This window comes from Hydra vulgaris, chromosome 03 (assembly GCF_038396675.1).
Source record: "Hydra vulgaris chromosome 03, alternate assembly HydraT2T_AEP".
Taxonomy (NCBI): domain Eukaryota; kingdom Metazoa; phylum Cnidaria; class Hydrozoa; order Anthoathecata; family Hydridae; genus Hydra; species Hydra vulgaris.
In genome coordinates, this window is record NC_088922.1 from 17,040,546 (window position 1) to 17,112,634 (window position 72,089).

Here is a 72,089-nt window from a genome sequence, read left to right on the forward strand (position 1 = left end):
ATCTTGAAACCACTGCTTGACTACTTTTGCAGTGTGTTTCAGATCGTCGTCTTACTGAAAAACCCATTTTATTGGCATATTCCATTCAGCATGAGGTAACATAACATCTTTCAGGATATTTTTATACATGAAACGATCCATTATTCCATCGTTTCGATGTATTGGATCTAGCAGAAAAACACCCCCAGACCATTACATTGCCTCCACCATGCTTCACGGTCTTATGGCAGTAACGTAAATCGAGGCGTTTTCCAGCCGGTCGACGTACACGGCAAATGACATCGCTCCCAATGATGTTGAACTTCAATTCATCACTGAACAGGACAGTTCGCCATTTCTGCACATTTCAGTCAATGTGAGATGTAGCAAACAGGAGTTTTTTCTCCTGGTTTTTTAGTGAAATCAGCGGTTTCTTTGCAGGGCGTCGAGAAAACAATCCGGCTTCAACAGCACGTTGTCTGATTGTTCGGTCCAATACAGGCAGCTCTAATTGCTTTTGTATCTCGACTGATGATATCCAGGGATCCTTCTTGACGGATCTGACGATCATAGAATCCTCTCTAGAAGTGGTGGAACGCGGTCTTCCACCTTTGTTATCTGCTGCCAACTTCCCCGTAGAACGATATTTGGAACATAGTCTTGATACGGCCTATTTTTTCACGCGATATTTATCAAAAATACTTTTTTGTGACATCCCACTTATGTAATCGCCAATAATTTTATTTCTTAGTTCCAATCCAAGACTGTCGAGAGCCATTTTTGCACTTGAAGTCATAAAAATAATGAAAATAAATAATCACGCTTCTCAAGGCTTACCGTGTTACATTTACCTTGTGATGATACAATAATGCTCTGTGGAACACAACGTCTTGGTTGGATGTGGACTGTATTGATGTAATGAAACACTTGTTGTATTTCATTTCTTGTATTGATATTCTTCGATAAAACACTTTGATAAAACTCACTTCGATAAACTGTCTTGATAATACTGACTGATTGACTTCCATATACTGGCTGAATTACATGTCGATTTACATGTCTCTTATATAGTAAAATGAACCTGTGTGAACCTGTTCTGGAAGATTCTAGATGCTTCTTTTCGATGCTTCTGGAAGCTTCTGGATGCGTCTGGATGCTTCTGAATGTTTCTGGATATTTCTGGATATTTCTGGATCCTACTAGATGCTTCCAGATGCTTGTTCTGGAAACTTCTGGAGGCTTCTGCATGCTTCTGGAAACTTAGTGTTACAATATTGAGAATGTTTAAATTAAGCGAAGGTCTCATTATGTCAGACTTTCTGAAAATATACAACTTATCAAGATTTCGAGACTTATTGACACAGAATGACACAGGAATGACGAGTGCGTTATTTATGGAGATCCGCATCCTCACTCTTTTTGCAGAAGTTTTATTTCTTTCAAGTTATGAATATATAGTATATAATATAATGTAATAATTAGTATAATAGAATTTAATGGAAGCTTAACCGAATCGAACATATCAGTGGAAATGTTTAATTATGTTTAGTTATATTTGACGCAAAGGTATTTTATTTTCAAGCGTTCAAAATTTGCAATTTTTATTGAAGTATTGGAAGTTTTGTTATTGTATGCACTCATATGCAATTCAAAATAAAATGATCGAATGGTCCGACTTAACCAGAGTACGGCTTAAGAGGATGATTTTATAGTAAGGGGATAGAGAAAGTTCAAGGGAAATTATATTTTGTCCGAAAAGTCCGACTAATCCAGGGTTCGTGCGTGTTTATATATATATATATATATATATATATATATATATATATATATATATATATATATATATATATATATATATATATATATATATATATATATATATATACACACAGTGAAAAATTACCCGTTATATTTTTTAAAAACGTAATTGATAAATAAAATAGAGTCGATTAAAAATATATTTAAAATATATAGAAAAACAATAATAATGTCATTCTTTACTGTATATGTTTTTAATCCACTTTATTTTATTTATCAATTTTACATCTTTTCATATAGGATATTGTCATTTGTGGCTCGATAGCTCAGTGGGTTATAGCGTCAAAACGAAAAGTTAAAACCCGGTCTGTTGTACAATCCTGAGTTTAAATTCTGCCACCGCCAACTCAGCGCTTGAGTAGTACTTTGGTACGCTAAAATGTTGGTCAATAACGGATGCTACTTTGGATTAGTCTTAATGACTATTTGTGGCTGTTACTATGCTAAGCCAACAATATCTTCGGATATAAGAACATTATTTAGAAAAATATAGCATAAAAGTTCAAATAAATATACATTGTACAATACAAGTACATATATATTGTCAATTTGTTGTTAAATTTATTATTTTTTAATTTTTTAAATTACACTATACATAATAAATTGACATTATATAATTTTCTTATAACATAATTAGATATTCATTTTTGATAAAATTTATTTATTATATTTTTATGATATAATTTTAATATGATTAAAAAAATTTATTAGGTTGGTGCATAATTATTGCACTTTTTTAGCACCACTATTAATAATAGTGAAATGAAAGGTAATAACTTAAATGAGCAATAAATATTATATTATACTTATAAAAAAAAAGGTTCATTATTTATCAGTAATATATATTAATTAAAAATTATTAAAAAAATACTTTTAACAATTTAAAACACAGGTTTTAGTCCTGCAAAAGAAGGCCAAGCACTGAAATAGTTTTCTCTCCTATTTTGAAAGTCCTAAATGTGTTTTATAAAGATAATATTACAGTTTATATTTACGATTATATTATATTGTAGTAATTTTTATTATATATTAACAATTATTATTATTAGGTTGATGCATAATTATTGCCTTTTTTTAAAACAAGTTTATTTTAATTTAAGTTAATATATATATAAATTAAGTTTATATATATATATATATATATATATATATATATATATATATATATATATATATATATATATATATATATTAACATTTTTCACATTTTCACAAAGTATAAACTAACTTGCCACCTTTTTATATTTATCCTAATATAACTATGAAAAGATGGGATGATATTTCAAAGTTACTGAAATCTATCTAGTTACCTTATTTTTATATACCTTTTAAATTCACATCTTGAAGGAAACTACGAGATGTGGAAACACTCACAGAACTCGTTTAACAATCCATATGACATATGTGTTCCAAGTATGGAGAAATACTAGTCACTCCCTATGTAGTTAAGTTATTTACCTTCTTTCATACTAAAGAGAAGGATTAAGGATTGAAAGGTGCATATAGTGATATAGTGAGGCTTATTAAAGTTATAAAGCTTGTTAATTTCTTAAATAAATAATATAATATAGTTTTAAAAATAGGTACAATATTTATCAGTAATAAATACAAGTGAAAAGATAAGATTTATTAAAACAATACTTTTAAGGTTTTAACCTAATTCTCCTACAGTGTTTTAAATGCTCAACAATAAAATGACCTTATTTTTCAAGTTGTTTATACTTAATATGAAATAAAAGATTTTTTTCAATATCTTTTTTTTTTATATGATTTAAAAGCCTTGATCGAAAAACCTTATGATTTTCATTTACATGATAACGTCAAATAAATGAAAATCACAAGGTCTTTAGATCAAGATAAAAAAAATCAAGATTAGAAAAAGCAGCATAAAATCAAACATCATTAACGTTTGATTTTATGTTTCTTAGTTAAACAATAAAATATTGCTAAATATTGCGACTTATTAAAATTGCTTGTGGTATTAAGGGATCTCGCTATTTTACATATATTTATAATAATCTCTGGTAATATTAAGACCAGATTTTTATATTGTATTATGATAGATGGCATTATGGCATTATAAAATAGGGGTGATGCATATCACAGAAATGTTTAAAATTTAAACTTAGACTTTTAAATAAACCTTAAAAGAATAAACTTTTAAAGTTTAACGAGCCGTATGTCGAACTTTGTGTTTAACACATTCAAATTAGTAAAAACATTCATAATAAATCGAAAAAATAGATTTTAAAATTGAAAAAACTAACTTTTTTTGTTCTTTGATATATTTTTAGATGCATTTGAATTTGGTTACTTTAAAAAATATTTAAAATTTTATATTGTGAAATCAGCATATTTTATATTATGAAATCAGCAAGGTTGTTTTAATTTTTAGTAAAAATTATATTACAAAGTTACAATTACAAAAAAAATTATTAAAAGTTATTGTGTTTTTTTTTTTTTTTAAATAACATTATAATAGCAATGCTATTGGAATTAATATTATTAAAAAGTAGTGTTGCTGGAATATTCCAGCGTGGTATTATGTTTATTTTCAGGGTGCGGATTCACAACTTTTGCGTAACTCTTGCGTAGCTGAGCAAAAGCTACGAAAAACTTACGCAAAATATTTTTTGCGTAACTGGTATTCACAACTTTTTCGCAGCATTTACGTAAAGTTAAGGTTGCGCATGAGTTACGCAAAACTTAGGCAAAAACTTGCCCAAAATTTAAGGCAAATATTTTATAACTATTTGTATGCCATGCCAATCTCACATTCCTGTCAATGTAAATCTGCTTTCCTTTATCAAGTTTATTAAATTAATTTTTGTTAATTTAATAAACTTGATAAAGGAAAGCAGATTTACATTGACAGGAATGTGAGATTGGCATGCGCGAGGTTAAATGTATTTATTGACGTTGGCTAGGGTAGGGTGGAATAATCTAAGCCTATTTTTAGCTATTTTTGAGTAAAAAATATATATAGCAAAACAATCTATTTTTCGAAGAAAATCTTAAAATCATGCTTAGACATCATTTTCAGCAAACTATTTTCGTAAAATATATTTTTTTTATAGTTGTCTAAGGAGCACTAACTTGAGTTTATCATTATTACTGTTATTGTTATTTTTATTATTATTGCTATTCTTGTTATTGTTGTTATTATCATTAATACTATTATTTTTTATATTATTATTGTTTAGTTATTTATTTACATACAAATTTTTTGTTTACATACAAAGAGTACATATAATGTATAAATACTCAGGGAAACGCAATTACTTTAAACAACCAGTTTTATAAATATTTGTTTCAAATTTTTTCCGTAACCAGAAGTCAATCTACTTTTAAAAGAAAGTAAAGTGGAGCAGAAATTTACTTACTTAGGTAGTTCGTTCCATAATTTTGCTGATTTAGTATACAACTGATTGTGTTGAGAGGAGTTTAGAATATGCTCACGCCTTATTTTAAAATGGTGACCTCGAGACAAGGAGTTAATAAACTTTGGTGTATTATTAACTAATCAAAACAATGTATCAATATAAAGATTTGGATTAGATCGGTTTGTAAGCGCTGAAACTCAAGTTAATGTAAAAGTGACTCCCAAATCACGCTCTTCAATAAAAGCTTTTTAGGCATTGATTTATACCGTGGTTATTTTGCAGAAAGAAGGTTTAATGATGGTTGGTTTGACCGTAATGAATAAATCAGCATTTTTAAATGTTTAGCTTAAGTAAACAAATATTTTTGCACTTTTAAACCAATGGTAGGCGTACCGGCTAATCAGAAAGATTATTCTGCGATGAGGTTTTAGAAAAAGGTATCATATCATCGGAAAATATCTCAGAAGTTTCGAAAGATCGTTTGTAAAGAAAATGAAGAGGAGCAAACCGAGTACTGATGAGTAACACTAAGTTCACCACTGAACATCAAACAAAGCTGGCATTGTTAACTGTAACGCGTTGCTTTCTGTCTACTATAAAGATATCAATCGGTTGTAGGAGTTTGCCGTTTATTCCGAAAGTACAAAAATTTGGTATATGTCTATTGTGAAGTACAAACCTTTGGTGAAATCCAGATTATATCAATAAATTGATGAAATTCTATAGAAAATAAAATAGTATTAAAAGTCTCTGTTAGATTAGTTACGCATGGTCTATGATAAAAAAAAACCATGTCGATTTTCAGAGAGCATATTGTTATTGTTGGTATCCTTTAGTTTGTTCTTAACAAGTTTTTTAATGATTTTTCAGGCAATAGAAGTAAGTGTTAAAGGTCAATTGTTTCCAGGAAGAAATTGATCTTCTTTTTTTATGAACCGGACTAATATTTGCTAGTTTCCTGAGAGTGGGTACTATCCAGAATTAAAAGGTTCATGGAAGATTTTCATAAGTGGAATTACCAAGCTTTTGGCACATATCTTAAGTATTAGGAAATGGGAGCCGTCAGATACGAAAGATTTATAAGGGTTTAGATTAGTAAGTTTCTTAATAATGTCTGAAATAGAGAAACCCAATTCGTCATTAAAAATGCAGCTACCCAAACTTGTTTGATAAGATTTGTATATTTACATATATCAGTTCTAAATAACCGATTAACCTCAGGACAGTTAATAGCGTAATGTACACAGCCACAGCCACCTCAACGCACACAGCTACCTCAACGTCAGTCATAGTGATCTTTACAATATAGGTTGTACCCATTAATATTTGGAACTGAGTCATTTTGAAACCATGTTTTGGAGAAAGCAATAGTATGATAATTAAACGTTCAAGGTATTGCAATTAAATAGGCCATTTTTATATTAAGAGCTGCATCAGTATGATAACAACTAAGGCTATAGTTTTTTTGTTGTTGTTGTTATGAATATTTTTACTCTTGTATTTTGATTTTGTTGGTAAAAGAGTGGAAGAAGGGTAGTAATACTTATGTAGTGGTTTGCATATTTTTGAGTTTGACAACTCCTCTGCTTTATATACCATATCTAAAGGACGATGTTTTTATATTGATATTACTATTTAATTTATTATGCTTTATTCTTAACTGAAAGTTTTAATCGTTAATCCTAATTTAAAATCCAGGGTTTTTGAATTTTTTTTTGAAATTATTTTAATTTTTTAATTTTTTTACTGCTGTAAGTTATGGGTTTCTTTCGGAAACATCAGATAGTTCGACAATAATTGGCCCTGGTTTAGAAGAGGTAGATTTAATACGTTTTACAAAAGGTTTTGCATCAAATGCATAACAGAACGGATGTTCTGTGTTAAATTTATCTAATAAAAAATAAAATTTCAAAAAGTATTGGACTTATCTATAACGTTAGATATTTGTTGGATAAAAACTGTTTAAAATCTATTTACTTTTCATTTACTCATACCTATATAAGTTATTGTAACACTGCCTGGAGAAGCACTTATCCGTCAAGACTAACGTGTATCTTAGCAATCAAAAACAAGCAAGCAATCAGGTACCAAAAACTGTGTTAAAACAATCCGAACTCTCAATAACATACCGAGGGCCACATTTATGTAACTTATTTCTCCCAAATAATAGTAAAACTACAATTATTTTCTCGCCCCTTTATTTGTAGTTGCTTAGTAGCAAAAGCGTTTATAACTGTTAGAATTACATTTTATAGACCCATAATATCCCGTTTGGTGAGGTAATGTCGGTTCAAGTCACATTTTTATCGTTTTTGAAGAAACATATCAACTCAACTTTGAAATACATAATAGATAATTTTTTTTTCTTTGTTGGCTGGTTTTTAATGATTGTAGAGCTATCATGGGGTTTAATGCCTGCAATTTTTTAACCGCTTTTATAAATATTATTTAAAAAAATCACATTATAACAACTGGGATTGATAAGATATTGTGGTATAAAGAGCTTCATAAAGCTTCTTCCCAAAGATTAAGAGGTTATTCAATGAAATTTGAAAGAGAATTTGCAAAAACAACCCTGAGACACTACTTTTTTACGAACAGTAATGCCTCATTGGAATGCTTTACCTAAAAACGTGGTTTCTGCAATGACAGTAAATTCTTTTAAAGCTAGACTAGATAAACATTTGTTAACGGTTAAATTTATACTTGTTAAAGTATAAATTTTAAACTTTATGCTCCGCGACAATAGTCGTTACAGCAGCTTGTATTACTATAGTTCTCCATATTGAATAAATAATATTCAAAGTTTAATTTTCAAAGTTTCAAATAAGTCAAAGTACGTATAAAAAGTCTAAGCAAAATTTTTGTTTAAGAAAGAATTTAAAGCAGAAGCTCAATTGAAAACTTACAAAATATTTTTCTGTTATCTAAGTAAAGATTCATCATTATAAAAAACCGTCAAGTTTATATTATAAAAATTAATATTGTTAAACTTAAAAACTACTAAACTGCGTTATCTACTAGTTTTTAATGGAAAATATCATTACATCTTTAATGATCACCTAAATGGATCTATAACAACATGTATCCAGAAAAATGAATTTGGAACGAAAGCCAGACTTTTTTACTAATTTTCACTAATTTTCATTTTAAAAGTATTTATTGCTGTAATATAAAAAGGTGAGAAATAAAAAAAGTCTTACTTAAATGCTCATCAAGCTTTCTTAATCGAATTAAGTTGATTTAAACAAAACATTTTTGTGTAACATTTTGTTAAATGGAGGAAAAAGTGATACAAGTTGGGTAGAAATATTCACATTATGTGACTAAGTCCACTTTTCTTTGACTGTTTTCAATTAAACTATAGAACCATCTCCAACACCTAGATACTCAGTATACTTAACTAATTCATCAACTAGAAATTCATACATTAATTTCATTTTGTAGCCTTTTGTAAAACAATTAGATTTATTTTTTAACAAAAAAGGTAGTTTATCAGAAATCTATTGGTTAAATAGAAAACATTTCAACATACCCTAAAAACATTTCTACCCTAAAAACATTTCTACATACCCTTAAAACATTTCTACATACCCTAAAAATTAAATCAAAATTTTTGTTACTAAACGCTAAATAATTTCAAATAATTAAATTCCATAAGGTTTTGATTTGCTTGTAATGTTAGTTAACTATAAATTTACAGTGAGAAAGTTGTATTTTATATTTAAAAAGCCATTAAAATCTAATAGTACTTATTAAAGACAATTACATTCTTTAGGATATTGGTTTATTTCTAAAGGAGTCCTATAAATCTTGTAGGAATTATATGATTTATATAGTTTTACACTATTAACACTATAGCAGTTTTGTTATTCCTATTTGAATCCTAAAGAATTTATAGGATTGTAATTGCATTTCTATAGGTATCATATTGGTCCTATAAGAATCCTATAACAGCTATATGACATATATATGAATCCTATAGAACCTATAGGGGTGCATTTGGAATCAAAAAGGTATGCCATAAGTTTTATAAATTTAATAGAACTTATGCAATACATATATAAATCCTATAAGACTTATGGGATTGCAATAGGATTCCTATAAAATCTATAGGATACCTATATGAACTATATCAGTCCTATTCCAATTCTATAAAACCTATAAGAGTGTAATAGGATAGCTATAAATATCGATTGGCCCTATACGTCCTATAGGTTTCTTATAAAACCAATATGATACCTACAGGAATCCTTTAGGGAATCCTGTAAATCCTATCGGAATCCTATTTACTCTAAAGGGTTGCTATTGGATCCAATAAGACTTTTTGACTAGGGTGCCTACTGTAACTTTTGATCAACTGTTTTTGTTAAAGGCTTACAAAGTTAAAAGTCAAAGCAATCATCATTATCATTATAACTCGCTGATTTAACAATATTACAATTTTCATATAAATTTTTTTATAATATATTTATATATATATAGATACTGTTATAATCAGTCAGGGGCTGATTATAACAGTATATATATATATATATATATATATATATATATATATATATATATATATATATATATATATATATATATATATATATATATATATATATATATATATATATATATATATATATATGTGTAGTGGTGTAGTGGTAAAGCGCTCGCTTCATAAGTGAGAGGTTATGAGTTCGATCCCCACCACGTCCCTGGTAGTACCGCGCTCAACTTGTTTCTCCGCGCAGCGGCCTTGTTCGTCAAGGCTTGTGTTTCGGAGTTATAGAGTTGAGAGAGGGTTATAACCACTATTAAGTAGCCTCCTCATCTGTAGTGGCTTTATCGGCCTTGAGGAGGTGAATAACAAAAAAAAAAAAAAAATATATATATATATATATATATATATATATATATATATATATATATATATATATATATATGTGTGTGTGTGAAAAAATGTCGTGGAGAAGACCAATATGTTGTTTTTATACTTATTCATAAAAATTAATATCTGCAATGTGTTAAGTTTCTCAATATCTAGAACCTTCATGCTTTTTATCACTAGGCCCGGGTTTACTAACCTGTTTAAATAACTAATTCGTTTGCATGCTTGGTTTTGCAGTACAATACAATATTTGCGTACGCAAATATTGTATTGTATTGCAATACATAGTCTTATACATAGTCAGCTTTTGTACGCAAATATTGTATTGCAGCCAATACAATATTTGCGTACAAAAGCTGACTATGTATAAGACTAACGTAAAACATATTACGTGATTTACTATCGAAAGAAGGTCTCGACTTACACAAAACACCTATTACAGAGGACATCTTTGTTTCAAGAAGAAGATGAAAAAATGTCATGGAGAAGACCAATATGGTTTCTCCATGACATTTATCAAAAAGTACTTCTAAAAATTTTGTATATTTTTCACGTTTAATTTTATATTTATTAATAAGCAGTTTAGGCAGCTTTAATGGAAGATCAATTTTTAATGGAAGATTGTTTTTTTTATGAAAAAGAGGAAAACTAGTTTTTTCACAATTTATTTGTGATGTATCAAAGTATCAAACAGTATCACAATTTATTTGCTATGTATCAAAGTATCAACTGTATCAAAGGCCTGGAGAGATCAATAAAAATTCCTAATACCAGTTTATCACTATCAAAACGACTTATATATTTTGTCAGCAAGTTTAAAAATAATATGTTCAGTAGAGCAATTTCTTTGAAATCCAAACTGATTTTTGTATAATAAATTGTTTAATGTAAAGTAATTATTAACTCTATTATAAACTACTCTCTCAAATAATTTTGAAAAAACTGGAAGTAGAGAAATAGGTTGATAATTAGAAACATTATTGCAACCACCTTTTTTAAGAATCGGATTAATTTTGGCTAATTTAAGTTTGTCAGGGAATATGCTATTATCAAATGAAGATGATATCAAATAAAATAATGGTTTACTAATGCTATCCAAAACATAAATGGCTACATTACTGGAAATACCATCATATCCACATGACTTGGATATGATGGTATTTCCAATAATGTTAACAATTAAAGTTATTATCATCCAATTATTGAACTTAAATGCAACATCCGTTGCATTTAAGTTCAATAATTGCTTTATTAAATTCAAGTTTAGTTATCTTTTCATTATTTATATTAGTTATGGGTTTTTCTCCCAAAAAATTATGAAATGTTTTATTTGGTTGCACAATGTTAGAGGTAAAAGAGGGGCCTACATTTACAAAATATTTGTTAGATTCTTGACATATATTTGTATCACTTGTTAAAATTTTTTTTATCATAAATTAGTTTTTGTGGTAAGCCAGTATGCTTTTTTTTTTTGTCTTTGTGATAGTTCGTTTATAACAGCCCAAGTCCTCTTTATGTCGAATTTATGCTCATCAAGCTGATTATAAAAATACCTTGTTTTTGCTTCTTTTATACTATGTTGAAAAAACTTTTTGTAATTTTTGTAGACTTTTTTATCATCTTCATTTTTTGATTTAAAAAGTTTTACGTAAAGTTTTTTGTTTTCGTTTTGATGCTTTAATTAAAGTTATTATCATCCATGAATCATCAATCAATCGGATATAGTTTTTCGATTGAGAGGATTCCACATCTTATTGAGCTTCCTAGCAAGTATTGGTATGGTCATAAAAGGATCAGGGCTGAATAGATTACTCCTACTTATTTATGCAAGCAACTCCATCACTCATACCTGGTAAAACAGTAACTAGAGCACTTGATAAACCTTCTTTTTTTAAAAAAACACTTGATGAAGCTGATAATTCTCAAGAAAATATGTATCAAGATCGGGTCCAAGGAAATTTGGATTTTGCAAAAATAAACTGTAGCAGTGTAATTATAAAGTTCACAAATCGTGTTGAAAATTTAAAAATACAGGTTTCAAGTTCATCCAGAACAGCAAAACTATGTTTGCAATATCTTAAATACATAGGCGTTAAAATTGCAATATATGTACATTACAAAAGCATGGTAATCATATATTCATTTTTTTTTTAATGGTTATTAATTATCCATCTCAGATCAAGAACATCAAAGGAGAGGGAAAAATTTGTCGACATTGTATTGCAAACAATCTAATTTCTATCAAACAGCAATAACAAAAATGCTGTGATCAATGTCTATCCATGCATGGGATGGATGTGATACCACCTCTGCACTTTTTGGTCAAGAGAAGATACTGTACTTAAGTTTATTGAGTTAAACAGCAAGTTTGCTCAAAGTATATGTACAGTATTTTAAGATCCCTTTGCAACACAAGATCAGGTAGCTAGTGTTAAACACAAGATCAGGTAGCTAGTGTTCACAAGATCAGGTAGTTAGTGTTCACAAGATCAGGTAGCTAGTGTTCACAAGATCAGGTAGCTAGTGTTAAAGACAAGATCAGGTAGCTAGTGTTAAACACAAGATCAGGTAGCTAGTGTTAAACACAAGATCAGGTAGCTAGTGTTAAACACAAGATCAGGTAGCTAGTGTTAGAAGTCATTTTGAATATGTATGGTAGGCAAGACACTGATCATAAAATTTTTTTATTATTATTAACATTGTTTATTTTATTATTATACGTCCATATTGTTTTGCAATAATTTTTACGCTATATTATTGTATATGTTATATACAATAATATAACAGGATTGAATAGGATTGCTGTATATATAAATGTATATATAAGATATTATTCACTTGAAATCTTTTAAGACACTGAATAAACAATACCTTAAAGTTTTATAAGTACATGAAACCTATTCAATCTTGCTCCAAAATTTTATTGGAGTTTCATCCTATAAGACACTTAACGAACAATATCTTATCGCAATATCCCAGAAATTCTACTCAAATAAGTAGGATTTCTGTACATATAAAACTATAAAGTACTGGTCAAAATTATAGCACAAATGTAAAATAAAAATTTAATGGAGGTTTGAATGAAAAGTTATAACTATTTTTTTATCTGAAGAATAATATTTTACAGTAAAATGTTCTTCTTCAGATAAAAAATAGTTATAACTTTTCATTCAAACCTCCATTAAATTTTAATTAAATTAAATTAAATGCAGTTCAGTTTTGCAATTACTGCAATCACTTTTAATTTTTTTGGTTTAGTGGCTTTTGTTAAAGACTTTTTATACTTTGCGTCAAATTATCTCATTTTAACATATTCGTTGTATAGGCTGGTTTTGCAGGGTTACGATTAAGGTAAGTCATCCATTTTATTTTTTATAATTTTTACACGTTAAGCTCTATCTGGGTAAAATTTCATTAATACTAAGCAATTTAACAAGTTATTGCAACTTATTGGCATCAGAAACTACGGAAACTTTTTTGTATTTTCAAGAAATTTTTTAAAAGGTGGGATGAACTAAAATAATCGCAACTTTTTTGAATGGATTTTATACATGTTAAAGTTAATGAAATGATGTTCCGAATGATACCAAATTCATATTTATCTAAATTTTGTCCAGGTGGACCTTAATTTGGATAACTGCGCTTTGAAAGTTTGATCAAAATAAGTACATAAATGATTTAAATTTTAAAGTGAGAACAATTTTAAACCAACCCTTAGAGTATAACATTGACGACTGCAAAAATTCATTTCCAATTCATGTCTACTTTCCAAGTAATCTAACATATTATATTAAGTTTTGACAAACTCACGGTAGGTGTGAAAACAACCCTATTTTGAATTCAACCCCATTTTAATTATTTTTTGCGAACAAAACACTTGTTGTCAATTTACTTATTAACTACAGTAAAATAAAAAATTTAATAACTTATTTGAAACTATTAAATATTGTTATTAAATATTAACTAAATTGATACTAGTTAAGATTTTTCAAAGATGAGTAATTCGTATATATCGTGTACTATGGTATCGATAACTAGCTCGTACAATTCGTGTATCATCGTAGAGATAACCAGCTTATATAGCAATTTTTAACGAATCTGTGATGCAGTATGTCAACATATTTACGCCAATTGTCAATAGATTTGCGATCACCTGTTTATTTCTTCTTTAACAGCTTTAAATGGAGAATCCTACAATACGATTTAAAAATTATGAAAAATAAAGTTAAAAAAAATGAGAATTACAAAAACTTTAAAATTAAGATGGAGATTGAAAATCAAAATTATAATTGTTAATTAAATATTTAATTAATAATCGAAACTACTATTTTAATGTTAAAGAACGAACTTAGAGTCGCGAGAGCTTTTATTGGCGTTTGAGATTCTCTAAAAAATGAGAGGTGTAAATTTTATACGGCAATATTTTTCAAACAATTTATGAAAAATGAATAAATTTGTTAACGCTCGATATTTTTCTCAAGCAACAAAAAAAGCTTGGCCCGTCTAAACAAATAACTCTGCACAACCAATATAACATAATCTCATTATGTTTTTCATTAAAATTGAAATATGTTGCGTTTGGAAATGACATAATTTAGTCAAAACTTTATGTTCTGCATAACTAATTCTATTTAATTTTGATATATTCTTTATTGATTTATTACAAAAATTTTAAATGTTTGGAATTATTCGGACCCAAGTATTTCCTTCGAATGAGGCGATATAATATAGTAAATATTATAGTGAAAATAACTTAATACTACAGTATAAGTTACCTGCTATATAATTTAAATACTTCTGTTTTTTCCTTATAGTCAAATAATCTCAATTTTATTAAACTATCATACCCTAAGAAAGTTGTATTCTTCAAGCAACGCAACATTTTCCTTTTCTAATTTAACAGCTACTTGCTTGACACTTTTTAACCAATAGTCTTGCAATGAAGTAAGACTTTCCATTAAAGCCTCTGAAAAAACTAACTTTATGATATCCTAAAATTAATCAAAAATGTTTTTTAACGTTTAAATTTATATCAAAGCACTGAGTCATTAAATTATCATTAATAAATAATAATAGTTGTTAGGATAATAGAAGCAAAATAAAATAAAATATTAAAAGAAGATATTACAATTACAGTCTGCTTAGAGTTCAACGATGAATGTTCTAGACGCTCTCGTAACAAAGAACACAGTTTCATAAAATGTTCAACAGCAATGTCTGTCAACAAATTCAAGCATGATTCTGAAGCTACTGTAAAAAAATATAACTTAGCATTAGATGTAATAAAATATTTTTTAAGAAAGAGAATTATTATGCATTTACATTACCGTAAAACAGGGTGAATAGAGAAAGAAACGTTAACTAATACATTTTGATTGATTTCAAGTTTATAGGAAAAATTATACAAATTAAGGGTGAATTGGGACAGTGCAGGTTATTATCGATTTAGCCCAAAACTTAGAAAAGAAGCGAAATTGTAACTTTAACCTAGATGATCAAGCTTTGTACTGAATATCTTTTTCTGCGTTCTGCAAAATACAGAAAAGATCTCACCTTGTTTTTCTTCAAGTTTAAGATAAATTACTGTTCAGCTAATCCTAAATATTAGGATGTATGATTAGAGTCCGCTGGAACTAAAAAAATCACCCAAACCTAGAATAAAATACTATAAAGCTAAAACTTTGCACAAGTAAACATAAACATAACATACTTCACAAAAAAAAGCCCCATAAATTGAAGCATCGGAAAATGTACTTTTAGGCCTAATTAAAAAAGGGTAATAATTTTTATGGTCAAAAATTTTTTTTCAAAAATATGCTTTTCATATATGGTTGGAAAGATAATTTAATTTCAATTCATTTTCGTATAAAAACTGTAGGTAGAAAATGAAAAACCAATAAGATATGCTTGTTACTTTAACGCAACATTATATAGATTCAATGAACTTTACGGTATCCATGGGCATTAAAACATTTAATATTACATACTAAGTTAATATGCATGTTGTAAACATTTATATTTTTATTATACGATTTAGTAAACAATTTTAAGTAATAGTTAAAAATTATGCGATATTTAAAAATTATACGATATATGCAATTTTAAGTAATAGTTGAAAATTACACGATATTTAAAAATTATGCAATATATACAATTTTAAGTAATAGTTAAAAATTATACGATATTTAGTATTTTATGTTTATTTAAGGTGTAACGCCTAATTTGTTAAAGAAACCATAAAAAACATTTGGTAATTTATTTTACTTATTTTCAATTTCTTTCTTTACTCTTTATAAAAACTTTATTTTTAGTATTGAATTAAATTCGAATCTGTAATGGTACATTTATTAATCCACTAATATAATAGTTATAAACATGGTTTTAGTTTACACGATTATTACGGTTATATCTTCCTTCTGATAACGATTATCTTAATTGCCATCGAAGAAAAGTGGTTGATATGCAAAAAACTGTTTATTATTGACAAAACACTCAGTAAAGAGTAAAACATCATAGTTAAGTTGAAGGGATTAAAAACACTAATAAAGTTCATCAAAAAATTTATGAAAGATTTAACTGCGTACTTCAATTTTATGAAAAATCAGAAACTAATAGGTAGAATTCTAGTTTAACATAGGTGTAGAAGAACATTTGTAGATCATAGAACTCTGCACACAAAAAATTATATTCTATTCTTGGGATCTCTTTTCACTGGAAAAATTGTTTGGAAAGATTTGTTGGAAAGATTGTTTTCTTTGCGAAAAAAATGTTGACAATAAAAGAAACCCTGTTATCAAAATAATAACTAAATATTGCATGCGTGGTTCCCAACCAAGCCTAGTGTACTTTTGTCTATAAAATTAATATAAATTAAATAAGTTTAATAATATATGTAAATATTAGTTTAATAATAAGTTTTATGTTTGATAATATACACAAAAAAAAAAGAAAAGAAAAGTTTCTGTGTAGTTCTGATTAACTTGATATTTGATGAACTTGATACTTGTTTTTATGAATGTCCAAAAGTGTTTTTGATTGGTTGCATTTTCTCACATTTCTATCTGACTCGTCCCACAACAACTTGATTAATTTAAATCAGGCAATGTTGGTCATTCCATATATTTTAGTTCATTAATTTGTGAAAAACTTATTAAACTTATTAAATAATTATTTATTAATTACATTTTATATAATATTAATTATAATTTGAAAGAAACGCGTGGGGAAAAACAGTTATGGGATGTCTAGAAAGTTGTATCGATCTTGTCGCGGTTCGACCTGTTTACCATAACACATGTATGACAAAGTTTAGACTGCATGTGCCATATGAAAATATAAAAAAGAAGACCCCTTGACCTATCAATGTCAAAACCATTTCTAAAAATTTGTAATTGGTTAGAAGAGGACGCAGATAGTGAATTGTGCACATTGAAGAAACTTCATGAGAAGATGTACCAACTTAATGGAAATGACGAAAACATATATTCAACTAAATGGCTTAAAAAGAAATTAAAAGATCATTGCGGTAACCACATATTCTTCGCTGAGTTAAAAGGTCGAGCAGATGTGGTTTGTTTTAAAGATATGATATCTTATTAATAAAATGAAGAAGAATACAATAAAAATAGTTAATGATCTAGTTAGAGCAAAAGCAAAGATTACTAAATTAGATATAAGGAAAATCCCTTATAATAAAGATGAACACCCTACTACAGATGATATAGTTAATTGCAAAGATGATCCAGTAACATGGGTTCCGAGCATAGCATTAATGACATTTCTTCAATTATTAATTCCATCCAAAATAAAATAAATAAGATTGGACAATGTATCTCGCAAGCTTCAAGGCCTAAATCAATATCTCCAATTTCGTTTGGAATCGGTGTTGAATTAGACAAATCTTTTGGTTTTAAGTGGCTAGTTGATCATCTTTCAAAATATAGATTCTCTATCACATCAGATAAAATCCTTCGCTTCAAACAATCTGCCATTGAAGCAAATGACATTGTTAAGCTACAAGAAAGGCTGCCATTAGTTGTTCAGTGGGTTGCTGATAATATAGACCACAATACTGCCACACTATCTGGAGAAGGCACATTTCACGGGATGGGTATCATATCGAATAGCTTGGTATCTGAACGCCAAAAAAGATCTATAAAACGTTCAAAACAAGAAAAGGAAACATCTGATTTAATTACAGATCATGATGTTAAAATAATACCTTATTTAGGATCTAGTAACATTGGCTTCCAGATTATTAAATTTAAACCTTACAGAGAAATGGCATTTTCGATTACATTTCCCATATAATTAAATTTTAACTTGTTATCAAAAATCATTAGTTTCGTTCCTTCCAATAATTAATCTCAATCTTTCTTATAAAACATGCATTTACTCCACTCTTCGTTTTGTTATGGATCAGGCTGAAAAATTAAACATACCAATACCTTGTATAACTTTTGACCAACCATTATGAATAAAAGCGACAGCAATCATTAAAGAAGAAAATTTGAATATAGTATGCAGATTGGGTGGTTTTTATATTGTTATGAGTTATATTGGAAGCATTGGTAAACTTAGGGGATGATCTGGTTTGGAGGTGTTGCTTAATGAGATATTTGCAGAAAATAGTATTATACATATGTTGTCAAGAAAAGCTAATGAACGGTCACTTTGAGCACACATTCTAGCAGAAAGTGCTCTTAAAATTATAGTGCTGGATATCCTTGTTGATGACAGAGAAATGAATCTTTCCTTGTTTCTACCTACCGAAAAAGCAATGAAATGTACTTCAACTGAAACAAATGTGAGAAGTTTGTAGAAACAGAACAATTCATTTGTTAAGTCACCATTTCAAGTAAAGTAGACAAATTCATCAAATCTCTGAAATCAAATCTACAACTGCAAACTCTGGCTTTAACATATGGAATGTTGTAATCGCAATAAACATCATAATTGCAGGGAGAACATCAAATTAGTTTCTTCACCTACACACAACAAAACTTATGCTAAATTTATTTGCTTTAACTGGGCACATAAACTAGTCAAGAGTATTAGAATTTATGTTCAAGAAATGGAACACTGGTGACTCAAAAGTTCTTGGTTAAGTGACTGCTTTTGTAATGGATCACATGCTGTACGAAGGATCAGTCATTTTTGAATGGGGCTTTAACCTGATTTGGTAATAGAACAAAGATTAATGTGTTCTGTAAAAAGTAGAGGTGACTAAACTCGAGGAAATGGACTAACAGAAAGAGTCAGAACTCTTTGGGTACTTAGCGGCTATACACGAAGCCATGACAACTCTAACAGGATGTGAAATAGAAACAAGCGAACAGCACAAAGAAAGGTTAGCAAGATATGCAAGGGACTTGTTAGACTGCAAAAAATTTGTAAAGTGGTTAAGGAGACGATATCCGTTTATATATCAAGACTCAAAATTGCATTCTCTATCAACAGGTCTTGTCTCTATAATTGGAAATGACAGCTATAAATTGTAAAAAATCTGAGTAAATAGGATTGATGATCCATAACAAATTGGACAATTTAGTTATGCATTGCATGAAGTAATAAAACTAAAGAAAGGCAGCTCTATTCATGTTAACTCAACCATTCCGTTCACAAGGCTTGCTGCAATTGCTTTAAGAGATGATAATGTGAAACACTATTTTAGTTACGAGTTGACTACCACATCTCATGCGTTATTTAAAAACGGACTGATAAGGAAACCAAATAAATTGCAAAAATTGTTTCAACTGTTTTACAGCTACCATTAAACAGTGAAGTTGTAGTAGCAACTGATGACACTGATATAGCTGTTATGCTTTTGTATGATTAGAGAGAAAACATGAATGTCTATTTCATGCCTGGAAAGGGCAATCATTTCTTGAGCATCAAAAAATCATCTCACACAATCAGCAAGTTTAAAGAGCGTTTATTATTTGTACATTTATGGTCAGGGTGTGATACCACCTCTGCAACATACAGAAAAGGTAAACCCAGCTTTTAAAGTCTTCTAAGAAAATCTAATGAGCTCCAAGAAATATTACAATCAATGACAAGCTTTTGGACAGATAAAGATGCAGTTGGTAAAGCAGCAATTTTGGCATTTAAAACTATTTACAATGGAGCACTAGTTGAAAAATTGATAAAATTAAGGTTTGTATACTGTTACTAAATGTTGATCATTTACACAATCTACATAACCCACCATGAAACAGAGATATTAATTACTACAAAGATACTCCACTAGCATCCTATTGTACATCTTAAGGGGGTACTAAACTGCTTTTTATAAAGTAGGTCTTAATTAATTCTATTCTGGTAGTTAAAAAAATGAAAAATAACTACAAACTAATCTTTCCATTGTAGATATCAAAAGTATTTGGAAATGACTTGCAAAAGTATAATTGAACCTCATAAGTTACCACCAACTATATAAACGGCTTACTAACATGGGTTACGCATCCATCTTCAAGTTATCAATTAAAAGTTACTTGACAAGTGTTTGAATCTTAATCCTGAAGACTGGGGATGGAAAAAAGAAAATAATGCTCTTATCCCAATAACAACTGATAACGATGTAGCACCGCAAAACCTTCTAAGTGTTATAAGATGCAACTATAAAATGTCTTTAAAAAACCAATGTGGTTTATATACTTGCAATTGTCGAAAACATGGTCTTAAGTGCCTTTCCACTTGTGGTGGTTGTCAAGGAGAAAGTTGTTGCAAGAAAGAGATTTTAAAGAGACAACAAAGCTTTTAATATGATTAAAACTTGACGCAATTTGTTACCATTTTTTAATATAAATGAGCATTCCATAATTTACTATACTTAATTACATCGTATTATTTTATAGGAAAGACAAACTTTGAAAACGCAGGATGATGGTATCAACAATTTTGAATACTTTGACGACACTGATGACAAAAACATATTTGAAGATTTATTTGATAAATTTTTTACTCATAAGTTAACCATATTGTTTTAAATAACTTTTATTAGATATATTATTTGAAAACATGTTTTTGTTATCAAAAGTACATACTAAAAAAATAATAAAGACAATAATTACTAAAGAATCTTATTACTTACTGTGTTTTTTATAACTTGTTTCATAGACATAATAAATTGTGTTCTTTAAACAATTTGTTTTTAACCCATAGTTCTTATACGAATATGAATCAGCATTAAACTATCTTTCCAACGATATATGAAAAGCACATTTTTGAAAAAAAAAATTGATCATTAAAAATATTACCCTTTTTTGATTAGGCCCAAAAGAGCACCTTTCGGTGCTCCAAGTGACAAGGCTTTTTTTTTGGTGACTTATCATATGGACTATTAACCAACTCTTAAAAGTATAGATGTTTTGAAATTCAATGTAGACTCTATGGAAATGATAATAAAATAGTGAAAATTTGAATTTCGTGAATACCATAGACAGTGGTAAATGTGCCAACTTTAGTATTTAAAATATACTGTACTTGAGTTTTATTTTAGTTTCATTTCAAAAGGTTATAAAACAAAGATGCTCATTTTTTAACTTTTTCAATTTAATGCGTATTATGATTTTCATTGTTAACTTGTGTTCATTGTGTGCCATTGTGCATGTGTAATCACATCCTCAATAATGCTTTACATAGTCAAACTATAATGAAAATCTGTAATTTTTATGCTCAGAACTTATTTAATAATAGTTGTAATAGAAACTTTAAACAAAGTTATTAAAGTTATTTAAAACAAAAAGTTTTTTGAAGGTTTATGTCCAATTGTGCCAATCCTGGTTAGTGTTAAATGTTACCAGTGCACCTTAGGTATGCACACACATTTTTAAAAACCTTTAATAGTGTCCCTATTATAACCCTAAAAAAAGTGGAATAGAGACAAATATTTAAAACAGTTGGCTTTTCACTCAACATGCAAGGTCAATAGGGACAGACAAAAAACAGAAAAAATAAGGTTAGCATTATCAAAATATATTAAAAATTTTATTTATCAAAAAATGTAATTTTAAAATATAATTTTATAGGAACAGTAAATGACCATAAATAGGGCCAAAAAATGCAATCCCAAAACTATATCTTAGTTAGAGGTATCGAAAAACCCCTAAAAACTGTCTCCATTTATCCCATTTTACAATAATCGACAAACTCCTTATAAAAATATTCACATGGTTATTCTTAATCTTTATAGATACCTTGAACCATTACAGTTGTACAATTTTGCTATTTTTTTGCAGCATTTCAAATAATCCAAATTTAAGTGGTTTACCATAAAACAGTTAAGTAATTTAAAGTGATATAATTTGTTGTTAATTTTGCTTATCTGACTTATTTTAATGCTTGATACAAATCTCATAAAAAAATATTTTTGTAGAGCTATGGGTAGCTGGGTAATGTCATAGTTTACAGCCTGATTTTCATTGACAAATAGGCTGAAATATATTATTTCCATGTGAAAACTCAATTATGTGATTGATGGCAACATAAACTTTAGGTGTAATTAGGACTTCAAGTGCTTTGCATGCTCTCTCAAAATAAAATATACAACCTCCATAGCAGGAATTGCTAATATTGCCTAAGGAAAGCTAGTCCTTAGGCAATATTGGCAATTCCTGCTTTGGAGGAATTGCTAATATTATATAATTTATTAAAAATGTCAATATTGGGTTTTCTTCCTTTGAACCCAATATTGACATTTTTAATAAATTCTTAAAAAAAAAAAGATTGTTTTAACAATGTCTCTATTGGTTTCAATTGAGCTCTCTTCCATGAAATGGTGGCCTGAAAATGCTAAGGCTTTTTGACCAGTCAGTCGCTTTCAAAAAACAAGAGTTGCTTTAACTAGGGATTGATGTTAAATGATCAATAAGATTGTTGATAAAGATCACTAGAATCAACATTAGGATGTTTACTTGGTTGGGACTGAATTTCACAAATAATTTAGCCATTATGTTATCACATGAGATAATAGACATCTGTTCTGACATACTTATGTTTCAGATAGATCAGATGAGTAGCCAACTGCAAAAGCGCTTCCTTTTTTATTTGGAAAGTTGAAAACTATAGACATGTGTGTTAGTGTAAAGGTGCAAAGTGTAGTTTATCTGGTCACGTATTAAATCTCAATTTTTTGAATTAAAATTGAATTTCTGATAAAATGAATTTGAATAATCTTCTTTATAAACATCAACATATTTTATAAACTATGAGCACACAAACAGTAAAAACAATTGAGTATGTTCTCAACCTAACTTTTTGATCTAAAGATGTATTGAATTTGATCAATAAACAGCATTTAATATTATAGGTATTAAACTCTTGATCCTAGTCCATCTTTCATATTTTTCTTTAAAAAAAAAAGATAAATAAACTCGACCCAAGCATGGAACCTTGTTTCACAAATTGGATCATCAAATTGAAATTATTTGAGATTATCTCAAATAATTCCAATTTTATGCTAATAACTCAAAGATAATAGCAAAAGATAATAAGTAATTAACATGATGGAAAAAGCAAATGTTGAACACATGCAATAAAGCAAATACAAAAATTGGTAAAAAGAACATTTAATTTACTGATAAAAACATTTAATGTAATTAACGCACAAATAATTGATAGTATAAATTGAATACATGGCTACATTTGGAATATGCAAATGTAGTATGGTGTCCGTATCTAAACGGAGATACAAAAAGGCTGGAAAAATTCAACGCAAAGTAACAAGAATGCCTTTAGAAATAAAAGATTTACTGTACAAAGAACGATATAAATATTTGAATTTAAGGCAGATTTAAGATAACAGCATAGAAACTTGGTCCAAATGTATAAAATTGTTTATGAGAAAATTCAATAGTCATATTTTACATTTCCAGTAATTAATAAACCTTAATAAAATTAATTAATAAAACTGGGATGCATACACGTAGCCAAGGGCAAAAATTAAACATTGAACTAGTAACAGATTATCTAGCGAGATTCAATTTCTTAACAAATATTTCATTCAAAATCTCTACAAAATTGTGGAACGCCTTAAAAACTGAAAATATCAATGCAATTCATTGAACTCGTTTATAGCTATTTTATCATCAGAATATGATTACTAGCAGTTTTATTCAAAATGGTATTTCTTCCAGCAACATATACAATTAAATTCTTGCTCATCATTATGTAATTATCCTCCTCAAACAACTGCTTCAATTATATGGTTATATTTATAGCAATGGCTGCAATAACCTGGCGGTTCTGCATGGATGCTCTATGTTTCAGCAGTAATAAATTTGATATATTATATATATATTATATTATAAAAATTTTTGCCAACACCCAGCAATACCATTAAAACAATGTGATGTAAATACCACTAAATGTTATTAAGACATTAATTAATTTAAATTCAAAGAAAAAATTCATAAAACTTATATTAGTATCACAGTATCTAGAAACTGAACTTTACTAAAAAATTTAATTTCAATGCCAACCGTGGTTTACTTAAATACATAGTCAGATTCCTTGCTTATTTATCTCAAAATACTAGCCCAGCTTTTACAATTTATGGTCTTAATAAGAAAGTCACAAAAACATATCATCCAAATAATATGGAAACAAATATATAGCTTGAGAAAAATATTAAAATATTATAGCAAAAATATTGTAGCTATGGTTAAACCAGGGCTGTGGAGTCGGAGTCGGAGTCGTGGAGTCGGAGCTCTTTTTGGTTGGAGTCTCAGTCGGAGTCGGAAAAATTATACCAACTCCGACTCCAGATTAAAAAAAATCTTTCAAAGTTTCACAAATTTCATATGAATTTATATATATTATTCATTAAAATATTTTTTGTTCTGTCAGTCTAAAGCTTAAGTATCAAACTCTAGCCCTCAAATTTTGCCTATATCATTATTTTCAAAACCAGCTTTTATGGGTCTTAATGGAGAAATGGCCCGCAAGCTTAGCATTTCTTTGGAGAGAGAGAGAGTATTAGAAAATTAGTGATCGAAGAAGCTTTTAAACAAAAAAAAGAACTTAAAGAATCTCTCAAAGGACGCTTTGTTTCTTAAAATGGACGGCTGTACACGTCACAGAGTGAACTATTTTGCGATCAATGTCCGATTTGTTTGTGAAAATAATGAAATAGTTACCAAGACATTGGCAGTAAAAGACACCAAAGCTCATCACACCAGCGAATTTCTCCAGCTTTATTTCAGGCAGCTAGAAGAACATACTGGGTTCAGAAAAACAGATATATTTGAAATAGAGGAACACAGTATAGAGACAGAGGAGCAAACCGAAGTTGCTTCAGATGAACAGCAACATGCCAGTTTAGATGAGCTTGTTGAAACTTCGATGTCGATACGTTTTCGCATTCATCACATGCGCTGTGCTATGCATACGCTACAGCTGACTATACGGGATGGTCTGCAAGAAGGACATGCTGCTGCACTAATTGAAAAGTTGAGAAAATTGGCTACTGCAGCCACAACTCCTAAAGTTGACTCAATTTTGAAGAGACGCGCTGGAAAAGGGGCAATTATTGATCAAGTCACACGATGGGGAAGTACCTATTTAATGATTCAACGCTTGGTTGAACTGAAACCCTTTCTTGTAGACTTGGCTAATCCTCAATTGATGCTACATAAAAGCCAATGGAAACAGGTGAAAGAGCTTAAAGAATTGCTAAAACATCCATTTGCAGTGACTAAAAAACTGCAAGGAGAGGACTTAACTCCAGGCATTTTCCTTAAGGAGTGGAAAAACTTGATGTTTTGCCTGTCTCAAAAAGGAGCGTTATTTGCAAGTGGCATTGCCGCTTCAATGAAACAGAGAGAAAAAGTACTATTAGAAAATAAGATTCTTTTGGCAGCTGTTTATGTAGACCCAATGCATTGGATACTTCTTGATGATCAACAGCTGACTAAAGGAAAAGAAGCTCTGTTTGAAATAGCTGTCAGAATGAACAAGTTACAGAACTGTCAGGAACAAGAAGAATTGGGTCATACTGCCACATCTTCAACATCATCTACTGATGAAGATTTTGATTTTGAGAAATATTTGGACCATAAAGACCGTACAAAGCGTTCCCGCATGGAAAAAGAGTCATCCCTATCAGATAACACTGCCAGTAAATTTCAACTCAGTTTTTCATGTGCATTAAAAGTAGTGGAACAATTTGACTGTTCATCAAAAGTAACAGTACTGCAAGCAATTGATATGTATCCTGAAATGGTCAGAGAAGTTGCCCGAGTAGTTACTGCCTTGCCACCAACTCAAGTTAGTGTGAAGAGGTTGTTCTCTGCGCTAAAAATAATAAGATCAGATTTGAGGACATCCATGAAGGAAGATCTGATGGAGGCAATAATATTTCTGAGGACAAATTCATAATTTTATTAGTGACTGCATAAGAGGTTATTGTATATCTATTTACAAAAGTTCAGAAAATTTTTTAGTTCAGAAATTGTTTTCTAATAAATATTGTTTAAAGCACTAAGTGGTCGGATTATTTATATTATAGCGATGAAATAGGCAATCTTAACATTTTAACGCGGTAAATTTGTTTTTACAAATTGGTGACTTTTGGAGGAGTCGGAGTCGGAGTCGGTCCATGATAAGTTAAGGAGTCGGAGTTGGAGTCGGAACAGCGGTTTACCGACTCCGCAGCCCTGGGTTAAACACAACTGATCAATAAAAATAATATTCTTTAAATAAAAAATATTGCGTATATTAAAATATAATCTTCCATAAATAAGCTTTAGAAAAATAACAACCAAACAAATATAAAATATCTTGGTGAAAAAAAAGTGCAAATTATACTATAGCAAACCATAAATAAATCAAAATAATTTTAATTGTAGCTAAAGCTGAACTTATCACTTTATTGGCATATTTAGTTAATAATAACACTTTTTGTGCAAAATAAGAACCATGCATAATCTGCCTTGTTTTCACTAGGTTCCATCAAACCTCACGGTATATTTTAACATAAGGTGAAGATATTTTATAAGTTTAAAGATTGTCTTGACACAAAGAACATTTAATTTCACTTTTTTTTGTTATATACCTAGCAACATAGCATAATCAATAATAAAGCATACCACATAAAAATAAAGCATACCACATAAAAATAAAGCATACCACTTAAAAATAAAGCATACCACAAACCATATTTATCTATTTCATTTTGTATTAAAGGTAAAGGTGTCTCGATTTATTCTGCATCTTTATTTACTGGCTCTTCATTATTAAGCCATTTCATGATTAAGCCATTATTCAGTATTAAGCCGTTTAAAGGTTAATTTTCTTTAATATGAGATTATTAATTTGTAATGATTATTTTTTATGAGCATTTAAATAGTTTTTTTTATCATTTGCAACAATATATATAGTCTCTTTGAGTGTGATATTGTCCACACCAATGTATTAAATATAGAAAATTAACAGCACTTATTTCGCTTTGTAAAGAACATTTAATGGCAAAATAGGTCGTCTCGTAAAAAATTTACGAAGCAAGCTGGAGACATAATTTATTTTAATAAATAGAAAAAACATTTAATACCAACCAACATAAAACAATAACTGCCAAAAGATGTCTTCAGCCTCAACATAAATATATCCTCAAATTTTTTAAAGTTCAATGTTGGAAAAGTAAACTTTTTTAAACATAATGAACTATTTTTGATATTTTATAAAAGATGCACTATTAAATAAAATGTAGATTTCATTTTGTTCGGATTAAAAAAGATCTTGCTAGAGTAGTAATTTCTAATAAGCTTTTAAATAAAGTGTATTAGTTGAATAGTTGTCTGTGATGATAGCAAAAACTTTAAAATTAAAATTAAAAATAAATATTAGAGATTCTAATTTAAATTCAGCCTTTAACCAATTTCAAGAAACACTTGTCTAAAGGCATGTTTCCAGCTAATTCTATTTATAAAACTGATCCACTGAGAGTACAAATCTACTTCTGAAAGAAGATCAAATACTGTTTTAGTTATAAAACTCTATTCAGTATAGTCTTTCTTAACAACAAGTAGTAGAGAACATTTATTACAACAACTCTTGAATAAAGTTCTCCATTCTCATCCTTTCTAACAAATATACCACTATTATATTGAACACATTTTTCCAAGTAAGTTTTATCAATTAACAAAACTAATTCTGAGCCCATTTTCTCTTCTTTTAAAAAGTAAATTAATTGGTTGGATTCCACATTGAGTTTGTGATACAATTGCAAATTGGTATCACAACTGATGTTTTTAATGCTAGTTGGTGATATTACATTTTCAATGATAACATAATAATAAATAATGCCACCAGATATTTTCTTGAACCATATGTTTGCACTATCAAGTCATTCACAGAAGAATTATCTTATTTTTTGAAAATCAATGTTTAATCTAACAATCAATTAGTAAAAAGTCTTTTTTTAGGAAGTTGTCTTAATAGTGCAGGTATAGCAAGTAAAAATGGCTTTAAAAAACAATATTTATTTTGTAAAGTCTAGAGTATTTTGTTTCCCTTGTTTGATGATATTTCTTCAAACTTCAACTTTATAGAAATTAAAAGGTTTCCAGCTAATTCTATTTATAAAACTGATCCACCAAGAACACAAATCTACTTCTGAAAGAAAATCAAATACTGTTTTACTCTATTCAGTATAGTCTTTCTTTTTCTTATTCTATTAATTTCTATTATAGTATTGTATTTTTTTCCTTGTAACCGCTACTGCAAGCAACTATGCATCACTTTTTTTGTCATTTTATTAAACTAACAAATATTATTAAAATACTTTTTTTTATATAAAGTTATTAAAAATAAAGAAAACTGCTTTAATTTAATTAAGAACTCAACTAAAATCTGTTTAATTTAATTGTCAAAATAAAATTGTCAAAAAATCAAAAAGTCCAGCCGTGTATTTAATTAGCCTAGGATTGAACAAACATTTTTTAACTACTGATCATTTTAGGCTTATTGGTTGCTGGTAAGTAAAGGATTGCAACCCAAATTTATACACAATAAGAAACAAGTTGAATAATTACACAATTGCAAAAATAAAAAAAATGAACTGAACTGTTTACTTTCAAAACCAGTATGTGCAACTATACAAGCAATAGATTTCAACAACAACTGTCTCAATGATAATGCACTAAGGTTTGGGCAATCTTCCATTTTGTTTATAAGCTTTTCTTCTTTAGCTGCAAACTCTGTGGATAAAAAATTTGTACCAACAGAGTGTATCAAATGACCTTCAGTTGAACAAAACCTTTTTGGAGGTAATGGAGCTGCAGATAAAGGTGCAGAAAGATATTGACTTTCGATAGCTCCTTTCTACACATAAACATAAAAAAAGCATAAGTATTAATAAATAAAACAGTTAAATTAAACCATTTTTATTACATTAAGGCATAAATCTAATTTTATTAAATTTTAAAAATATTTTAATAACTTATATATAAGGAAATTTTAAATATATTTTAATAATTTATATATAAGGAAAACTGGGGCTAATTGTCTCCTTTTTTACTCTTTGAGCTCTACAACTCTAACCGCACATTTGTTTGTAAATATTATAGGAAAGTTTTAAAGAGGCTTTTTTAAGTTGCATTCATTATAATTTTTTTCATAGTAAATAATATAATCCAAACTAGCACTCTAAAATTTCTTTTAACTTACTTAAAAGCCTTTTTTCAATCAACAGTAAATTAGGAAGGTTGCACACAATGATATAAAGATATTACCTAGATATCGGACTTTGCAGATTTTAGTGAAGCCAATTTAATATTGCGTAATGCGTTGGAGGCCATTATTATATTGGGCAAAAGCTTTCAGTGGATCATAGTCGAATGAAAGAAAATTTGCAATTTTAAAGCTTTGATTAAAGTTGGAATTAAAGATGATTAGTTAAGAAATGATAAATGTGATGAGCCTACAGTCAATATAAATTTGTGTTGGTCAAAGAAAATTTTATTGGCTTAAAAACTAAAACAAGCGGCTATTTTAACAGCCTCAAATTTAAAAACATATATTTTAAAAACATATTTGCATTTAGAACTTTAAACGAAAACATCGTAATGTATTTTAACCTTTTATATTTTAAAATTAAACATTTATAAACCCTTGAATAATAATAATTTATTTGTTTGTTGTCTTAATCCAATTGATGACTTCCTTAGCACTTTAGTAATATAATCTGGGGCATATCTGAACATTCGAATTTTCAAGTAATATTCACTTATCTTTTTAACAAGCTGGCTAGAATGTAAATCTTCATTAACAGTCCAATATTCTATGTCATGGCTATCAAGTCCTTTTTTTATCATGATTAATTTGTTAACACAATGAATCATTTTCTGCTTTATATTTCAGTCAGAAGCGATTTTTGGTTTTTTAAAATCTTTACCACTAATAAAGAAGTTAAATATTTTTTCACATGACTCAACAACAGAAATAACATCCTTTGATGGCAAAAATAAACCACCACAATTTTTCACATTATTTAACAAAGAATAAAATTTTACAGAGGAATGTTAGTATAATAAAATATCAGTTAATGATTGGACACAAATATTACAAGAAATCGCATTTATCAACTTTCTGACTATAAAACCAGAGATATATCCCAGTATTGCTTCTTTGTAGTTAGTCATTTAAAGTTCATCACAGTACAAAGAAACTTCTTCAATATTGTCCTGATCAAATTTATCAACAGAACACGACCTTTTGCTCCAATTAAGAGAAAAAATAGAACCATTAGAATAGGGTTCAAACATTAAGCAGTTTGCTTGATTCAATTTAACTATGGAATTTCTGAGCAGAACTCGTTTTAAAAATAACTTTAACTGTACTATGTAAGGATTTTTATTGTAACCATTTTTTCCACAAATGCATGTAAATAGTAGTTCAAGATGATCTTGGAAATAATAAAAGTAAAGGAATGCAATTTTTATCAGTCAACTTGCTCAGATAAGTAATAGTACCATTTAAATCTTTCCAATAAAGTTGATCATGAAGATATAAAGGTTTTTTAAAGTTTTTACTATTTGTATTTCTTGAATTGAGCATGTCAAATAATTTGTCAATAACTCGAATAAAACGGATTGTACCATTTGCTCCCAAGAATGATGGATGTTGAGATACCATTAAAAATTCAATTGCATCAGCAACAGAGCTGCTTAGAGTTTGGCCAGCTATTTTCACATTCATTATGTGTCAATGAAATTCTATATGTTTTCTTGAAAGTTTGTTTGCAAATTTCAAACCTTCAAACTCTTATAATTCAAACAAAGCTTTAATGTAACTCCATTTAATATATTGGCCATCACCATCAATAAAAACACCCAAATCATTAAGAGAATCTCTTGCTAATTTAAACATATGACATGGGTCAAGGAAAATGTGTATCAGTTGGTTGTTATATGAAAAAGTACTGACTGTATATTGTCAATGTCTTTGCCAAACTGGCATCCAAAGGGGATAACAGAACTTAAATTGGTACTTGTACCATCAAATGTAATACTTTTGATATAAAGTTCATATGTCAAAGCCAAATTCAAAATATTTTCAATAAAGCATGTTAAATCACTTGCTTTAACTTTATTCGATAAAACATAACCAATGGGTGTTTTCCAATGTCCTCACAAGCCAACTAACATGAAAACTAATGCCTCAGTAGCTGGAGTCTCAGGTTCGCATACAATAATATCCTTGACGAAATCACATAAACCAATATAGTGACCTGAACTTTTGTCATAAGTTATACTGCTTTTAATTGCCATAGCATCAATAATGAGGGCACAATATTTAAAGTTTACATCTGTTTTCTGTTTATCACTAAGATAGGCAAAAACATCATGGAATAAACCAGGGTCACAAATTACAGATGATGCCCAATGTCATATTGAACTAGCAGCAGGAAGACACAACATTGGTTGAAGAAAGTTATATGCACGTGGAGAATAAAAATGAAGAGTTAAAGAGTTAAATTTTTTTACTTCATCATTGTATCTGTGACCTTTTGATTTAACATTTTGATTGAGAAATTGATTTTCAATGATTTCATAAGAGAGTCCAGAAAAATTTTCACTTAAAACAGTTGCAGCATCTGTAGTCAAATAATTTTTAGATTGTAAATGGGAAACTATGTCTTTTAAAGAACTAATTTTTTTTTCATTTCTTCTTAACTTTTGCTGTAAAAGAAATAACTAATTTAAATGAATGCTTAAGCAAATTAACAGAAATTATGTCGGGAATTAACTCTTTATTTTATAATAAATCAACTGTTTTGCTCGATATAATAATGGCCAATTAAAATTGTAAACAAAAAAATCAGCTTCACTTGTAGCTTATAAAAAAATCCGGAGTTAGATCTAATTATTTATTTTACATCAAATATTTACAAGTTGCAAGTAATTTCTAGGGGTTTCTGATAAAGGCTCTGATGTAAAAAAAAAAATTGTCAATGGTCTCTGCTACTTGCTTTAAAAAAAATTAAGCAATTATATACCAATATAATTTAAAAATATAAACCTACAACATCTCTTTTTTCTAAATCTATAAAAAAAAGTTCTGCTGAACAATTCAGCAATTTTGTTGTTTTTTAGAGTGAGCTTTGATCATGTTTAAAAAACAGTTCCTTTACAAGAGTTTACTAGACTTTTTTAACTGAACACTTTTACTAGTAAAACTGTTTTTATACTTTTAAAGTTTCATTACTAGAAATTTATATGAAAAAAAAGAAGAAGGATAGGATATGTAAATAATATTATTAAATCATTTTAAAACAAATTGGTTTTTAATTACCAGTACCTCTGAACAGCAATTATGTGTTGTTTTATAGGAGTAACTAAAGTCTGTTTTCAGTTTAAAATAATTACAAGGTTTTATCTGTTACAAGTTTTTATCTATTACAAGGTTTTATCTGTATACTGTTGCGGTTCCACGCCTGTAAATGTTCTATATCTAATAATCTTATCTCTAAAGTGTGTATTTACTGATGACACAACTATATTTAACTATACTTATTTATTTTTTTGCCAAAAAAAGTTTTCACTTTTTAATCCCTTGAATCTAAAATCTGATCTTTCTTTGAATAGCACTCCTCTGCTCCTTTCTTTGTCGTGCTCTACTTCTATAAAACTCTTATATGTTCACGTACGGAATACAGTTGTCAAAAACACACAAAAATAATTAAAAATTATAAAGAACTTTATCTATAAAACAAAAAATGTTGTCTAAACATACTTCAATACATTGATTTTTTCGTAACAAATTTACTTCATTGATGTAGAAACTCTAAATACACAAACTTTACACATCCTAATAGAACTTGCTGATTTATTGTATTTTTTTTATGTTAAAATATCCACAAAACCTTACAAAAAAACTGTGCATAATTCATTTTCTGGAACTTACAAATTCAAACAAAATGGCAGGATGCCAATAAGTATTTTATAATAATTATATGTCAATATTTTATTTTAGTAAGTTGACATTAGGGTTTGGCAACTGGTAAAAACTGCAACTGGTTAACTGGTTTTTTGTTCAGTTTTTTGGAAACTGGAAACCATTTTTTTTTTTTTTTTTTAACTGCAAAACCAGTCGTTAATTATACATTATTTAATAGATAAATAGTTTAAAGATTTTTTGTTTTGACAACAAGTAACACAAAAAGCACAAACATCATATAAATATATAAAACTTTAAAAAGCACTTTGATATTGCATTTAGTTGTATTTAAATAAAAATATTTTTTTTAATATTGATTCTTTCCTTTAAGTAATTTTCAATTTAAAAAATTGCAAGAATTGCAAAAATGAAATGCACCTGTTGGATAACTGTACACAGATATTGAGTATTTGAGTTTAACATTTTTAAGCAATCATATATTACTTTAGAGACTTGAATATATTTAATTAACATTTTTTCAAACAAACAATTTTTAGATTTAATAAATGGTCTAATTATTTTTTTTTGCTTTTAATTACTTCATTAGATAATATATATGAGACATAATTTAATACAGTGATTAATATTGATAAATAACCAAAGTTTATTTTGCAACATTTTATTAATATATCAAACAAAAAATCACTAAAAACTTCTATTACTGGAAAGATTTTAAACAAAGCATTATAGTATAGCTTTTTTAAACTTTTATACATTTAATAATCTGCATTTAATAATTAACAAAATTAATAATAGTTAACATTTAATAACTAGGTTGATGGTATTTTTTAAAAGTGTCAATTTTGACTTTTTATAAGTTGAAACAATACTTTACAACACTTGCCATCTCCCCTTCCACAAAAATTTACAAGTTCAAATGTCTTTTTTTTTCAAAAACAGATGACTTGATTTTGAACCAACCAGATGAGGTTTTTTAAAAAGTAAAAGTTTTTTTTATAAACATTTTTAAAAAACTATTAAAACTTACAACCTTGTTTTCTGATGGGTAAAAATATATGAAATCATCCAGACCATGACACCCTTACGTCTCAGAATTTGTTTATTTTTACACCACTTGCAGTCCATATCAAAAAAATAAGAGCTGCAAAAATTTTAGTTAAAAATACCAATGGGTTCCAGAGATATCGTCACTTGAAATAATGCTGACTCAGCATTTTCTGAAGTGACTACAAAGCAACTTTGACATACAGTATCTTCATAATGGCTTGGGGAAGTTTCCTAAAATTTGGTACTCTAATAGATTTTAACTTGAGAAATCCAAAAATAGCACTCTTAAGACTCGATTGCCTCATTTATCCAATTTTGTTCAAAATTATTGACTTGTAAATTAGTGATTTTTGGAGGTAAAATGAAGACTGTGGCCCAAAATCCCGAGTAAAAAGTTTAATTGTATATCATTATTTCATCTTAGGTCTACTGAAAAAAATTAGATTCATCAACTGTCTCTCTAATACATGATCAAAATTTGCATTTAAAAATGGTGTCTTTTTAGAAAAATTTAAATTTTGTAACAAAAGCAATTAAAATATTTTTTAAAACATTTATTTGAATAAAACATCAAATAGTGTCATTTATTGACTAGTTTAGGACATTTATAGTCATGGGCCAAGGGAGATACCCTCCCCTCCCACGGGAGGCCCCTACGCCCCTCCCCCAATCTCCCTATATTTTTTTTTTTTTTTTTTTTTTTTGCATAAAATGAATAAATAATGCAAAAACATACAATTTAATTTTAATTTTGAAAAAAAAAATTTTCATTATTTCAAATTGGTGACTTAAAACCTCCTTTTATATAAAAAACAAACAAAAGTTTTGTTTTGTTCTTTTTAAAGGTATTTACTTGTTTGTTTTTTCCTAAAAAATTACTTTTAATTTTATAGTTTTTATATTATTTTGTTAGGTAATAAATAATAAAAATAATTAATATGGAGAAATGTGACATTGGAAAAAGTCTTAACATTCATTGCCACAAAACTGGATTTTCAAGAAAACAAGGTTTTGTTCAATTTAAAGATCTTCCTTGTGAAAAACAAGAAGAAATAATATGGCGAGCAAATTTAAAGGAAAAATATAGTTCAATAAGAATTATATGTTGTTATCATGAGCAATTCTATGGAAAATATTTTGAGAGAAAAATTACAAAGTGTTGCAATCCTTTTAGAACACACAAGGAAAGTAAAAAAATTGCTATAAAAGGTAATCTTACCTTATTTACAACAGAATTGATATGGAAATTAAAAGAAAACAATTTATTATTTATAAAATGTTTGATAATTTCAGTTATTTTAACCACATAAAACTAAATTTGTTTTTTAGGTAATATAAAGATTTCCATAGACATGGCAAACTATTTGCAAAAAAATAATGATAATGTAACCCCAGGTTGGAAATTCTGCAGTAAATGTTACAAAAAAGCAATAGAAACTGATGAAGATTTAAATTCACAGGAGGAATGGGAATCCAAAAGTGAGAAAAAAATTAAGTTAGATACCACTATAGAATTGCTTGGAATTTCACCAGTCAAACTAAAAAGTATTTCAAAACACAGCAAATTGCCTGTAGCAAAACAAAAGTTTGAGAACACTATTGACAGAGTTGCAAAAATGGTCTCATTAGCATATAATATTAAAGAAACTTTTTTAACAACAGAAATAAAAAGCCCCATTTTAAACAACAACATTAACAATGACCATGATCTAGACATTTTAATGTATGAAATCAAAAATAAAATTTCAGAGACTGACTCTTATTGCCATAAGGTGCAAATGTTAACACTCTCACCAAAATCATGGACACGTAAAAAGATATCAAGCTACTTTGAAGTGTCTGAGTATCTTGTTCGAACAGCAAGAAAAGTTAAAAATGAGAATGGAATTCTATCATTACCCGGAAAAAAAACTGGAAACCCACTTTCACCAGAAACAGTTAATTTAGTGATTAACTTTTATCAAAGTGATGAATTTTCAAGAATGATGGCAGGAAAAAAAGATTATGTAAGTATTAAGAAAAACCAACATGTTCAAAAAAGATTATTGCTACTCAATCTTAATGAATTACATGTTGCATTTAAAAAAGACTACCCTAACGTCAAAGTCAGTTTGTCAAAATTTTGTACTCTTAAACCTAAATGGTGTATTACAACTAATGCGTCAGGTACCCACAATGTATGTGTTTGCATACATCACCAAAATACAAAATTTCTCATTGATGCCATTAGGTGGAATAAAAGTTATAAAGATTTCATGGCATTGATTGTTTGCTCTCTTGAAAATGCAGAATGTATGTTGCATCGATGTAACCAATGCCCTGGTATTGAAGTGTTAAAAAGTTTTTTAGTGCAGGAGTTTATGGACCATGAGCATGAAGATGTAGTATTTAAGCAATGGCAGAGTACCGATCGTACAACACTACTTTCACAGTCATTGCCACTAGATGAATTTAATGATTTATTATGTGACAGCATTGACAACCTTACCACTCATTCATATATTGCAAAAACACAAAGTAGATACTTAAAAAACTGTAAAGAAAATCTTAACCAAAACGAATGCTTAATTTTAGGAGATTTTGCTGAAAACTATCAATATGTTGTTCAGGATGAGGTTCTAAGTTATCACTGGAGCAAAAGTCAATGCTCACTTTATACAATTGTACTTTATTTTATAGAGAACAAACTTCTTAAACATAAATCTTTTTGTTACCTTTCAGAAGATGTTGATCATGACACAGGATTTATTTACAAGACTCAGGAAGATATAACTAGATATATCAAAGAAAATCTACCTGATGTATCAAGTGTGAAATACTTTTCCGATGGTTGTGCAGCACAATTTAAAAATTTTAAAAATTTTATCAATCTTTGTCATCACAGTAAAGACTTTGATTTAAATGCTGAATGGGTATTTTTTGCTACCAGTCATGGTAAATCCCCCTGTGATGGTATTGGTGGGACTGTTAAAAGAGTAGTATGTCAAGAAAGTCTAAAACAAATAACTACTGGGCAGATTTTAGATGTTAATTTAATGTACTCCTTTTGTAAAGCCAAGATAAATGGAATTTATTTTAAGTTATTTTCAAAAGAAGAAATTGATCAAACACGAGCACAATTAGAAAAAAGATATTTAGGTGGAAGAACAGTTCCTGGCACAAGGATGTATCATCATTTTATTCCAATTGCTCCAAACACTATAAGTTATAAAAAAGTAAGTACTGATGCATGCACTGAAATATTTGATATCATTCCAAAAAGCAAACATTATGTAGATATTTCATTAAATATTAAAAAAATGGATTATACTGCATGTTTTTATGATGGATTTTGGTGGGTAGGGATTGCTGAAGATGTAAGTGAGCTTGATATAAAAGTCAGATTCATGCATCCACATGGACCAGGTAAAAACTTCTTTTGGCCAATGAGAACTGATGAGTGTTGGGTGCTCAATTCTGAAGTTATATGCCTAATTTCTACACCGCGAACAATATCAGGTCGTACATACAACATATCTGATTTAGATTTGAAGAATATAAACTGTTGGTTACAAAAAAAAATTAATTATGTTTAAAATAATTTTGTTTTTATTTTATTTACCTATTTTGCATTTAAAATGTCTTTTATTTTTTTCAAATTCATGAATTGTAGGCTGAGAAGGAGAGGTGGGGGTTTAAATAAATCACAAATCACTCCCATCTTATTATGTCAATGACTATATTAGTCTAAAACTACATAAAGATATTGATTGTCAAAATGTTTTAAAAACGTTTTAATATCTTTGGTTTTAAAATTTATGACTTAAAATCGTAAAAAGATCTTTGAAATAAGAGGTAAGTATTTATCGATTTGAAGTAACGCAAATAAACTGTTTCTCAAACTTAAACTGAAAAAATATGTTTTTAAAATGTATTTTAACAATCAACTATTATTTATTCATTTTATGTATAAAAAAAAAATCTAGGGAGATGGGGGCGGCGTGGGGGCCTCCCATGGGAGGGGAGGGCGTCTTCCTTGGCCCATGAATATAAATATCCTAAACTAGTCAATAAATAACACTATTTGATGTTTTATTCAAATAAATGTTTTACAAAATATTTTAATTGCTTTTGTTACAAAATTTAAATTTTTCTAAAAAGACACCATTTTTAAATGCAAATTTTGATCATGTATTAGAGAGACAATTGATGAATCTAATTTTTTTCAGTAGACCTAAGATGAAATAATGATATACAATTAAACTTTTTACTCAGGATTTTGGGCCACAGTCTTTATTTTACCTCCAAAAATCACTAATTTACAAGTCAATAATTTTGAACAAAATTGGACAAATGAGGCATTTCTTGAGATAATCGAGTCTTGAGGGTGCTTTTTTTGGATTCCTCAAGTTAAAATCTATTAGAGTACCAAATTTTAGGAAACTTCCCTAAGCCATTATGAAGATACTGTATGTCAAAGTTGCTTTGTAGTCGCTTCAGAAAATCACTAAAATGCTGAGTCAGCATTATTTCAAGTGACGATATCTCTGGAACCCATTGGTATTTTTAACTAAAATTTTCGCAGTTATTATTTTTTTGATATGAACTGCAAGTGGTGTAAAAATAAACAAATTCTGAGACGTAAGGGTGTCATAAATTATTTTTTTAGGATGATTTCATATATTTTTACCCTGATATGTGTTTGACAAGATTTGTTTATTTTATTTTATTTTTTTTTTTTTTTAGATTTTTGTGAAATAATTCAATTTTTTACAAGAATCTGCAATCCTTGTAAAATTCTTCACAAAAGGAAACTCTAAAATGATGCAAAACTTTAGTAAGATGCAAACCAAATAGATCACAGATCTGTTCAAGAAGATGCAATTCAAGCAAAACCATCCAGCAATATATATTTTTTTGCTGACTTGGAATCCTCATAAAACTCTGTTACAATTAAAAACTGCCTATGTAACTGGAAGATTTTCTCTCCTATACAAACATAAGAATGTTGGATTTAAGTTATTTTTTATAAAAATAACAATATCTTGTTTTGTTGTAAAAGTTTTTATCTAAATTTTTATTACAACAACAAACAAATGAAAAATCTATAAAAAATATCATTTGGGTTGTAAACTTTATTCTGCTGTACTTCTTGCTCATATAAACATAAGTAGACAAGTCAGGTTATCCTGCTACTGGTAACATGTAACCCAGTACAAGATGATTTATGTCCTGTTGCCTTGTAAGATATGCTTTTTTAGACAAAGGCTCAGAGAAGCTAATTCTGACTTAAAACACCTTCTACATTAGGGCTCTCAGTTGAGTAAAGGCTAGAAATAGTGTCTTGATAAAAATACTCGTCTTGGGCAGATGCTAAATGCATCTGGCTACTGTCTTGTAGTAGGCCCCATAGGTAAAGACTTAAGGGGTAAGCAGCTTCTATATGTTAATCAGCCTCATATTTATACATTATTTCCAGTTTAGGATGATGATTGCTAGATCTTTTTGACTTAATGCATGGGTTTTGCTTGGGTCTCCAGGGCTCAATTTAGTGGTCGGACAATGGCGGCACTCAGGCTATGTTCGAGACTTACAAAAGGAGGGCAACCAACGACTGTTCATTTTGTCAGAAATAATGAACAGTGGTTAGTTGTCTCCTTCTTGTAGGTCTCAAAAATGGCCAGGGGGTCGTCAATGTCCAACCACTAAATTGAGCCCTGGGTTTCTGTTTTTATGACTAGGCAACTCTTTCTATTATCTCCTAATAAGGGTACAGCTCTAAAACTCAGATTTAGGATTTTGAGACAGGCTGGTAGTCAGGTTTCCCAAACTCTGTGGTAGCTCTCAGAGAGGCTGATTCTATCAACAGCCATAAAATATCAGAGGACTAACAGTGCCATGTTGCGCATGATTGGTGTCCCTATTTGTACTTTCAGTGTGAATTGTCAAGGCCACATTTGAAGCCCTTTCTTACAGCTTAGGATTTATGAATAGTAATGAGGCAATTGCTTGGACTATTAAATAGCGTACTGAGTACTATCTGTGCTTTGAGTCAAGTTTTTTAACAAATTTAAAAATGAATAAAGTACCAAACACTAAAAAACACAAAAAACCATCGCCATCACCATCACCTGTCTCTAAATCTATCATTCACTAATATTCATGGTCTTCAAAATAACTTTTTTTCTGTTGAGTCTTGTCTCTTGCAAAGTTCACCAGACCTACTTGCTCTTTGTAAGACTAATTTGAGTTCAGCTGTCTCATCTTGTGATCTTAGTGTTATCTTCCTTTAATTCATAAGATGGTTATCTTCCTTTAATTCATTAAGACTCCAATAGTCACACACTTAGCCTGGGCATCTACATTCATAAGAATTCACCCATTTGTCTGGAAACTAGGTTTGAATCCACAGACTATTCTTTTATGTACTTTTGTTTAGCACTACTTCACTCTATTGTCTTCCTCTTTGCTCTATATTACTCTCCTTTATCTGAAGACTGTACTCTTTTCCATGTTATTTCTGATCAAATTGACCAAGCCTTTTCTCTTCATACTTCAGCCATTTTCCTTGTTTTTGCTGACTTTATTGCTTATTACACTGAATGACTTGGCTCTAGTGTCAGTGACTCTGCAGGGGTTAAGGCTCACAAATTTTGCCTTAACCCCCGCAGAGTCACCAACACTAGAGCCACTAAATTTTCCAAGTCAAGCCTCATTTGTCTACATAATTTTCCTCTCATTATGCTTCTGCAATTTCCAATCGAAACCGTTACTTTCATATTTATCAGCAAAACAATTCTCCAGAAACCAGACGTCTGAAATCATTGTAAAAAGGCTTTGTTTAATGCCAAAGCCCACTATTCACAGGTCACAAAATCTTGTATTTCATCTCAAAAATTAGACTCTACCTAAAGTGATTTCTTGCTTGGACTCTTCTACAGCTTGTGGTCTGGACAACCTACCTGTTATAATCTTGTAGAAGTGTTGTAGTAAGCGACCGGGGCCAGGGCCGGGGCTAGGTTTGATAACACATAGCGGTGACCGGGGCCGGGTTTATGATCAGGGCTGCATTAATATTGATAGATTCTAAAATCATAATTTTTTAATTAAAGTTTATGACAGCATTTTTATTTCAAAACAGTATTTTATAGGATCTATCAACTTTAATGCAGCTCTGGCCGGGTTAATGACCGAGCCTGCATTAATATTGATAGATCCTATTAAAGTAGTGTTTTTAATTATAACTTATATCATAAATTTTATTTAAAAATAATACTTTTATAGGATCTATCTATAATAATATAGCCGTGGTCAAAAACCTAGCCCCAGTTGCGGCGATGTGTTATCAAACCAGGCCCCGGCCATAGCCCCGATCGCTTACAAGTCGTCTATACTTCCACAACTATTTAATAAGTGCTTATCAGAATCTTGTTTTCCAGCCTGCTGGAAAGCAGCATTTGTTATCCCTATTCCCGAAAATTCTGGAGAGCGATCTGACTCGCTTAACTACAGTCCCATTAGTTACATGTTGTAGTGTTGCTTCTCTTTCTCTTTACTAAAAATACTATAATGGGCACTGCTCTAAAGAGCTAGCGTTTCTTGTGCCATCTACTAAAATTTATTCTCATGTTACTTGTTATTCAATTAGGTCTCATCCTTTTACTGGGACTGTTCCTAAGTGCTCTAAAAATTCTAATTCTTCTAGTTTTAGTCATATAATTTGCAATCTTTTAAGTTGTCTGTAAATAATTATCTTGCTCTATAAACTTCATCTTTTCTCTTCCAATAATTTTTAACTATAATAGTGCTTGTAGCCTTGAAGGGAAGATGTTGAAAAAAAATAAAATAAAAAATTCTGAAGCATTCTCTGCTTAATTAATTTTTAAAACTTATACCTGAAGGGCATCCATAAAGTATGTACGCAGTAAAATAACTAATTTAGTACTCTTGTCCTCTTACAATTATCTTTTACAACCCCCTCTCTGGGTATGTATACATTATTTATAACAAAATCAACCCCCTTCTCAAAAGCATAAATTTTTTTTTAAATTAAAAAACAAAAAAACCTTTAGTTAACTTAACATATCTCTGTTACATAATATGTTATTGACTTTTTTTTAACTTTTGAAATTCAATGCTTTTGTTTAAAAAATAAAAAAAATCAAGTTTTAAGAGAGATAGAGAACAAGAGATAGTCAAACCACGTACATACTTGCTGTACCCTCCCCCCTTATGTGCATTTGTACATTGTTGGATTACACTTTCCCCATACCTGCATTCATACTTTATGAAAGGGCTTTTTGCATAAAATTTGCAGCTACATTCTTTAGTCACGATTACAATTATTTACTACATAAAACATAATAATCAGGTATGACCTAGCCAATACATAATATTACATAAAACAAACTTTAAAAGGTTACTTCGCATGATCATTTTAAACTATGTATTAAATTGTTACTGTATAAACATTGAATGCAAAATTAATTAACACTTTAGATTAAAGTAATAGCATCAGTGCAAAACTTAATACCTGAATTTCAGTTGGATTGGAGTGTGCTGCTGCCAACATAGATTGGATATTTTTTTTGTAATGTTGTAATTCAATTGATTGCATTAAGTGATTTTGTCCCATACTGTCAAGTGGTGGTTTCATCAAGATTAAGCTGTGTTTATTACTAAACATATAAATGCTATATCAGGCCTTGTTTTAATGAATTAACTGGCATACTATTTATGTACGCGCTACTTTAATTAATATTTAACGTAAGCGGTAAGCCATTGCAGACAAGTCACTTTTTATCATTTTTTAATATTTAAACAAATCTAAATATATCGTTTAAGCAGCGAGATAAAAGAAATAAATAATGTTATAGAAACCACTTATGAAGTTTAAATGATGATAACATAAAAAAATTTGCATAAAAATTATGTTTGATATTGGCGCAATTTAAAAATGCAATAACTTTAAAAAAAATTTTATTATTTTAACTTTTCCATTCAGCAAAAAAAAGAAAAAAAATATGTCATAAGATGCTTAAAAAAGAAATCATAAAAGAAACATATTAAAAGAACTTTTATTTATCATCTTGCAATAGGAAGAATATTTATTTAGACTATTTCTCATAACAAACAATAACAAAAATATTTTTTTTTATCAAAAAAATGAAAAAACATTACAAACTTTAAATGATATCTTATAAAAAGTTTGTTTTTTTATAGATAAAAAAAACTTTTTTAACTTAATTATTATGTTTTTTGTATAATTACATCAGCATTATATAACTAACAGATTGTGCAATATCAAAAAAGCAAAAACAGAAGTTTCCTTATAACTTAAAAAGAATTTTGAATAAAATTGTTATTTGAATTTAAAAAAATTAGATTAGATTTTTATTTTTCACTGTGTTTCTTTCTCCTTTTTTATTTTTTACAAAAAATTCAACTCCTTGAAGACATGTTATAACTTAAAACACTTGAAGACATGTTATAAGTTATAACATCGCATCAAAAATATTCATAAAGCGTACGTTGAACTTTTTTGCCTCAAAGCAAGTGAAAGCACAACAGTATATATATTCTAATAAATGGTACTTGGAAAATTGAATCTTTAATTGTTACAAATAAAAGCACTGGTAAAGTAATTAACTTGAGTTTTTTTCTTTGCAACAAGTAACATTTTTTGTTTTATATATATTTATATACTTATATTTAAATTTATATATATATATATATATATATATATATATATATATATATATATATATATATATATATATATATGTATATATATATATATATATATATATATATATATATATATATATAATATGTTTTTTTTTAAATACTATACTATGCAAAATGTTTTGTAAATTATTTTAAATATATTACATACATAAATTATTATGTTTGCTTATTACTTTATTAAATAAAGTAGCAAATAAATTATAATGATGTTTACATTTATTTAAATTATCTTCTTTTTTTAGTTATCATTTTATTTAAATTATCAAAGAATATTTTACGTAATTATATTTATATAAATATGTATTTTTTGACAAATCTTTTCAAACATTTTCTATGATTACTTTTAATAGCGAAAATCTTAAGCACAAAAACAAATGTTACGTGAGAACTCAAATTTAATAGTGTAATAAAAAGTACTGGCTTCTAAAAGCATTAAAAAAAACTATTACGCTAAAGTTCTTATAAAATAAATTTAAAAGAGATCTTAGAAGCTAAAATGCTTTATAAAAAATTTATAATACTAATTAATTTATAAATATTTTATATAATAATTTATAAAAAATTGGACAAAAAATAAAACAAATACTGAAATATAAATTTAAATTGAAAATTAATTCCAATGCTTTAATACAAATGATAAAAACCAGGCTGCTTAATTTAAAAAAAAAATAATCTTAGGCGTCTTAAAAAATGCATTAGCTCAATAAAATGACATATTGTATTAACTTAGCTGTGTATTCAACTTCATTTTTTGTTTTGTGTAAAAAATAAAAATTTTAAAAAAACTGAAATTTGGCTTCTATAAAAAAGCTCTTGCACCTTGCAGTTGCACCTCTTCCATCTTAGTTGTTCAAGCTAAATGCAATCATCAGATAATGAAGATTGTTCTGCAGATGTTGAAGAATGCAGCCAAACATTTTAGATTTCTTCGTTAGAAAAATGAATTTTTATTGCTTTATATTTTTTAACTAGTTAAAAATGTATAAATAGATTTTACAAATAGATAAAAAATAATTTGTTCTCTTCCTATATTTAGAAAAAACATACAGTTTTGGTAAAATATTTTTGAATACAATTTAAAATTTATTGTTTTGTTATATTAATGTATAAAACCTTAAATGGACTGCATGTTTTGGATGTTTTATTTTGGTTTAATTTTTTTGACATATAATCTCTTTTGTTGCCTCACTTGTATGAAAAAAATTGGCAGGCACCCTATAAAAATGAAAAAAAAAGTAAAAAAAAAAGAAGAGATAAATCTTCAATTAAAGAAAGTGGTTTATATTAAATGTCAGTGAATTTTTGCATAAAATTGTGTACTGTAAACCCCACACCAGATTATTCATTCTTGGTACAATTTGCTGTGACAAAGTTATTAACAATTTTATTTAGAAATCAAAACTTTGATATTTACGAAAGTTTATTAAAGTAAAACACTTTTTAATTTAAGAAAAAAAAACTTGTTTTATTGTTTACTTTTTTACTTTTGTTTTGTTTTATTACATTAAGATTTATTTTCTTCTTTTTTTCAGTATATGGTTTTTGTTTTAATTTTTCTTTAGTTTACTTTGATTTGTATCAAAAAACCAAAGTAAACTAAAGGTTTCACCATTTCAAAATTTTCAAAAAAAACACAAATTATCAAAACATTTGAAAGCTGTAGCCAAGTCGTCAAAACAAAATACTATGTATGATCATATAATGGCATACATGATCACACATATAGTATATTCACATATAGAAAGCCTGATATATATAAATATATATATAAATATAAATATATATATATATATATATATATATATATATATATATATATATATATATATATATATATATATATATATAAAATAGTCATATTCATAGATAGTCATACTCAAGTAGTCAAACATATATTATGTGTGTGTTTTTGTGTGTTTGATAAGTTTTTATAAGTATCATAGAAACAAATTGTGCCCTATCCCCTTCCCTGCAAGTATTTGTAGAAATTTAATCTATATTTTATAGCATAAAACTATTTTCCTTTTTTTAATACAATGATTGTATAAAATATTTAGTTTTTAGAATTCCAATTACTATTTATTTTAGTAATATTCTGACAAAAATCTCTTGCTATAAATGGATAACAATAGTAAATAATAATACTAAAATTTTGCTATAAAATATTGATTAAATTTTTTTGAATTCAAAATACATACTCTTTTTTGACAATTTTATGCTGTTCGTACAACGTAGGTACTTCAAATGAATTTAATATGTTATTTTTTTTATCTTCTGAATTTTTACTACTTTTGTCAATATCTTCAATGCTTTCAACTTCACCCCACAAGGTTATATCCATATTTGTAAGTAAAACAATTGAAAACAAGTATGTGTACTTAAGTGTATGAACTGTCTGATATAGGAGGATGTCTATATATGCGCGATTCTGCGTAATGTAAACGCGATTTTGCGTAAATGCAAACTCGTTGCATGTGCACGTTATAAAAATAAATGTTGCATGAGCACGTTATATAAACAAACACTCGCATAAATGCGAGCAGGCATTTTTGCACGGACGGTTTTAAAATTCCTATTGAAAAGCCTTACGGTTCGATTACTGTTTGTGTTACAAAAAACGGTATAAATTTAGGAAGCAATTATACGGTCACAAATTTTAAGAGGTTATACTGTGAAAGGGTGACAGGAATAGTGTCGAAAAATGAACTTTAAAATAGTGTCAAATATATTAAAAAGGCCTATTGTCGCATAAAAAAAGGAATAGTGTCGCAATGATTGAATGAATAGTGTCGAAAACAAAATAAAGGAATAGTGTTACAAATAGTGAAAACGGAAAAATGTCGCAAATAGTTAATTTCAGCAATTGCTTACTCGTTTTGCTTATCTTTATAGCATACGGCTTTTAGACGTAAAAAAAAGAAGAAGAAAAAGAATAATGAAATAAAGATTGCTACCAAACCCCAAATTCTCATTCCTTTTTTTATTTTTTACTCTATACATTAAATTCATTTGCATGATTCTTTATTCTGTTATTCGACAGTCAATAATGCGACAATTGCAACACTATTTCTTTTCACATTTTCGACAATCAAATATGCGACATTCAAAATTTTGCGACACTATTCCGCCACACTCAAAATCTATCGATAAAAATAAATTTATTTGAAACTATTTTAAATTTTTTATCAACTTTGTGCTCTCACGTTTAGAACGAAAGGAGGGGGCAAAAATTTTGGGTCTTTTTTGTTCTCAGACTCTAATCATCGTATTTTTTTGAAAAGCATTTTTATTTAACATAAGTATAAACATATAAACTATTGGATTTTGCTCTATGTCTGGAAGTTAGTTATTTCAAATACCAAAAATACTGGATCCGACCCTAGGGAGAACATGCAAAGAGTGCTATTACACATGATCACACTTCCTCTTATTGATAAAAAGTTGTGCTTTATTTCTTATAAAGCTATTTTGAAGGTCTAAACGAGGTTTATTTGATCACATTATTGCGATATTTTTGCACTCTGAATATTAATGTAGGTGTAGCTTGTGTTTGTGTCAATATCATTTTTGGTTAAAACGAATAGTTATACCGTTCTTTTTTTGTTTTTTTTTTGTTTTTTTAATGCTTTTTCTTCTAGAAGTATAAAAAAATAGAGAAGAAAGTAAAAAAGAAAGAAAGAAAAAACTCATAATATAAACATTGTATCATAAAATTTCATTGTATATCGTAATAGCTACGTCATCAAAAGTATTCAAAAATATTTTCAATCGAGAGAATGAAATTTTTTGATTTATTTTTGAAGACTGGAAAAGTAATCGACAAATCAAAATTTGGTAAAACAATCCTATTCCAGAGATGTGATGCACAATACGAACTACAGAATGTAGTATGCGAGAATCAATCTGCAAAATTAAATAAACGCATATCGTGTATTCTCAAGAGACAATTCACATTACGACAAACCAAAAAAAATTGAAAAAAAAAAGAAAACAATCACCAAAAAACATACAATAAGCAAAGTCAACGACACGAGGGTAGGGGGAAGGGCCAGGGTACGTGCCCCCCCCCCTCCCCCTCACTTTTTCTGTAAATAACTTTTTTTTTAAGAAACTTCTAGTTATAGAGGTCTTGTTTTAGAAATAGACGATTGTGCCCCTCCACTTTGAAACCTATGCCGTCGGCCATGATAAATAAATAAAAAAACCTTAAAAAAAATTTGTTTAACATTGTAAAAAAAATTTCTTATTCCTTCCTATTTCTACATGGCTACTCAAGCAGAATTCAAACTTTTTCTTGTTAGGTTTGCAATACTTGAATTAAAGCTTAAAGAAAATTAAAACGGTTAACGACGGTTTTTATTATGTATACGGCTAAGCTTAAATAAAAATTTTAGTTTAGTTTCTTGATCGGTTTAAGTTGTTAAAATTATTTTCAAAAGGTACAATGAACGTTTAGTTTTGTAAATTTTTGAAGATAATTTGTTCTTTTTAAACCATTAAGGTAATTTGTCAAATTCTTTGGATACTATTTGAAATAGTAAATTTATATCTTTACTGGATAAGACAAGTTGGTATCATCTGCCTACAAAATTAAATTTAAAATCTTAAAAAATTTTTACTCTGTTTATGTAAATGAGAAATAGGAGCGAATACCACAGTTACTTGACTCATAATCCGTTTTTATATACATTATATATACCATATACCGCTTCCTATTATTCAAATAACTCTTTCACCAGGGTAAGTTACTTTTTTTAATATCATAACTTTTAACTTTTGATATAAAGAACTCACGATTGATGGTATCAAATGCTTTTCCTAAACCCAGCCGGCCCAACTCCGTAAAAGGTTACGCGTGGTTTCCGTTGAGCGTTCAAAACCCCCTAAAGCAAAAAGAGTTATACATATCAAACATAGGTTTTCAACCCCATGAAATCGTTACTATTTACCAAAACATCAAATATAAAATTAACTTTAAATGATAATTTCACTCTTAAGGAAACCCAACTTTTTTGAAAGAACTGCTTGTTTTCCAAAGCACATCTTTAGTGTTGTTATTTTATTTAGCAACAACTACAATGAAATACCAATTAAGAGTGCTGAAGTAAAATCGTTGTCCATGAAAACATTTCGATTGAGTGGTACAATGCCAGTGTTCTTAAAATCATTAACAGAAGTAATTGCAGAATCTGGGAGGTTAATTTAATATTATTTTTCATTTTTTGAAAATTTTGTGTTATAAATTGTGCTATGTACCTGAGAATAAAATTTTTCTATTTATATTTAAGAATACATTTCTACTCTGTTATAATTTAAAAAGTTGCGGAGATAACGTAATTAATAAAATGCTACTCATATGCCTCTCCTAAAGTTTTGGTTTTTATATCGTTTTATTTTAAAACTTAAAAATGTGGCAATAGAACAAAGTAATTCTTGCCAAATGCTTAAATCTAATTATGTATTAAGCGGTTTTTGTAATGTTCATTTTTGTGGGTAGCTATTTTATATACATTTATGTAAAACTTTGATTCAGGTTGAAAAAATAAATCTTTGAAATAAAAAAAGAAGTTTTGTTTGGAGCGAGAAAATTACAATTATCAACTTTCTGTGCATAATAGTTCATTAAAGGTTTCATTAGATGCAATGCGGTAGAAGACACAATAAAACAACATGATTTTTACGAGGTGGATTGGTTAAATCTAGATTTAATAAGTCACCAGCCTAATTTCAAAAATACTAGTTTAGATCCTGAGTGACTTTAAGGACGCTTAAACAGAGTTCAAATTATGTTTGTACCTACTTTGCAAAGTACTCCGTGGTACATTGAACTTCTCGCATACTGTTTTAAATCTCATTTCTTTTTATCTTGCAGCCTCAATAACTGCTGACCTCTCACTCCAACACTGCTTTTGCGCTTTTCTGATATATTTCCCCATTTCTAAAACAAAATGCATTGATAAAAATTTCAATTTAAATCTATAATTAAAACGTTTTAGGATGTACTCTAATTTTACAATATATAATACAATGTAAAATAAATATTTTTATGTAATGATATATTAATTCTTTGAAAATATAACTTAACTTAATTGTAAATGACACGAACAAAAGTTATAAAAGTACAAATTACACAATTGTTGCTTCAAATTACATTAAAAATCACAGTCATAAAGTACATTTTTTGCATAAAAATAACAATTAAAAATTTTCTTTACATTAATATTGTCTTACTTGGTTGATCTATAATTGGAAAAATCAGTAGAATTACCTCAATTAAAAATCGGATTGACCTTTAAAGTTTCTACATATTTTGGAAAAACACTTTGGTTTAAAGATAAATTTAAAATATGTAACAATGGAGTTGTAACTGGATAAACACGTCATCCGTGCATTAAGTAGCATTAAGGTATTTGAAAATCACACTAAAAATGCAATTAAAAAGAAATCATATATAAATAATGCGTTTTATAGTGTTGGTAAGTTTTCAATCTTAATATGTTAGTTTATGGCAGAAGCAAAAACATTAAAAACTTTCTTAACATCATTTTCCAATCTTTTTACATTAATCAATAAACTAGCGCAAATCACAATTTACAACATCTTTAAATCAAAATATTCCAAATAAATTCATAAGTATAAAATAAACATAAATATTATAAAATAATAATCCTCGTTTTTTAAAATTTGCCAAATAAATAGCCAACATTTGCCGGCTGACTGGTTGACACTTGCCGACTAACTGTCAAAATTTACCGACCAACTTGTTTAAAGGGTCTACATTTGCCGACTGATTTGTCTATAAGGGTCAAATTTACCAACTAAATGAACAAAAAAATCATTAATAGGGGATGTCACACTCTTCCAAACCCCCTTCGTGCTGGCCTTATTTACACAACAGATTTCTTTCTTTAAACTTAAGTTGGGGATGGGGCAAATAAATAAAATTTCATTTTCTTGAAAAAATATAAACAAAAAGTATATTTGACTTTTACCAAATAAAGTGGAGATATCTCCCATTAATTTTAAATTTATAATGTTTAATATATGTTTATATAAAACATATGTTTTATTTAAAAAGTATTATTGGGTCCTAATTAACCTTTCTTAAAAATTTTGATTGCATGCATAAAAGAGCTTCATTAAACTAAAGAATTCCTTTAAAATGTTTAAAAATGTTAACCTATGTATAATCAAAATAGCAACTATTGTTTTTTCAATATCTATATATTTAACTCACCGTTAAAGGCTACGACACTTATTATGTTTCGAACACGAGAGATAAGAAACTATAAATTCAGAAATAAGTATAGTGCATAAAGATAGATGCGTTAAAAAAAACATCTTCAAAACAAGATATGTTATATAATACTTTATAGTTTAAAATTTGTTAACTAACTTTTTATTATTATTTTTATATTTAAGTTTCTGAAATTTATAATATTTTATTCATAATATAAGTTAAAAAAGAACAGGTCCAATAAATCAAATTTCCGTAAGTGTAGATGTTTTTTTTCTTCTTGTTTTTCGTAATTTGCAATTTTTATATACATATAATTATATATATATATATATATATATATATATATATATATATATATATATATATATATATATATATATATATATATATATATATATATATATATATATATATATACATATATATATATATATATATATATATATATATATATATATATATATATATATATATATATATATACATACATACACTTTCCCGACGTCATTTGGCATGACAAACGGGCCAACACCACCGGCGCCGAAACTTGTTTTGACACTAAATTTGCCAAAATCATTTTCAACCTACATCGACACCAGCACGTAATCAACCCAATCTTCATCCAAGCTGATGGTCTGTTCAAAAATACACTAGACCTCGTAATTACCGAATCAACCGATCTAACTAGTCACATTACTACCGGTCCTCCTCTTAGTAGCGCCTCACAAGGCCACTGCACTCTGACATGGTAACACCAGCGAGCCAAAAACGCCTACAACTCTCCCTATTTTAACAGCTAAAAATTTATACATAGGAAAAGTAATTACGATAATCTATACGAGAAACTTTCCCAAGTCGATTGGGTTAGTCTATTTAAAGACCGATGTGCCGACAAATGCTATCAAATTTTCTGCGATAACTATGTCAAATGCTGTGACAAATTAATCCCGCGTTTACCAATTCCGCCGATTAAACGCAGGCAACCATGGTTAACCAGCAAACTTCTTTTACTAATCAAACGTAAGAAAAAACTTTGATACCTCAACCTCAACAGCAAAAGGCGAATCGTCCCTCTTGTCAAAAAGTATAGCCTAACTCGAAACCTCGTCGAAAAAGTTTCCTGCATTGCAATTAGAGTTTTTAAACACAACTTAGCAAATGAAAACAATAAACGCGTCGTTAGTAACCAAGAAACGCTCACCCTCTGGGAAAATAAGTAGTGCCCGGGCGTCCATAGCCAATATATAGTTAACAGCCAGTTCTAGTCAGTATTCACAATTGAACCATCAGATCAACCACTACCTCCTTTGTCAAACGTACAACCGCTTTAATCTCCTCCGTCATCTTCATCTACAATTCCGTTCACAAACACTTATATGCTCTCAACGTCAATAAATTAACTGGAGGTAAACGTATCAACCCATTAATTAGATAAATGTACCGTATTAGCCCAAAAATTTGATAAGTTTCTTTCTAATTTATATATATATATATATATATATATATATATATATATATATATATATATATATATATATATATATATATATATATATATATATATATATATATATATATATATATATATATATATATATATATAATATAACTCTGAAGCAAATCAGTTCAAGTGGTTATTTAAAACTATTTTGCTTATTATAAAATCATTTTGTTTTTATGTCATGTTTAAATATTCAATTACCAGAAATATCTGGAATAATAAAGTAACTGAACAGAACGGAAAGTTAAACGGGAAATAGTGGCTAAGAATTCTTTGTATATTATTATATAATGAAAGATCTGGGAGATTCTAATAACCATAAAATCTTTTCTCAATATAAAAATTATAAAAATTAAATTTTAGTAGTTAATATTCGTCTAGAAAAGTAAGTATAAAAAGATACAACTTTTTAAAATTAACTTTTCTAAGAAAGTAAATAACGTTATAAAAAGTACTTTCATTTGATTCGAGTTTTTTAAAACCGAAAATACATTCGTACTATTTAAAAGACTTATTCGCGGTATTTTTAAATTAGCTAATATTTATTTAATGGTTAAATTAAAAAGTTAAATGGTTAAATTAAAGAAGTTTCTTTAATAATTAACGATTTTCAAGTTATTCTTTATAAGTTACAAGTGTTATGCTATACTTTTTACAGTATTAAAAATACTTTTGTTCAGTTTCATCAAGTACAACTTTTATTACGTTTTTCAGTTTTTTTGGTTTTGGTTTTCCTTGGAAGGGTGACAGAATCTTGTGCTGATATTTTTATACCAGAGTGGCATTTTTTAATGGTTGCATCAATATGTTTTCTATTAATAGATTTGAAAAAAACACTAGATAGTATCCAACATGAAAACTTGATAAATGGGCTTGCCAAAATAGGATGAAGATAAAAAGCTGGAAAACTATTTCTAAAAATTAACGAAATAAATGGGTTCATTGGGTAAAAAAATAAGAATAAATTTACCTAGTAGAAATGAATATTAAGAAAGACACCTAAGGTAACTGATACCACCACAATCTAGAACTATTTAAAACCTATAAAAGAGATCTTCTACATGCATCAGCAACTGAAACTTATTTTTGTGCACATGACATTAACCTATCATCTGCAGACAGCTCACTGCAAATTTTCACTGAGAAACTAATCAAAGCAAAATGTTTGAAGAAACTAATAAGTTTTGTGTCAATCATGGTTTCACAATCAAACCACCTAGAAAACAACCTCTTGATAACTTCCACATTAAAACTAAAAATAGTAATTTAACTAGTAACTCATGTTAAGATATTAGGGATTACTTTAGATCAACAATTTTAATTTTAGGAACAAGTTGATACAACCACTAATAATGCTAAAATGTTCTAAAGCACAACCAAAGAGACTTGAATTTATACAAAAGCAGTGTGTGTGTGTGTGTGTGTGTGTGTGTGTGTGTGTGTGTGTGTGTGTGTGTGTGTGTGTGTGTGTGTGATTATTTGTCTCAAACCTAGAAACAGCTCGCCTTTTAAACATACTAAAGCTCGACACCTTTAAAATATAACACAGTATAACTCACTTAATTAAGTTTTTTTTAAAAATAAATGAGTTATACTAGGAAAGGTTGCAGTTTTTAAAGCATTTTTACAGTTGGAATTCTTCCTAAATTCAAATGTTGGATTGGAATTTGTTCTTCACCTTCACTATATTCTGATAGTTGTCTGCACATTATTTTTTCATATAATCTAGAAAGTTATTACAGATGCTTTTACCGAGATATGGCAACTGTTTTCTCAATCGAATTTTCTTTTTTTTCTCTTTCATATTGCTGTTATATTTTCTTTTTTCCATTTCAGAAAAGACATCCTCATCTATTTATTGAGTATAAATGTTAGATTTGGTGGTAGTGAATTGACCAATATTTTGTTTACATGAGCTAAGAATTCGTCATGCCCTGTTATTAAGTTATTTTTTAATTTGTTAAAAACATTCATTCTTAAAACCAAAGTTGTCAATTTGATCACAACTGTAATGACCTCTAATGTCAATTTGATTACATCTGTAAGACCTTAGTGAGCTTCTATCTTGGCATTGTATTACTGAAGGTAGATGGCCATTATGATTGTTTAAATTGATAGCATTTTTTATTAAAGGTATGATTTTACCTTTGTTATTGAAACACATTTAGGATTTTGCTTTAAAATTCTTCTGCCTCTTTCTCTTTTTCAGCCTTATAACGCTTCTTATTTGTTTTTTAATTTCCTTAAAATAATTTTTTTTTTTTACAGTAAATTCTTTTTTTTATCTTCAGTTTTATAACTAAATAATCTTATCATAACTTTTATTTTTTATCATTATGATATATGTTCCATATGTTCAATATTTAAAGTTTTTAACTGGAGCAAATACTTATATTATTATTCTGATTGCATAATACCAAGTACTTAAAAGTTCATTTATTTTTATGGATAGCTCAAGCTTAATTCTATTCTCTTATTGAGCGTTTTTAAATAATCTTTTAGTTTTAGTTTATGATTGGCTCTGTTTTTAATAATGCTGCCACAGAAAAATAATAATTGAGTCAGTTAAGTTATTATTTACTTTGTACTCAAGACTTTCTAGGTTGTGATCAATAATAGTTATATCAAGGCACGTGGAATAGGAACAACTTTGACATTACCAGCTTCAATAGTATTAATTCAAAATTTGACTTAAGATACTTGTAATCCAAAAATTTGTTTTTTTTATACTTTATTGATTCCTTAACATAGTTAATAAGTCCTCCACCCTTGCAAGTGCTTTCATTGTGCATTCCAAAGAGGACTCTGCAAGTGTCAAGATGTTGTCTTAAAGTTAAGTGCCTTCAAGTGTGACAAATATGGAAGCTTATACAACAGTTATATCAACTCCTTTTGATTATGGTATTGTACTTAGGGTTAAATGTAAATGGAAAAGTAGTTTATTTTAAAACATGGTTCAATTACAATTATAATCAAGAACCCCCCCCCCCCCATTTTTCAGTACAATTATTAAAAAAAAAAATTAAAACAATAAAAAGCAAACACATTTCAATAGAGCTGGGATCGAAAAAAGTGTTTAACATCGGCACCCACAGGCTGTTTTTGTGACCTGTTTGAGGGGGGGGGGGCAGCCAACAATTGTTGAAAAAATGAACAATAATTTGTTGCTCTTCTCTGTAAGGTCTCAAGAATAGTGCAAGGGGTGGCGATATCCGACACCTATTTTGACCTCTGCAATAGAGCTATGTTTTTTTACCAACTGTTAAACCTTTTAAAAACCACCCTTTTTTTACTTGATTTGAGTGAGTATATAATGAAATCTATAAATTTCACACCAAATAACTCTATAAAAGATAAAAAAACAACAACAAATAAACATTAAATTTTTTTTTGGCGTTTAGTAACTCTGGAGCTCAAGCAACTCAGAAAAAATTCTTAAATTTGAAATGTAATTTTGTTTTAATACATGGTTTTATAATCTTAATTAAAAAAATGGGTATAATGGTTTCACGCCTCCAAATAAATTAAATTTAACATTTTTAAATGAAAACATTTAAACATTTGAAATGAAAAATTTGTATTTTAATTGTGTTGTATTAATTTTTTATAGAACATTCAATCTTGAACATTATTGCAGAAAAAAATTTTATATTCTACCTATCTGGCTTACTAAACATTTTTCAATGAAAAAATTGGATAATGGCTATCTCTAATGATGAATCAATGTCAGGTATACGACATACATTTATGTTTATACATGTATTATTTTTATACATGTATATTTTACATGTAAATTATACTTTGAAATTATATTATATATTATATTTATAATATATATATATATATATATATATATATATATATATATATATATATATATATATATATATATATATATATACTATAATATATATTATAATATATATATATATATATATATATATATATATATATATATATATATATATATATATATATATATATATATATATATATATACATATATATATATATATATGTTAATAAATTATACTTTGAAAAAAAGTTACATGTAAATTATACATGTATATTATTATTTTTATACATTACAATCATCATCTTTTTTTTTAATGTAAAAGACAGTGTAAAATCTAATAAATAGGAATGTATAAAAAAATAAATTTTTAAGACAAAATAAAAAATAAAAAACAAATTCTAATTGTCAAGGTTATGTACAAGAGGAAATACATGACCAGGCTTCTCTGTGGCACTTAAACAGTTTTTTATTAAATGTATGTGACCAAGTTTGTAGACTTAAAAAAAAAAGAAAAAGGTAGTAACAGAAAAATGTGAGAATCCATTAAAATACAGTTTAATAAATTTAGACCAAAAATAGAAGTAAGTTTATGAATTTATTATAAAATTAGTCAAATGAATGAATCTATTATAAAATAGAAGTAAATGAATCTATTATAAATAAGTATTTCAACACCCCATGGTTCCAAAGTACTCTACTACACAAAATACGGCTGCTCTACAACTACTCTGCTACACAAAACATGGCTGCTCTACAACTACTCTACTATTAAATTATTTAAAAGAATTATTTCATCTGTTAGAAATAAGTTTGACTATTAGTTGAAAATTAAAATAACTTTTTGTTTTATTTAAATAATCTAAGATCCTCTTAGAATTTGAACTATTAAGTCAGCCATAAAGTAAAATTTGAAATATCAAGTCAACCATTAAGTAGAAAAAAAACCCAATGAGAGTCTGTAAAAGCCAAAAAAATCTACACAAAAAACAATGTTTTGGCTTAAAAAAGTATTATAAATTAAGTATTAAAAATACCATAAATTATAATCATAGTAAATTACCTTTAACTTTTATGTTTTAAGAGTTTTTCCTGACGTTTCTGAACAAAACTTTTTAATGTGAATATATATATATATATATATATAATATATATATATATATATATATATTTATATTACGTTGTATTAGCTTTTACGTCGCTAATTTTTTTTAAAAATGAGCTTTTTAAAACCACATTATTTCAAAATGGGGCAAGTTAGGGCATCTAACTTTTTTAGTTTCTTATAGAATGATACAAACTCTCTTTAAAAAAAGAATCAGCTTCGCGAAGGAAGTCTAAGGTAAAAAGTCCTAGCTCTATAAAAATCAGTTTAAACTCGTTACAATTGCATTTTTTAAATGCATTTCTTACAACGTGTATAAATACATATTTCAAATATTTTCATAATTTAAGATAAAGTTATTTATTATCTTTGTATATATAGAAAATTAAATTGAAAGGTTTTGTATTTAGGGAGAAAATCAAGATTTAAAAATGATAAAATTTTAATGATAAAAAAAAGCTGTTTTCGGTCACTTTCAAACATAAATTAAAGTTTGAATTTTTTATTTCAGTACTTATTTTTTTATACCGTTAAAATCATAAGAAACTGTATAAAATAGTTAGCTAATAACATTATTTAAATTGCGCTACTCAAAAAACTGTATTTTGGCCAAATTTTAAGTGTTTCTAAATCACTGTGTAATGCCATAAAACAATACCATCATATTTAAATATAAAACTTATTTTAGATCACAATTTGTAAACATTCAAAACAAGTTTCTTATTTAAAATTTAGAAAGTTTTAAATTAATAAATTATGGTTTTTTCAAAGTGGTGTATCTTAAAAGGTCCCTACCATCACAAAGATGTTATTAAACGAAAGTATTTCATGTCTTGATAAAATAAGTTCTCGTCTATATCTGCTTTTACATTTTGAAAATTTTTTAAATGAAGTTTAAGTAAAAGAGACTGCTTTAAGATATTGACTGAAAATTTAAAACTTAAGATAATAACTTGAATATTTAATCAAGACTTGAATATCTAACTTGTTAAATAATCAAAGTCTTAATTGACCTCTTTTTTTTATAAATATTTTTTATATTATAAGTCTTTTTTTTCAAGTATTTTTTTATTTGTAATTTTTTTAAATTAGTGTTATTTTATGATACAGAACATATTTAGTGGGCCTGCTAAAACATTAAAAAAAAATAACTTAAAGCACTCTGACTCACACCTTAAAAATGTCAACAAAAAATAATCATTATTTTATAAATTGTTTCTATTATTCATTATTTATTGTTTCTATTTTTTCAACTATTATTGACATTTTAAATTTATTTGAAAGTTAATTCTAAAAGATTTCCATAGGTTCGTGGGTACGACTTGACATAAAGAGCATTAGCAGTTCACAAGTTTCTCCCAAGTTTTCAGATGATGAAGATTATGTAGTTAACCATCTCACTGATGTCCAAGCAAAAATGATTGAAAGGTAAAGCTATGTAAACTTTTTCTATGAAGTATTAAATTCATTGCCATTGTTTGTTAAAAAGTTTAAGTTTTTATTTTTAAACTTTAGAAAGTTTTTCATTTTTAAATTAAAAGTTTTTTTTTTTGATATGCAATTAAAAATTTTTGAAAATTATTTGAGCTATTTTTTCTAAAAATCAGGCAAATTCTTAAAACTATGACCCCCTCCAAATTGCTTGAGTTTTTTATATATTGATCAGAATATAGAGAAAAATTATGTTAAGGAAAGAAAAATTTAACTCAGAGTCTGAGTTAACAAAAAATTTCCATAAATGTTTTGTTAACTCAGACTCTGAGTTAAATTGTAGTTTGAGAATTTTGTTTTTGTCACCTTGAAATCTATTTTTTGGCTAGTTCTCATCTCTCTAAAACTCTCTTAACCATAGACTTACGAATATATAAACATTCAAATATATCAGCCCTCAGAATTGCCAACCACACATCGCCACATAAACTTTTAATGCTAAAAAGTATTAAAAGTTTATGTGGCGCTGTGTGGTTGGCAATTCTGAGGGCTGATATATATTCGTAAGTCTATATATATGAATAAAAAAAATATCTTTAGGTAGCAAAATTAAATTTTTAATATTTGCTTTAAGATTATGGTGACACATGAAACTCTAAGTAACAATATCATATTATATACATTAATATTTAGCAAAGTCCTGCTACTGCGGGTAACAGTAACATGTATACTATATATATATATATATATATATATATATATATATATATATATATATATATATATATATATATATATATATATATATATATATGTGTGTGTATATATATATATATATATATATATATATATATATATATATATGAATATCTTTTGTATTTTAGTGATTTTACCTTAAAAGATAAAGTTGATATTTCTGAACTAAAGGTATGGTAATGTGAAAGTTTATAATTCTTTTATTACACATAATTCTTTGCATATTAGCTACAAATAGTGTCGAGGGTTATTTTTTTATTTCAGTTTTAGAAATACACTTGTTTTTTTGTATGTATTTTATTACTATAAAACATTTAAGATATTGTACAAAACAAACTTTATTTTAATTGGTTTGGATCTGGAAAAAAAAATTTCGACTTTTTAAAACTATCTTCTTCACCCCCTCTTTCCTTTCCCATTGCCCCCTATTTATTACATCTGAATACAAATTCTCATCCACCCTTTTATTCCCACCCCACATTGTGTTAAGTGCCTGGGAGTAACTTGACTGTAATGAAACTGAAACAGCTTTGACCATATCAAATTGTTCCTGTAGTTGTTGCTGACTTGCTTTTTCTGTTTTCTTGGTAATTTTATAAAATCAGATTCCTAAATTCAGACTATGAATTACCTAAAAGGTAATTCATAGTCTGAATGTAATAATAACATTAGAATACTATTACATATAAACAATTTACCTTATTTTGTTTTTTTACCAAAAATATTTTAAAGAAAATAGTTCTTACAGCAATAGGCAATAGCAATAGACTTCCAGTTTGGCAACATACTGCAATAGTGGTAAGTGTTATTAGCATTCAGGAGGTGATGTTTCTAGCTTTGCGCTACCTTTTCCAATTTGAGTTGTGGAGCAAGTTGTATATAAATAAGAGAAATGATTATAAAACATACTGGTTGCTTGCGCTCAAAATTTAGCCTGATAAATTGTTAAACTCTTTTAATCAATAGATAAATCAAGTTTTTGTCCACATGTAATAAATGAGGGGAAATGGAAAAGGAAGGAGCAGGGAGTAGAAAGGGGGTAACAATAAGCAAAAGGGTAGGATTATTTATTTTTATTTCTATAATTATTTTTTAATTTTCAAGACCTAAAACAGTCTCAAAAATTAAAAAACAATAACTAAAAATATTTTTTTTTTTTTTTAGTTTTGAGATACAGTTTCTATTTTCCAAAAATTATTAAACATCAGCTTCTGTGTATTAAGCACTTAAGAGTAACACCTTTTTTTTATAAGTAACAAGTTTATGTAAATTTAATTTTTTTTTCTGTTTAAGAAAAAACCACTTTCCATTTCTTTGTAACAACTCTAACTAAACTATTCGGGACAACATATAAAAGTAAAATTGAGCTACATTGGCATTTTTGTAATTAAACTCTAGTAAAATTGCAATAAAGGTCAAAATTACAGGTGTTATGTTTTTTTTTAAAATATTTTAAGTTCTTTTATTGGATTGCTTGCCTCAAAATATGTGTGTACACATTTTCAGCTTTCAATTCCACACAGAACAGAAACAAAGACCAAAGCTATTTTTTAAAATGTCAGATTTTTGTTAGTTCAAGGCAAAGTTTGAATAGTCACATATTTGAAACTGTTGAAATAAGTTTCTATATTCAGTAATTAATTTCTCTAACTGCATAATGTTAAAAACGCTGCAATGCTTTCAAAAAACTTTTTAAAAAAATAAAATTGTTTTAGTCTTGAAATTAAAGCAGAAGTTTGACACCAGGCACTTCTATGCTAAAGTTACTCAGTGTAACAGACGGTATAGAATTCCAATCATGAAATAATGGAATCATTCAGCACAGTTCGACGCATTCTGTTTTTCCAGGTAAAGATTGTGGCAGCATAGATTATAGTATGAAGTAGCAGGCGCTGTTATTTTGTCAAATAAAAGTCAACTTTTTTGAAACCATGTATCATTTTATACTATTGTATAAGATTTCCACATTTCCTTCTGGTTTTTAGAGTGGTTAGTCCAAGGATGTTTTTTTATTTTTTGTAACAAAGATGTTTGAGCTCAGTAATTACTTTAGTTGCTCTGCACTGGTTTTGTTTAAGGCTTTTTATGTCTCGTTTGAGATAGGGTGACCATGCTAGGGTAGTAAATTCTAAATGTGGTCTAACATAAGTAGTATAGAGCACTTTCCAAATAACAATTAAATTTCCAAATACCAAATTTTATGCCTCTGCTTCTAAATGACCTTAAGTTTTCCAAGCATTATGTTCGCTTTTGACGCTGTCGTTTAAAACAAGTACACCAAGGTCACATTCAGTGGTAGTGATTTGTAGTTGATGTGTATTATCTTCTTTTTCTATTGCGTAGTTGTGTATGGGTTTGTTTCCTTTTTTGCCTACATGCATCACTTTCCACTTGTCTGTGTTGAATAGCAAGAGCCATTTTTTGACCAGCCTACTGCTTTGTTGATATCATTTTGCAAGAAAGCAGCATCTTTGCTCAATTTGATAACTCCCATAATTTTAAAATTTTCAGCATATATTTTGATTTGTTTATTGATTTTATCAGGGAGATCATTAATAGAGAGGACAAACAGTACCCTGCTTGTAAGACTCTTCCATTCAGATTGATGGCAATCAATTCACACTCACTGTCGTCTATTGGTGAGCCTTTGTTTGATACATTTGATTAATGACAAGCCAATGCTGTATGCTTTGAGTTTATACAGGATTTAACAGTGTGGTACCTTATCAAAGGCTTTACTAAAGTCAGTGTAAATTATGTTAATAGCATTACTTTGATGAACATCTTCAGTTAAGATATCTCTCACTTCTATTTGTGATGCAGCCCTTTTTGTTCATGAAACCATGGTGCTCTTTGGTGATAAGGCTGTTTTCGTTGCAGATTTTTAAAATTCGATTGTGTATGATGCTCTCAAGGGGATTGCAGGGTAGGGATGTAATGAAACAGGATGGTAGTTCGATACTTTTGTTCTGAACCCTATCTTGAAGATAGGTGTAATGTTTGATAGTCTTAAGAGGTCTGGAAAAATGCTTTCTTTAAGTAATTTACAGTAAACTAATGTAAGAGGTGTAGTGAAGGTAGTTGCGCATAATTTTAGAACTCTCTGGTGAAGCCTGTCAAAACCCATTGATTTAGATTCTTTAAGGCTCTCCAGTCTGCGTTGGACATAAGTGAATTCGATATCATAATCATTCAAGTCGGTTCTTTTTTTGAACTCTGGTAGTTTCTCTGGTAGTTTTTTTGAACTCTGGTCATTTGCAGGTTTTAAAGCAGATTAGAATTAATAGTTAAGGACACTTGGTAATAACATTTTGTCTGTAGTTATATGGCCATTTTCATCTTCTAGTGATTTAACTGTGCAGTTGACATATTGTTTATGTTTCACGTGGTATGGATGGAATAAAATGTTTAATGGCTTTATTGCACTTATTGTTTGCTAATAATCCATACCAGTCTTCAGGCTGATGATGTTTAATGCTGATGAATAGTTTAATGCTGAGATATAATGTGATAATGCATTCTAGTCAGCTTATTGCCAAAGCGGGGGTTTTGATGATGTCTGTCAGGACTTTTAAAACTAAAGCAGCCTTTGATGAGGCAGTATGTGTGACCTTGTTATGTGTAGCCAAAAGCTTTATCAGGTTTCAGTTTGAGGATTTAATCGGGTTCGTCAGTGATGATTAAGTCTAACGTATTTCTGGGTGGATCAGATAGGAATGGTGAAAACTTAAGTGAAATGGAATTTCTCTAAGCAGAACTTAAATATTTTGTCTGTTTGATGATTGTTCTTGATAACAGTAGCTGTTGCAAATCCAAAATCTATGTCTATTTCAAATTGAAATTTCCATATATTATAATTGAAACATATCCAAGTGAGGAAAGATTTTGTTTTGCAGCTGTGATGGATTTAATTATTTTGTTTAACAATGTATCACTGTAGTCATGAAGTCTGTACATGCAGCCTAGAAGAATTGAATCGCATTTTATGATATGCCATACTTGCTCAATTTCTTTGGAGTTAAGTTGCTTGATATTAGTCTCAGGTGTGGCAATGCTGTTTTATATATATATGGCTCCACCTTTTTGACATGTACAATTGCAACAGTATAGTTGGTAACCAGTGAGTTGTGTATCTGATATTTCAGTGAACTAAGTTTCTGCATAAAATTGTAGGTCGGGAGCTTCTTTTGTATTGTTTTGTATTTTGATCACTTTTTTATCACTGTTAAAGAACACGTGTTGCTAGTTCAGAATCTTAGTTGTTTGAGTTTAGTATTAGATGATAAAATTTTGGGAATGTTCATAACTTATTAAATTCTTTGAGTGGTATAAAAATCAGCAAAATCTGAGACTTAGATTTGGTTTTTAAAAATAGTTGGATGTTTTCACATGGAATTGTCCATTTGTAAACATTTGTAATTTAAAAATATATATATTTAAATCATTTTAAAGCCCTTTGTCGTTGGACTAAAAAACCGAAGTGTTCATTTTGTAAGCAATAAAAACTTTACGCCAGAACAAAAGCGCCTTTACTTTGGTAAATGCATGTAGTTGATAAATAATGTAACTTAGATTACACAAATTAAAAAATTAAAATGTGCTTTAACTAGGCTTTGTTATTCAAAACTCTAAATGTTTAAATGTAACATTTAATATTCTTTTGCATAAATTATTAAAAAATTTAAGTTTTTTAACTAAACTATAGAAAAAACAAAACTCTATCATATTTTTGTTAACTTATTGCAAAAGTTTCACTATTTTCTTGAAATGTATATATTTTTTTAAAATCTGGCCAACAACAAATTAAACATGTTAGCTCCATTTTCACACTAAATTAATTTGGTTTATGCAAATGTATTCATGGTTAAAATAACATTTTGCAATTTATCATGTGACAATGAGAAAGATTGTAACTTTGGGAAGTATAAAAATGACTTAAATAAATTAATTTTAGTATTTGAGGTATATTTTAAATAAAATTTCATATCTACATACATATTCATTTGCTAAAAGTTGACAAAAAAGAGGAAATTTGACTACTTTTTCATTTTCCCATATATATTAAAGCATCCAAATACTAGACTTTTCTATTACTTGGTTTTCGATAGTAAAATTATGAAATATACGATTATTCAAATATATTCGACATAAAAATTTTACAAACTTTATTTTAGGGTTTCAATATGAAATGTTTTAAAAACAGTAATAAGTTATTTATATTTAAAAAGTTGCATTTTAGGAAAAGTATACAATTAAGTTTGTTAGGAAAAGTATACAATTAAGTTTGTTAGGAAAAGTATACAATTAAGTTTGTTAGGAAAAGTATACAATTAAGTTTGTTAGGAAAAGTATACAATTAATTTTGTTAGGAAAAGTATACAATTAAGTTTGTTAGGAAAAGTATACAATTAAGTTTGTTAGGAAAAGTATACAATTAAGTTTGTTAGGAAAAGTATACAATTAAGTTTGTTAGGAAAAGTATACAATTAAGTTTGTTAGGAAAAGTATACAATTAAGTTTGTTAGGAAAAGTATACAATTAAGTTTGTTAGGAAAAGTATACAATTAAGTTTGTTAGGAAAAGTATACAATTAAGTTTGTTAGGAAAAGTATACAATTAAGTTTGTTAGAAAAAGTATACAATTAAGTTTGTTAGGAAAAGTATACAATTAAGTTTGTTAGGAAAAGTATACAATTAAGTTTGTTAGGAAAAGTATACAATTAAGTTTGTTAGGAAAAGTATACAATTAAATTTGTTAGGAAAAGTATACAATTAAGTTTGTTAGGAAAAGTATACAATTAAGTTTGTTAGGAAAAGTATACAATTAAGTTTGTTAAAGCATTTTTATTTTTATTTTCTTAATTGATTCAGTGACAGAAAACACATCCTGTGGATGCTGACAGTTTGATCGTCAGAAGTGCATTAAAAAGAATGCCCATTGAAGCAGGGTTTTTTTTGTATAAATCCAATTGTCAAAATTCTTTTTAAACTTGGTTTAATTTATCGACTTCACCATTTTGCTGTAACAGTATTAGATGATTTATTTGCTATTGACAATATTGTGTTCTTTAGCTTTTATTGCAAATTTAATTCCACAATATCGGTTTCTTCAGTTGAGTTTAAAATATTCATGTTTAGTTATTCGCAAGTAATGGCAGCATTTCTTGATAAGTATTTGAAGTTGATTTGATCATGGAGCGTTTCCCGTCTTAAGAATAGTTAGTAATATTATTGAGGACTCATTTCTTCTCTCATTCATTCTTTTTTAAAACTGTAACAGTGAATTTTTGCTCAAATTGGATTTCATATCCTCCAGCTTATCAAACATGTATTTATGATTGGCTTCAGCTGTTATATGGTTTGCATCATTTATGAAATTTTTTTTATTACATAATATTTGATATAAAAATCAAAAAATAGAGTCACATTTTTTATGGTTTAAAAAAATAAATTAATTAAATATCAAATAAAGCTTAATTTGGTTGTTGACTACCTGCATACTTGTTATCAAATAGAAAGGACTTAAAAAAGAGACGTAAAAAAGTTAAATAGGATTGAATGAAAAAGTAATTTTTCTTTATACTTATGTTTCAATTTTAAAATTGTATTTTTTTTTATTTTAGAAAGAGAGTTTTTATTTTAGAAAGAGAGTTTTTATTTTAGAAAGAGAGTGTTTCAGAATGGATGTCCAAATGTGAAAATTCAAATAGTGAAAGAAATAAACACAAGTAATTATTTTCATTCTAGTTTTTTTTTTAAATTCAACATACTTAACACTTGACTTACTTTTTTATTTAATTTGACTTTAGAAAATATTGCAGTTTAAGAGGTTCTAAAGTTGTCAAACGGTTTGCTAATTTTGTTGTGTTATTTATTTTTTTATGCTTTTTTGTCTTTAATTTGATACTATATTTTTATTTGGTTTTAGGGGCATTTGCATTCTTACTTCGAACACATTTTTTATCTCTACTTTATTTATAACACACACTATAGCTTTTGCTCTTGGGTAAAAAGTTCTTTTATTTCATGTTATTTAATTTTTTTAATAGTCAATAACAAGGTTAATTCGAAAGTTTATTAAACTTTTCCAATTGTTTTTTTTCTGTTTTGTTTTTTCCTCAAAATTAACAACCCAATTATTATAATTTTATTAATTTTAAAATATTTTTAAAATAGGTTTATTTATTACTTGAAACCATTTACATTTTTACATTGATTTAAAGTGCGAAAGTTTAAATACAAGTAAGCTTGAATATAAGAAAGTTTCAATAAAAGTTTTACTAATGTTACTGTTATTACAAAGCGTATGAAATGAAATGCATATTAAACATAATTTTAAAACGAATTGTTTTCATCAAAGCAAAAATATATGCTTTATCCATCATGTTAATTAAATGTGAGTAAACATTCTATTTAATCCTTCATCCATGTGCTTTGTCCATGTGAATTAATTGCGATTTAACTTTCTAGTAGATCCTTCATCCATGTGCTCCGTCTATGTGAGTTAAATGTGATTAAACAGTCTGTTTGGCTTATAAACTGCATTTTAATGATTAAAATTAAAGCTATTTAAATATTTGTTTGCAATCATTACTATTTTAAAAGAGAACTTAACAATAAATAATTTATAGATTGGAAATACAAAGGTATAGTAATACAAAACAGCAAGATATAAAACAGTAAACAGATTTTTTTTTTAATATTTGTTATAAATTAAGTGTTGGCTGCTTAGATAAAGTTTTTAGATTTTAAATAGGTTTTTCCTTTGATTAAAACTTGTTAAATGTTTAAATGTTAAAACTCCTGTTATATAATGGAACAGCTATGAGAAAACCAACAGATTTTTTAATCTCTGTTTGGTTGTCTCATACCGTTGAATAAATTAATTTTTTGCAGAAATAAGCAAAATTTTACTTTTTATATAATATTTAGGGTTTGGTTTAGTTTTTTTACCAAACTGTATTTAACAGCTGTGTCTATTGGATTACCTTTGTTATAATTTTAAAAATCCAGTTTATTCTTTTATAATTTTACCTTTTTTTTATGTTAATTACCAACTTGTTATTTTAAAACCAATTTGATAACATCAGTAAGTTTATTTTGAATAATGCTTGTGTAGTTGTCACCTAAATACATTACAACGTCTGTGTGTTTATTAACATTAATAGTGTGGTTTAAGTTTTTTTTATTTCAAGAAGGGATTTTTTTAAACATTTTTAACATTGTATTTATGTACTTTATTTAGTAGAGCAGAATGGTCAATTGTGTCTTTGATAGGTATTTTATTTAATAGAGCAGAATGATCAATTGTGTCTTTAGATAATTTAACATGCCCCAACAAAATTACAATTATTGATTAATTTACGTTAGTTGTCGCAAACTATGTTTTTTGTAAATAATTTTACTGCTGTTTTTCTGGATTTCCAAAACCAAATAGCTTATTATATAAAGTTTATGTTTCTTAAAATATTTGATTGGTAATGAAGTGTACTCTCAAGAACCTTTGAACTCACTTGTAAAACATAACACTTTCACACTTTTTTCCACAAAAAGAAAATGATTTTTTTTTTGTTATAACAGATGTCCTTCAAGTGTAAATACTGCGTAACTCGACCTCTAAGTTAATTTATGTACCTAAGTAAATACGTTGACTAAGCTATTACTAAATTTGCATTCTCAAGGCCAAAGAACAAAAGTCAAGAAAGCTACTAATTTTTTTCAATTTTTTGATTTTTCATGAGTGTCATATCCTTCTTAACTTACTATTTCTAAAACATAGATCTCGACAAACAATGCTTGGAGAAACATGCTGAGTACTTCCAGGGATGTGGTCAAGGCTTGCAGCAGTTTGGTGAGGTAACAGGTTAAGTTTGGTATTTTGGAGTGCTTTTGACAATTTTATATGTTGACCTTTAATTGTCAGAAAAAGGTAAAAAAACAAAATTTTTCTGAAAAAAAACGAATAAAAATTTGTGACGTTAACTTACGTCTTACATATACACGTCGCCCTTAATTACCTTATAAATGGAGAATCGATGGGCAAGAGATAATGATGAGCTATTGATGGGCAGGAATGTTGTGCATAGGCTAAAAAGGACACTTAAAAAAAAAAAGCTTAAAAATCAGTTATTGTATTTTTTTGTGTGCGTGTGCCAAACTTGGTATTAAAAAAAATGTTTTTGACAAATTGAAGAATGCCATAAAAGAGTTATAACGAGAAATAGTTTTAAAAAAAGAGGCATTGTTAGTATAGATTACTTGGTAGATGCCGATTTTGGAACTATCATAATCCTGTGGGAGAACATTGTACAGCTTCTATGATGCGTAATTTATTGACGTAAGAGTAAGGTTCAACTGCAAAAAAATTGTGTGCAAAAGAAAAGTTATAAAATATTTTTAATTTTAAAAATTAAAATAATATAACTGTATATTTTTTGAGACTAGTTATTTTTTTAAATTAAACTTTCTCATATTTTCATCTTTTTATAAAAATATGTTTTTAACTTTTTTATTTACAGGGCATTGCTTGGTCAAAAGATGAAGTCACCTATTCGAACATAGCATTTGATAATTACTTTAATGATTTATAAAAGCCAAAAAAATCCTTCAAAAAAATTACATAAAAAAACCTACATAAAATCTAATGTAAATTATGTAAATTACAGAAAAAACGCTTTTGCGTTTTTGTATATAGAACAGTATCAAAATATTATACAGTAGTTTTGTGTTTTTGTAAATATGTTATTTAATAGTTTTATAAGATTATATTTCAAATTTAATAAAGCTTTTTATTTAAAGTAAATAAAATCAGCTCAAAAAGTTGTGTTTTAAAAGTATTTAAGTTAAAATCAATTGAAGTTGAACTAAAATAAGTTATTTGTTAATTGTAACTAAAATTAAAGTTTACAAATAACAAGAAGTCATACCCTACTAGACAGCGTTAACACTCGTGTAAATCTTTTGGATTGGGATGCCTTTTCTGTTTCTTAATCTCCTCTCTATAATTTTTATTTATTTTGGGTTAAAGCAAAGATTACTGTATAACAAGCCTTGCTAATGCGCAACTGTAGTAAAAACTGGAGAAAAATTTACAATATTTAACTTTATAGCATTTGACATCTTAACCTCGTTGATTTTTGCCCAAATATTGTTATTTTAAGCTATAACTATTAGAAGTAACTATTAAAAAAATATATTTGAATAATAAAATCTTTTTTATTATTATTTTCATTGAAGTATTGTAAGTTTAAAATTAATTTTTACTATTGTGTTAAAACAATTTTAGTAATCATCAAGTTATTTTGCTATAGTGTAACTTTTATTACAAAAATTAGTATATTTGGTTTTATTAGAAATTTACTTATATAAAAGAAATTTTTGTGAAATAAGCGATGAAGTTTGCGTATATTTTAAACTAAAATATTTGTAAAGTAATGAAAAACATTGATTTTAATTTCTAGTTTTTGTTAAATTTTTTTTGAACAATTGCTGTTTTGGTTGGGCTTTTTGTGTGATCGACGTAAAAAGTAACAAATTATACTAATGAAATCTCGATGCATTCCTTATTGCCAACTTTTAATGGGTTTTTTTTTATGTTGTTTGTTAGAATTTGTGGACAATCAGTTTATTGTACATAACTTCAGTATAAAAACCATTTTGTCTATAATCTTTCGCTTCAGTTTTACAATAATCACTTTGATAATCACCTTTTATGCTGATTTTAACTAGTAATCAATGATTGTTTGTCCTCGTAGTCGGGAAGTTAAAAAACTTATTTTCACTGTGAATTTAACTCTATGCGCTCGTATTATTTTGATTTCTTTTTTAATGTTTAGTTTCGTGTTTCTGTCCTTTTTCTTTGTTTTCCTAATTCTTTTTCATTCTCAGTTTCATTCTAATTCTTTTTCATTCTCATCACACAATGAAGCGAAATGGTAAAAAAGCAGCCAAAACTCAAATTTTTGTAAAGTAATTAAAATTTTTATTAAGTGATTGTTCAAATTCAAAAACAAACTTAAAAAGTGGGTAATTAAAAACTTTTCAAGTTGTAGACCCCTTCCCTTACCGCCTCTTCCCTCCCCCTTCTCCCTTGAGTTTTCAATGCAATTTTTTTTAATTTTTAGATTCTAGAAATTATTCTAAAACATTATTTAAGTGAAAAAAATATTTACCTTATTTATTAAGCATTAATATGTAATCCCTGATTATATATACTGATAAGTGAATTTTTACATGAAAAAGTTTAAATTTGAAAAGATAACGTCTCCTCTGAAGAGGTCCTGTACGTCAGGATCAAGGTTAGGATCAGAAAATGTCTTGGGGTTCCTGAAAGCAATCGAAGACAGGGTCGCTTCTTATTAGTAAACAATGGAATTGGTTCTGCATCACATTAATTCTAGATATTTTGCATGTGTGATTGAGTCTTGCATTTCGTATGGCCTTATTTTGTGCTTCCTGAGCCTTCTCCGAATACGCTCCAATGGGAAGATCCAAATGCTCAGCAATTAAAAATCCATTTTCCAGAACCTTATGAAGTGTAGGTGACATAATGTACCAAGGATAGGTTTCCACTATCAGCTCTGAAGTTTTATAACAGTATGCTTTAAAAGCATCCAAGTTCAGGTGGAATCCACTGCAAACGGCATTCAATATGTTTCTTAGTCTTAAAATGATGTCCAAACTAACTCTGTTGTTTCAGAGAAAAATTCTGCTGCTAGAAATGCCCTCCTTGCAGTGTTTCCTGTATTAGTATTTCCAAATCCCTGCTTAGGAGTAGTGTCCGGACTCTCGATTCGATCAAAATTTGTTTGGAACGGAACGGAATAAAAATTTTATTCCGACTTACGGTAAAAATCTGTTTCGAGAAAAAAAATCTTTCTCGAAAGTCGGAGATTTATCAAATTTTTCGAGAATGTTCGTAATGTTTCGGCGATCATACTTTGTCAAAAAATTGTAAGTTTATCATTTTTTGTCGAATTTTTTTTACTTTAATCCACAACATTTTTGAAGTAATTAGCTTATAGGATATAAA

The 72,089-nt window shown here is 27.9% G+C and overlaps 2 protein-coding genes across 5 annotated transcripts; one reads left to right on the top strand and one right to left on the bottom strand.

The window, feature by feature from the left end:
• Positions 1–13,969: 13,969 nt before the first annotated feature.
• On the bottom strand, positions 13,970–46,672 carry LOC100211258 (uncharacterized). Of its 3 annotated transcripts, none has more exons than XM_065792495.1 (6): positions 46,431–46,672; positions 43,019–43,163; positions 29,133–29,382; positions 15,188–15,309; positions 14,907–15,050; positions 13,970–14,250 (listed from the first exon to the last, which is right to left on the bottom strand). In XM_065792495.1, the coding sequence occupies exons 1-6, from the start codon at positions 46,571–46,573 to the stop codon at positions 14,209–14,211; spliced, it is 846 nt and encodes a 281-aa protein (XP_065648567.1). In that variant the 5' UTR covers positions 46,574–46,672; the 3' UTR covers positions 13,970–14,208. The 3 variants fall into 3 exon arrangements, with proteins under 3 accessions (XP_065648567.1, XP_065648568.1, XP_065648569.1); XM_065792496.1 differs by having other exon boundaries at positions 15,194–15,309; positions 46,431–46,671; XM_065792497.1 differs by lacking the exon at positions 46,431–46,672 and adding an exon at positions 45,052–45,191.
• Positions 46,673–51,697: 5,025 nt separating this feature from the next.
• On the top strand, positions 51,698–69,841 carry LOC105843615 (uncharacterized). 2 transcript variants are annotated; one of them, XM_065792499.1, is made up of 8 exons: positions 51,698–51,724; positions 56,584–56,703; positions 59,179–59,299; positions 60,187–60,229; positions 66,722–66,786; positions 66,868–66,906; positions 66,987–67,064; positions 69,577–69,841. In XM_065792499.1, the coding sequence occupies exons 2-8, from the start codon at positions 56,673–56,675 to the stop codon at positions 69,617–69,619; spliced, it is 420 nt and encodes a 139-aa protein (XP_065648571.1). In that variant the 5' UTR covers positions 51,698–51,724; positions 56,584–56,672; the 3' UTR covers positions 69,620–69,841. The 2 variants fall into 2 exon arrangements, with proteins under 2 accessions (XP_065648571.1, XP_065648570.1); XM_065792498.1 differs by lacking the exon at positions 51,698–51,724 and adding an exon at positions 53,449–53,493.
• The last annotated feature ends 2,248 nt before the right edge of the window (positions 69,842–72,089 follow it).

Coding starts and splice junctions, on each gene's coding strand:
- LOC100211258 (XM_065792495.1), bottom strand. CDS start 46,573: ATGGATATAACCTTGTGGGGTGAAGTTGAAAGCATTGAAGATATTGAC. Junction 43,164..46,430: donor CATAAAATTGTCAAAAAAGA/GTATGTATTTTG, acceptor TTATATGTTTAG/TAATAAACACAGCTTAATCT. Junction 15,051..15,187: donor ACTCTAAGCAGACTGTAATT/GTAATATCTTCT, acceptor GATTAATTTTAG/GATATCATAAAGTTAGTTTT.
- LOC105843615 (XM_065792499.1), top strand. CDS start 56,673: ATGGCTATCTCTAATGATGAATCAATGTCAG. Junction 56,704..59,178: donor TAATGATGAATCAATGTCAG/GTATACGACATA, acceptor AGATTTCCATAG/GTTCGTGGGTACGACTTGAC. Junction 60,230..66,721: donor TTGATATTTCTGAACTAAAG/GTATGGTAATGT, acceptor TTTTTATTTTAG/AAAGAGAGTGTTTCAGAATG.